This window comes from Haemaphysalis longicornis, unplaced genomic scaffold (assembly GCF_048455015.1).
Source record: "Haemaphysalis longicornis isolate Haplotype H1 unplaced genomic scaffold, Haemaphysalis longicornis Haplotype H1 scaffold_8, whole genome shotgun sequence".
Classification (NCBI taxonomy): Eukaryota; Metazoa; Arthropoda; class Arachnida; order Ixodida; family Ixodidae; genus Haemaphysalis; species Haemaphysalis longicornis.
Window position 1 is genome coordinate 188,422,113 of NW_027526445.1, and position 72,089 is coordinate 188,494,201.

At 47.7% G+C, this 72,089-nt stretch overlaps 1 protein-coding gene and 1 non-coding gene across 2 annotated transcripts; one reads left to right on the forward strand and one right to left on the reverse strand.

Annotated features, from left to right (window-relative positions):
• The first annotated feature begins 4,997 nt into the window (after window positions 1-4,997).
• LOC144149637 (long-chain-fatty-acid--CoA ligase 4-like) lies at window positions 4,998-30,608 on the forward strand. The gene is made up of 4 exons (XM_077681288.1): window positions 4,998-5,208; window positions 11,540-11,670; window positions 14,703-15,852; window positions 28,842-30,608. Exons 3-4 carry the CDS (start codon window positions 15,136-15,138, stop codon window positions 30,267-30,269), a joined length of 2,145 nt encoding a protein of 714 aa, XP_077537414.1. The 5' UTR covers window positions 4,998-5,208; window positions 11,540-11,670; window positions 14,703-15,135; the 3' UTR covers window positions 30,270-30,608.
• Window positions 21,525-21,618, reverse strand: Trnay-gua (transfer RNA tyrosine (anticodon GUA)). Its single transcript has 2 exons — window positions 21,582-21,618; window positions 21,525-21,560 (listed from the first exon to the last, which is right to left on the reverse strand). It is a non-coding gene; the product is annotated as a tRNA-Tyr (tRNA).
• Window positions 30,609-72,089: the final 41,481 nt, after the last annotated feature.

A 72,089-nucleotide genomic window follows, 5' to 3' on the forward strand; every position in this document is an offset into this window, starting at 1 on the left:
TGCTTGCTAAGTTTATGCGTTAAGACTTCATGACATATCGAATCAAATGCCTTCCTAAAATCAATGCACAAACCAAGGGAGTATAGCCTGTGTTCGATGTTTTTTTAGGAGTTCATGTTTAATATTTAGCAGAGCTTTCTCACAAGATTTCTTTTTCTGAAAACCATGCTGAGCCTCATTGACCACATTGTACTTGCTAAAGAACTTGTACAACCGCGTATTTATTGCATTCTCAAATACTTTTGACAAAACCGGATGAGCGGATATAGGCATGTAATTAGTGAACTGACGTTTACCACCGCCTTTAAAAACAGGACACACGCGCGCTATCTTTAGGCGGTCGGGGAAAGTGCCAGTTTCGAACATTGCGTTGATTATGGGAAATTATTGGGGTTACAATATCAGCTACGTATTTTAACGGAGTCGACTTTATCTCATCATAACCTGCAGCTACGGTATTCATGACCTGCCGTATCAGTTTCAATACTTCCGCCTATGTCACAGGGGTTAGTGATACAGAGTTTGCAAGGCTGAACTCGTTTGCCTCAAAACAAGGAAGTAAATTTCTATCATTTTGGTATTCTGCACTTGTCACAAAGTACTGATTCATCTGATTGGCCACTGCAGTGTCACGTAAGATGCCTGCACTACTCTGAATGGATATTTGTGGCGCTTGTTCCTTCCCAGACATTAGGTTCTTTACTTCTTCCCATACCTTCCTAGGGTCATTTTTATCGTAGTAAACAGCTCAAATACTTTTACGCTTCCTTCGCATGATTCCTTCGCATGCCTCAGTTCTGTACTCAATTTATTGCTACATTTTTTTAAACTCAGAGAATTCCTCGAAGTTTCTTGACTTGACAAAAGCGTGAAACGTCGCATTTTTCGTATCAACCATTTTGAATAGCCTTCCAACCATCCAGGGCTTTCTAGCTCGTTGTGATTTACGATTTCGCGAAGGGAGGGAAAATCCTGGATTATAGCATGCCATAACTTTTTCAAAAAAACGCCTCGTATACTGCATTAGGGTTTTGTCGCTCAAATACGCACGCCCAATGGGTTGATTGAAATATTTGGGAGAAACGCTTGCAGGGTTGTAACTCTGATGCTGCAAGACAAGGTTAGCAAGCAAAAAACCGATAGATTACCGATTACGTCAACAGTTAGAAGTCCAGCAAAACAGTCAGGTGAATGGTCGTTTGTTAAACATATGTCGATTGAGGTGGCACTTTTTTGAGTTAATCTCGTAGCTTCAGCTACAAGGTTTGTGCATGCGAATGAGTGGATGCTTTCAACAAAATTTATAGCTGCCGTGTCACATGAGAACATATTTACGTTGACATCCCCCGTGATAAAGAAAGGCATAGCAATTACACGCTCAAAATAACCAATGAATTCTCGTTCGTTACCCATAGCTGGTCGATACATAACCGTCACTATTAATTGTTCTAAGCGTACCAACATGCACTCAATGCTATCACTTATTACTGAAAACTCGGAAAGTATACTTCGTGCCTCATTGACTGTTTAACATAAACGGCTACGCCACCGCCCAGGCTACTTGGCCGCTCGAGGCCATTGTACGAGTAACCATGAAAATACGGTGGTTTCTCCGTTTCTGTTAGCCATGCTTCTGTGTACATTAAAACACCAAAGCTTGGGACGTGGATGCATACAAGTCACTAAGCTGTTCCTTTTTATTTCGGATGCTGCGGGTATTTGTGTGTAAGATTTTAGGCTGCTTAGGCATACATGGAACATACGTGTTGAAAGTTGCCACATCGTATTAGCTACATGATTTCTGGCTGTCCATTTTTCTACGAGGCATTCTCAGAACTAGGCTTGGGAGAGACTACAGACTAAATTGCTTCGTTCATCTTTTCGATGTCGCTTAGGTCAAAATTTTCAACGCAGGTGAACCCTCATCTTTCCTTGCAAACACCTTTCGTCCAGCAGACCACACAAACTTCCATTCCAATTCTTTGTTTTTTTTTTTTTTGCACTGTGGCAGCGAGCAGGTGTTTGGCATGCCGGGTTAAGTGTTCGTTCACATAAACCGTAGAGGGAAACTGGAACCCGAAATTCTTCGCATCCAGTTTCGATTTCTTCGCTTTGCTGAGAAAGGCATTTCTTTTCGTTCTACGGATGAACCGAACGATTACGTTTGCCTCATCGTGCCGAGCCGTAGGCGCACGATGGGAAATATCAATGTCAGTATCGGTTACTTCCTCGTGTATGACTACGCCAACTTGTTTGACCTTTGAGAGGAATGCCCTTAATCTCAACATTGTTGGAGCGCTGGTACTGTTCTAGCTCTTCTAGTTTATTTGTCAGCTTCATGTTCTGTGCACGAAGGTCTCGATTCTCTTTTAGTACTTCTTGTAGCTGCTTCGTGACTGCACCAATCCCATCGAATTTTTTTTGTTAGGCCTCTAATTTCTAGCCGGAGCTCACACTTGAAATCCTCAAAGGCTTTAGACATATCACGCGCATCCTCGGAAATTCCAGCAACGCGTAATAGTATAACTGTAAGAGCAAAAACAGTGGCGAATTGTTCGGCAGCAGTGCACGCTCCTCTACCATACAAGGGAATATGATTTTTTTGGTATGCTGCTTACCTGTAAAACCAAGTGTAATATTCGTTGCTGTTCAGGCGTGCGCCGCTGCCGAAATGCTCGGAATCCCCGTTGCACTGGTTTTATTATGCCGTCGGCGCTTTCTACAGTCCTCAAAAAAGTGGGTGTACATCACTTTCACTCACATTTTAAGTACAAACACTTTCTCATTACCTTTCCCACTTTTCTCATTAGTTACAGTGGTGTCATTTTCTTCTGGACGGTCGAGGCCTATGAATGGCCGGCTAAAGTGGGTACCTACACCCATATCCGCGTGGGCAGCTTACGTGGCATTGGCACGGCTGGGTAGCTCCGACGGAATGGCGAGCGGTGCTAGTTAATATATATGCATGGCAAAACCTTAAAAAAGCGCAACATTGCAAAAATGTGAGAAAGACACAACAACAGAACGAGCGATTATTCTATATAGAAATTTAAACTGGAAAAATAACGAACACATGTTAAGTTTTTCCTCGAAATAAGACTCTGAGTCAAATCGACCTAAAGAGAAGTTAAGAAAAAAGCGAAAGCTTGTCACCGAACACAAATGCACCGCTGTCAAAACTATTATATGATATGTTTTACGCGTCAGCTACGGTAAGTATACAGCCACAATTAATTAAAAATTACGCGACGAATATTAGGATGACAACTTTAGATTGGGCTCGTATTAAATTGAAACACGCAATTGATTGCGGCATTCTTGTGAAAAGTTTAGTGAAATTGACTTTCCGGAATGGAAGTATGGAGTCCTGTTGAAAAAGCCGACATTACACATATGCAGCAGGGTTTCAAGTACACTAGAACTATGCTTGAAGCTACGATAAGTCTTCGTTGCAGCGTAAGCAGGTTTTTTCTAATTCTTCCGCGGGACCATATTCTTGTGCGCTAGTGAAGACACAAACGAAGTAAGCAAGCTCTTCATTCTCTTGCTATGAACTTCCAAAACGCTTCACATGCCGCCCGGTCATTTGTTCTTCTTCACCTTAATTAACTGGCTCGTACCAGCAGTAGGGGAGAGGGGTATTGGCTAGGGCTTGTAAGAAGTGGAAGTAATAAAATGGTAAATTGGGAGTAAAGCAAAAAAAAAAACAGACACTTACTCCGTACGAGGGTGGAGAAGAGACGAAATGATTGTTTCACATCTCTCAGTTTGATGATGACGATGATGATGATGAGGCCGTCAAAGTTTTTTGGGCGTACCCAGAAGGCGAGATTGGCCAAGGCTAACGAAATTTCTCAAAATTCGCGATGACCTCAAGATACGAATTTATTACGGGAAAGAACAAGGCCGTAAAATGATTAAAGCCCGAATTACCGATTAATTCTTACCTTTCAGCAATTAAAGCCACCTAAAGCAGAAAGAAAAGCTTGAATACAACTGTGTATATCCATTTTTACATACCCAAAATTTATTGGGCCAATAGACAATATAAGTGGAACGGATAAAGTCAACCACAAACGCTCAGTTGGGTCCTTAAAAAGCAGCGGTCTAGCTGCCTTCATTTCCGTCACTTCTTCTTGTGTTCACTTTGTCGTCGTTGTCTCGGGACGCATGTTTCGCCGATCCCTTAACTGCTGTCCGAATCTATGACAAGCCTGCTCCGAAAGGTTAAAAAAAAAAAAAAAGAAAACTTGCGAATACACCCACAAAGCACTCAGAATTGTCACGACAAAAGCACACTCCCTCTCCGCAGATGGAATTGGCTCATTTTGATCGCGCAACAGCAGGATCTGGCTCTGTGAATTCTGTGTACAAGTTTGCCGGGCGTTATCTAATCTATCTGGTTGCATCCTCTTTTCTAGGGGAAGAAAGAGTTTTTCTTTTCACTTCAGTTTATTCGATTTAGTAACGGTTTGCGGATTTGGCTCATTGCGAAAAAATAACTCTTATGGCCTCCCACTGACGAGACCACACATGCGTTATAAACAGCACACCTTGCAGATGTTGCGATTGTTTTTGCTTGGGTCGACCCTTTCCTGAACGGTTTGCGGATTTGGCTCATTGCGAAAAAATAACTCTTATGGCCTCCCACTGACGAGACCACACATGCGTTACAAACAGCACACCTTGCAGATGTTACGATTGTTTTTGCTTGGGTCGACCCTTTCCTGACGCATGCGTGGTCGTACAGGTTCTCGTTTTTCAGGATTGAATTTCAGTTGTGAGTAAGTGCTCGCCCTGTTGTTTTGCCTGTCTCACATGTTTCAGTGTTGCACTTTTTGAACGTTTCGCCATGCAGCTCCGGCTTGAGCACCTTTTTCTTTTTACCCTAGTCTCCACGCGGTGGCGTTAGTCGGCAGAATTAGTGCATGACAGGCTGTCGTTTCGCGTGGGTCAGCGGAGCGACTGTTGCATCCGTATTGCATCCGGCCGGCACCCCTGTCATAAAGAATTTGCACCTGCTACGGGTAATATCGGAGGCATTGAACTCCGCGCCGTATTCATCGCGCATGGACTATGGCTCACGGAACGTCGTTCTTGCTGTGCCGTCTGTATGGTGCTGGCAACCGCTGCGCGACATTAACAGTGGTATCAAAACAAACGCGTCGCTAGCTGTCGCATAATCGGCGAGTCGTGCGGGAGCGTGCGGTAAGCAAATAATTTTTCCTTTGTGCACCTGGGCTCCAACTTTAATTTCCAGTCGCTTTCGTAGCGAAGCCACGGCCTTCGACCCACCCAGTGCTTATTCAAAGATTACTATTACGTGTTCGGCCGACAAACGAAGATTGTTTTGAAATACTAAGCATTTCTGTGTAGACTTTAACGAGGGAATTCGTGTGTCTGTCTGTAACGCTTTATGCTAGAAAGTGCTATTAATAAATGACGCTAGAACTTTATTATGCTGCACCTAAAAAATGTATTTCCAGCACTGCGTCTGTGTATTGTAGTGCCGCAAATTTTGCAGAGGCTCCATATATTACTCGTTAGGGGATAGATATGCACGGGATCTCAAGGAGGTAACTAATAGACGTCCTTTGGCTTTCGCACTTTGATATGAGATGGGTTATAACGACCATGAAAAATATCTTCCCAGCAATACAGTTTGTATTAGTTCAGTAAGGGCGGGACTTTTATATTTTTATATACAGTGGAATCCCTTTAAGACGAACTTGAAGCGTCCATGCAAACTGCTCGCCTTTTCAGAAGTTCGTTGCAACAGCAGCGCCCTGCCAACACGATTGCCCTAAAATCCCCGATGCACCCAAATAGCTGTGGTGGCGGTGGCGCGGCAGGTTGCTCACACGATCCCAGTGATGGGCGGCACTGGTCATAAGCGCGGTTAATATCCTCGTCTTCAGCTCCGCCCACCACCCACGGGAGAACAAAGTTGTCCAGTGTTTGGCCCAACACCGACTGGTCAGGTAAAGGCATGTTAGCAATGAAAAGGTCACTCACAAAATCAAAAACGGCCCACCTGTTTTGCTTTATTTGGTCAGTGACGTTTTGATTATTTAGAGTATTAGAAAGTTCTAAGCATTCCGCGCAATTGTCTGCCATTAGTGGGGTAATATTTACGAGTAATGAGTTGGCAGGTGATCCACCGAGACCCAACGAGGGTCAGAGCACATGCCCTGGTTTTAGGGCTGCCTGGTCTAGTAGAAAACATCCTGAATACCAGTGAGGTCATCCAGATAGTCGCCGGAAAGGTCCCTGTAATACGAGCGACGCAAACGGACATGAACAGGACTGGTCACCGTGATGTAGCATTCTGCCGCTGCCTCTGAGGACGTCAAACCAGCAAGAAAAAATGTAAACAATCATTGATTATTAGACAGATTTAGTTGGGCGTTCCGGGCGTTAGCGTATTGCTGGGCGTAAAGCGGAGCGTACGCTCGTCGCGACGCGCCCATGGATAGTTTTAGTACAGCGTTTTTCGTAGCGTGCGCTATAGCTTGTGGCGCCACCTGTTGAACCCAACGCGAAGTACCCAAATTTAACTTTTTTACGTGGCTAACCAAGGCAAACTGTAGCTGGACGGCGTTTCTTTTTTTTTTTTTTTTGCAATGCGTTAACGCTGGTTTCGATTGTACAAATCTTGCAAGTACGATAAAAAATATCCTCTTACCTTGATTCAGTATTAGGGAAAAATATGATACACCCGTCGCGATTGTTTTGCTCAACCGCGCGACGCCGAAGTTTTCAAGCAACACGCAGTGCTCGGAATACTCACTTTATTCAGCTCTGAAATATGGCAGGACCATGCGACAAATACAACTGAGCATGGCATGCGACGCTAATGCGACGCGCAAAATGAAACAGCCGGTAGGCTGGCATGGCGGTTTTTGTGATACACTTCACCCGGGTGTAGCAACTCAGATACACGATGCGTTCCTATTACTCACTTCCTCTTATTCGTGGAGTCCAACTACAAATCCTCCACGTTTCACACGGTAGCGCAACGTCCTCGGCTCGCACCCGAGGGCGCGACGACGGCGCAGGCGAAAATTCTTGAATTCCCTAAATGGAGGCGCCGATCTGCACCAACACTGCGCGCATTCCACCGCCGCGACACGCACACAAACACCGCCGCCCGCTTCGGGAGCCATCCAGGTTGTCCTTGGTCGCTCATTTCTGGTCTGCATGCCTGCTGGAACTGAAACGTTGTCGCCTAACGAGAAAAACACGCGACGGTCCATGTTTTCAGTCGGGGAACCTCCTGCCACGACCGGCCGCCGACATCGCCGAGGCAGCAGTCATTTTGAAAGCAAGGGGCCTCCCAGCAGGTCCGCAGCGCCCCGCAAGCGCCCCGGAGCATACGCTCCCAGCCGTTGCGTGCGTAGCACCCCATCGCCGGGGCGTTTACGTAGCGTACTGCGCATGCGCAGTCGCGAGCCGCCCCGCCGGGGCGTACGCTCGTCCGGAGCGCGCGCCCACATCTGTCTATTAACGCGCCGACGCAACGCAGGCGATGAGGCGCGCCGTAGTGGAGGGCTCCGGATTAATTTTGACCACCTGGGGATCTTTAACGTGCGCCGAAATCTCGAACACACGGGCGTTTTTGCTTTTCGCCTCCATCAGAAAAGCGGCCGCCGCGGCCGGGAATTGAACCCGTGACCTCGTGCTCAGCAGAGCAACGCCTTAGCCACTGAGCCACCGCGGCGGGTAAAAATGTAAACAATCAGTACACGACTATGGCAGTAGCCTTTAACACGAAAGTGAATAAGCAGGTAAGACGACGTGCATCAGGAAACTTTGCAATGGGAAGTCGGAATAGTGGGGGCGACGCACTGGCAGTAATGTCTGAGAAATAACCTCAAGATAACGCATACACTTTTTTCGCATACCAGGGGATCTGAAATGGATCTGGCAGACTTAAGTTAAACAAACGAAACAACAAATAAAAAAATGAAGGAAGCTCACACTAAAGCGTAAGTCTAGAAGGCAGCGAAGCTGTACGCTACCTTCAGAACCGTCACGACGGTTTACTCTATCAACGACGTTTTCTCCATTAGTGCTACTATAAGTGTGACCTTCCTTGATTATTTTGTGTTGCTATAAGTATGACCTTCCTTCATTTTTTCTGAAGTGATAATCATTGGACACCACCTTGGAGGGGCTTACGCTATGACATGTCTTTCTCGTTCCGAGCAAGTGTGCGCACAATGGCGGCGAACGCTGAAGTATTTCTGTTTCCGAGAAAGTGTTGCCATGATTACGGTGAACGCGGCAGCCTTTTTTTCCGAAATCTCGGCCAAGTTTCATAGGTGGTTATGCCTGGTTTTACAAACGTGTGCCGGTGACGCTAGGCGGTCGCCGCGAGTCACGCACAGACGAGCGCTCAACATTTTCCTTTTTTTTTAACTGCTGGGTGGTTAACTGCAGACACGAAACTCTAACGATTTGCTAAGCAGCTGCGCTGCTAAAATTACTGCAATGAGAATTTTGGTGTTTTGGAGCATGTTGAGGTGCCAAGTAATGTCGACAGAAGCTAGCACAGGCCTGTTAGAAATTTAAATAGGCAAGATACATGTCGGGAGGAGCTATCACAGGTCTGTGAGGAATTTAATTAGAAAAGATCCCGGAAGAAAAAAGGGGAAATTGTAAAAAGAAACCAAACCTGCCATCAAACCAGAGAGTGCGCAGGAGTCTGTAATAAGGCTTCATACCTATTGCTTGGTTCCTACAGGAGAGGATACACGTAGCGGTATCGCAGGACAATCAACATTCTATAAACACCGAATTAGGAGTCGCTGTACGAGCGGTAGGAGCTCGGTAAGAAACTGGTAAAGGGTCCTAGTACACGGAGGAATGAATTCATAAATGCATGTGTGTGAAAGTGACAGACACAGAGGAGCTATTCGAATAACAGCCTTTTATAAACAAAAACAAGGCTAGTGACATCTGCGTGTAGAACGCGCCAGGTGCACACTTGTTTGCGGCTTTCGTCCGCAAGATGGATCAAATCACCCAAATTTCCATTTTACTGCTGTAAAACAAGGGAAAAACTATAAAAAACGCCGCGGGTGTTTGAGACATAAAATAAAAATTTGATGTTGTTGGGGGCAGAATTTCTGCACTCAGACACTGAACTGGTAATGCAATGAATAATACCGATAATCGAACAAACCTAGCAGAATAGTGCTGTGTAGATTTATGCACAGGGAACGGTAGTCCAAGGCCCAGCACGCAAAGGCAGAGAAACAGCACGGAAAGGCTAGCTTTCCTCGCGAAGTTTGAACAGTAAGTACCCATCGAAGTGGCGAAGGCGCTGAAAGTAATGGAGAGCGGGAAAGTAGCAGGAGACGATATATCCGTGGGTCAACTTTTAGATGGGGAGATATTATACTTGGAAAGCTTACAAGTCTATTGTAAGAGTGCTTCAGAACTATAAAGTAACGTGTATGAAAAATAACCTCAACCTCCGTTCCTACATTCCCTTCTTATGCCACAACAGATGCCCACTGTTGTTAGCGCGCCTTTCTGTCTCCCTATTCCGCACGGCGTGTAGCGATAGTTCCCTGCTATATCACCATGTGTGCAGGACGAAATCATGACCCGCCGCGGTGGCTGAGTGGCTAAGGCGTTGATCTGGTGAGCCCGAGGACGCGATTGCGATTCCCGGCTGTACCGGTTGCTTTTCAGATGGAGGCGAAAAGCGAGAAAGGCCACGTTTCGAATATTTGGCGACTGTTAGAGATCCCCAGGAGGTTGAAATTATTCAGGTGCCCTCTACTAGGGAGCGCCTTAGGGCGTAAATCTAGGTTAAGCCCCCCAAACCATCTGGTGTTGCCGTTCCACTTGAACTATAATGGAAAACACTGTTTTTTTTTTGTGGGGTAACATTTTACATACAGTGTGTTCATTTGTGTTCAAACGCAAGTTCTTGTGTGCATCCTAACAAATGCTAGCCATGGAGATCACTAGAGTCTAAGCCTGCAATGTCATTTCTCGGGTGAAGCGGCAGTGACGGACGGATGCTGAAGAACATGGAACTTTTCAGCAACCTGTTCCGAATTTGTAAAGTCTGTTTTGTGAGCTGACATTTTCTGTGCTTGAGATGTATCTTGTGATTACAACAACAAGCACGTGTTTATGCCAATATAAAACTTAACTCTCTCTGTTACAAGGTAGGTCGATTTTTTATCAAGCCACATATTGTATCTAGGAGGAAAATGAGCAAGAAAGGTTGCAACTAAGTGTCAGAAAAACTACGGGTTCTTTTACACATCAGCGTGAACATGGCTCTAACTCTCCTGCCCATCACATGCACAGTCAGAGAGCAGGCGAGTTATACGTTTTGGAATTGTTTTCGCGCTTCTAACCGTGTCGCAAGCGTGGAAGGTAGATAGGCTGAAAGATAAAAGTCACATAGCATAGCTGAGCTAGACGGCACTCTTACCGGAATGAATAACAGGGAAGCCTGTGGAGTCTGTACAGAAAAATCGTTTATTTTTATTTTGCCTGCATAGGAAGCAATTTGAAGAATCTCAAAGCTGAGCGGCGTGTTTGTTATTCGGGTACACGTGGAGGACAGCGGCTGTGAAGAAAACGTCGAATGCGCTGTTCGCAAGATGATGAAGCTCAGCTAGCTAAATGAAAACAAAAACCTAAGGTGGCAGCGCCTATTTCAGTGAACGAAGTCTTAGTAACCAGTTACATAGCCGTAGGTAGGGTAGGGTAGGGTTGGCTAATGGTATCCTGTCTCCTGATATGAACGAAAGGACACCGAGAAATCACTGACCAAGTATCAATACTTACAACTCTGCACGTTATTTAGATTGTTACGCTAGTAGTGGCAGGCATGAGGTTCGAATCGGGCAAGCGCCGCTCGAGGTAGGAAATAACATTATGTGCTGTGAGAAGCGAAAGGAGTCAATTGAGGCTTTGAGCCAACGTTGAAAAAGAACAGGCAATCTATTGTATCCTTATTCAGCCGGATTTAAACCCCTTGCTCCGTTGTATTCTTGTGGAATTCTCAAAGAAGCTGTACAGATGTTCTAGGCGGGCGTCTGTAAGTTTTACGTCGTAATTATTTCTTGCCTGGGAGTACAAAATTCAAGGGAAAAAGCAGTTAATAAGAAGCAAATACGTAAAGCCTTAGTGCGTCATACAAGTACAAAGCTTTCTGTCTACGAAAGCTCATGCGCTGGGCTTATTCTGCTATCCCCCACTCCGAGCGTGTAACTATTATTCAAATGAAGAGAGCCCGAACTCTGTGAAAGGCCCAGTGGAGCGTATCGAGCCGACATTTATGCGTCCTTCCGTCTCTGGCGCGAAACCCGACACGTTGTTTCCTGCATTGCTGATTCTCGCGGCACCCCTTCCTTCTCTGTGTTATCGCGGCGTTCCAGCAACACTCGATACCGCTGCTATGCCTGTCTTTGCTCGACGTGAGTGCGGTACGCGAAGCTGATATGACCAAAATGAAATGCCAGTTCCCGTGTGGTGCGGAGTAAAGGGGATTGTTTCTTGATTTTAGGCGGAGGACGTCACCGTGCCATCTTGCTTACGTCCCTGCTTGGCCGGCAGCCCCCCTCATCAGCAGTGCCGTTTTGAGACCAAGCGGAGCTGATTTCAACGGCTGCTGCTGCTGCCTCGTCGGATGCGCAGGTGGGTTTAATGTGGGGCACAGCTTAGGGGAATGCCCGTGGCCTCAGTTGTTGCAAGCTGCGAACTTTTACCGGAACAAGAGCTTTAAAAAACTATTCGGCCATTAGGAAACTGTCCGGATATTTTTAACGCACTTGTGTGTTCCGTACGCCTACAGGTATCTAGAGTTGCACGTTGAAAATGTATTTTTGAAGCTTTTGTTCTCGAAGCACTCAGAGGAAGTACACGAAGTTTGTTGGCATGCTCTTCCCACTAGCTCATTCATTTAGCTCTCGAGCACCTGTCATTTGACCCAAAATAGCATCCGCGATTGTGATTTTTTTCGCTTCCATCTCAAAGACGATGGTCTTTATTTAATTTCTCTCTCGTAAGCCAAAACCCTTCCTTTTTCTAATAAAATGAAATAATAGAAATAAAACAATGCTGCTCGGCATAAAAAAGCTACGATGGAGTAATAGAAAGCTGAGAAAGCTGACGTAGACATACAAAATTGTTCGGGCAGGTCGACTACGATTAACCGCTAAAACTACAGTGAACGAAGCGGAGGCTGTCAGAGCGACTGTACCGTAATAACAAAAAAAACTCATTATTTGTTTATAAAGCAGGCGTACGTAAACTATGCATAAAGCGCTTGTAAAGTAAATGTAAGCACCCAGCCGTAAAGGAAATGTAATCTTGCTTTGCTTATCTACGGAGCAGATCAGCAGCAGCTGATCCGTGTCCTGAACTAAAATAAAGCAAAGATCTTTCTTTACTTTGGCTATCAAAACCGTCCGTACCAGTTAGCTTCACTGCGTTATTTAAAATATTACTAGCAATTGCAAAAAAATCCATAAGGCAGCAGATACACAACGTAGAGAAGCGAAATGGCATTTGCCATTACTCTGATTCAAAGAGGAAGCTTTTGCCCTCACCACCCTCGTCGTTGTCGTCATAGTGTTCACCGCCACCAACATCATGATCATCAAACAAAACAGCATCATCATCATTACCATCAACATCACTAGCTTTTCTTTTTTTCGCAGGGCGACCACATAGGGTATGCGTAAAACGTAGCGTTCGTATTGACGTGTGCCTGACTTAACAACCGGTATAAGAATCAGTAGCCAGAAGCTATTGGTTTAGCCTGTCCCACCTCCTGCGTGCAGCAACGTAATGCCTACGCTAATAAACCACATTAACATCATGTTCGCATGCTCGACTGCCAGATTTTATTTTGGAGCATTTCCGTTTATTCAAGCTCTCAGAAACTTTCTCGCGTCCTGCGTTACGCTCAGGAGCCTAAGCTACGTCAGTCCGTGTGCCAAGTGCGACCGAAAGGGTCCTGGGAATTTGTGTTCACCACCTCCAACACATCCATTACACGTGTATTTGCACCACCATTTTTTTAAGAAAATATTTTTTTCAGTAACTGAACTAATACATACAAGAACTTCTTCAACGGCTCCGGTTGCTTTTCTATAATGTAAATATTACTGTAGCAGCTCCTTCGAGATGCCTAAAAATAGAGTGAATGGCAAAGTTGACTACGATAGCACACTCATGGGAATGCTTATGATCAGAAGCGTAGTTATCCACCGCCATGTTCTGCAGTCACGGCTCGCGTTCCATTGCGACGGGAAACGCGCTAAAGGAAGTTCCTTGTGTCGTCAGGCTGCCGGTATTGCACAGTGGTGCGCAACAATAAATCTTTGCGTGCCACAATGTGCTTACGAAAATTACCGTAGACGAATATTTTACAAATGCACTCCAGCCTACAGGTTTTGTGCACGGCACGCAAGGTGAATCGCCATACGCTGAATGCTGTAACCAAGGAGACAATTATTTCTGAAAAATGAGTAAAATTTTATTGATAATCACTTTCCCCAGATGTGCTCGAAAGTAATTGCCTTTAAGAACGTAAGTGCGTTAGCATTACACATACCTTTAAAATTTTTCGTCACTTTTTAATGACTGCACGGTTTTTGCACAGAAAGCAGCACATTGTATTCGCGGTATATAAGGAGGTGTAACTCATGATTATAGTAAAGAAGTAATTGAGCTTCGACGTTCGCTGTTTCTAGCTATGATATGTACAAAATGACCCGGCTACGTTTCGTTAGGAAGTTAGTCATTGTTGTACTGAGGAAAACAAATCCTGCCTATTTGCTCGCTTCACTGCAAATCTCTTCGAATGACGATAGTGTTCTTCCATCATTGCCACGTAGCTCCCCGTCTACTCCCGCTTCCTGTGCTATTTGCCATCATTTTGTCGCTCTCAAGGGGAGTTTATTGGAGGTTTTCTCGACGCAAATAAAGTTTCTAGCCTCAGAATCACAGGCGTGCTATCTCTTGGGTCAGTGCGGATCTTTTTACCTTCGTTACTTGTTCGGCCTGGAACACCGGGAGCTCAAGCTCTGTTTTATTGTTGGCATTGATCTCTTCTTTCGGCGCTGTTTTCTTCACTTGCCATCGTAATAACCAACCCAACATGTACTCTTAATTCAAACAGCGCGGGCATTCTCCATTACGTACTTATATCTTGCCTCAATGTACCTGTTTTTTGCGCTAAGTAATGTGTTCATGAATGACCTTAAACGTCAGTTTTAGTAGTTTGGAACAGTCCTGCCTTTAATATACGTTGCGGTAACGTAATCTATCAGTTTGTCCTGGTGGTTGAATCAAATGGCGGACGGGGAAAAATGACCGTTTCCAAAAACTTGCCGGCATGCATACCGCAACGACTTTCGGTTGCGAGGCGGTCGAAACAACGCGTCCGCATTGCTCCAACCTTCACGACACAAAATGAAAGAGTAGCATGTGGCCCGGCTCGGAGCAATGGCAGTCGAAACTAACAATTTTCATTGCGTTCGTCGAAACTAAGAATTTTCATTGCGTTCTATGTGAATACGTCTCGGGTTTTAGTTGTTCGAAACTGCCGTTAAAGCACTAACTAAATAAATGCATAGAAAACATAAGACGTCCGTGCCAGTACTTCCCGAAGGGCGCAGTCTTGGTAACATCCTGCTTTGTTTCCTCCTTTTTCTTTCCAGGACACCGCAGGCCTCGACGGATGTGGAAAGGTGATACGGACGGTATCTCCAGCAAGGTCACATCCGCCAGAAGCATCGCGTGCCGGAGAAAGTCAATCTCAGTTAAACCGACGCTTCCTGCCCCGAAGTTGCCAGCCGAGCGCCATCTTTTTACGAGCCGCATAAAGGCCCTCCAACGCCAGTGCAAGTGTACGCAGTGACATTCCTTGCCAATCTTCTTGATAGATGTGACAGTTTTGTTTGCGGACAAGGCTCAGCACGATACGACTCTGTGTGGGGCCAGAAAAGCAACGGACTTTGACAGCGTAGGAAGGGAACTGTGTCCTGTTCAACAAGCTGCTTGCGAAGATTTAGCTTCCCCGTTGTGGCATACCGATGCTGTCTTCTTAGTCTTTTGCAGTATCGTCTTGGCGGGAAGTCCCGTTGAGCCACCATGCATCGACTCGGGGTGCAGTCCATCGTCTTCTTCATCAAAGCCTGGGCGGCTGTCTACGACATCGCAACTCTCCCGGTGTACTTCATCTTCCAGAAACCCTGGATACATTGGAAGCGGAAGAGAGCATGCTTTGCCAAGCGAATAATCGAAGGCGACCCTTCGTCACCTTACCGGCGTCTGAAAAACGAAGAGCTAGACAATCTTAAAGGCTTGCAAACTCTGGATGAAATAACGCGCATGGCTATCCGAATGAACCCCAATCGACCGGCCCTAGGAACGCGGCAGTTGTTGGGCTGCCGTGAAGAACGGCAACCGGACGGCAAGGTCTTCAAGAAGCTTGTTCTGGGCGAGTACGAGTGGTTGACTTATGAAGAGGTAGGCCGCAAGATCGAACTCACGGCTCGTGGACTACTGTCGATGGGCTTGAAGCCCCGTCAGTATGTGGCCATCTTCGCCGAGACTCGCGCTGAGTGGATGCTGACAGCACAGGCCTGCTTCCGTGCAAACATTCCAATTGTAACCCTTTACGCCACGCTGAGCAATGATGGCATTGTCAGCGCCATAAACCAGACTGAAGTGACGCATCTGGTGACGTCGTCGGACCTGCTTCCACGGGTGCTGAGCGTCTTAGACCGAATGCCATCAATAACGCATATCGTCTACATGCACGGTGCCAAGTTGACACCCTTGCCACAGTTGACGACTTGCCCACAGGTTAGTGTATAAAATTTTTCTAACGCACTTGAATAGGGGGGTACCATTCGATCAATCATCTGTGTTGACGTCATCGCAGTTAATTAATGTCATAAAACAGTTAGGTAAGGCTGCGCGCTACGAGTTAGAGAAATTAGGCTAAGAAACAGGAATTGCGTACACCTCGTCAACGCTTTCTTCTGTCGGAGCAGAAAGCTCAGAACTCCAACATATAAACAAGACAAGCCACATTCTTCTGACAGGCTATGGTTTAACTAGAAACATTTCTTTGCAAAGGAGCATGAACTACGTGGTTCGGCGCTTATGCACTATGTTCTACGGGTTGAGAAGTTGCTTCCCTTTGTGTAATTAAATGCCATTAAGTAATTTTTGCGATTTGTATTTGCATTTAGAGTACATATAATTTGATCTTTACTTGAAACGTTAAATCAAGGTTTAGGATCAACGCAACTAAGAAGCATCACAGCGAGCCGGTCTACTTGAAGTTGGTTCATCACGAAACTTGCACACAGCTAATGTGGGCACAGAAAAATGCACATGGGCGATCGTACCCTAACAACTGTTTTTATTTGTTCAATAACGACCTAAGTAACCCGCAGAACTGCGAACCACCACCTCAGACATCCCTTTACGACGCACAGAGCAAAAATGTGAAAAGCTCTGGAATAAAGGCGCGACATTTTTTCATCCAACAAAGAAAAGAATCACACAATCGTTTTTGTGGTGGCTGATGCAGAACGCCTCGGCAATCACCCGTAAAGTTTGATTAGAATGTGACAACAAAACAACTGCGTTTTCAAAGAGGGGTGTACACCCGCACGCGTTAGAAAATTAGAAAAAAAGACACAGCTAAACATATGAATAGAGTGCTTCCAAACTACACATCTGCTTTCTTAATCCTGTACCAACAAATCTGCCGGTTTGCCCAACGCAAAAGGGTCCACACATCATGGGTTTCTTATAGACACCATGTTTTCCTAGATTCAACAAAGGGATACTTCTGTCTAACAAAGCAATCATTGTTAACATTATCCTTGCCATTGATTAATTTACTGATTTATTATGATGTTTGAAGCACCGACGCCAGACAGGCGATGAGAAGCGCCGTAGTGGAGGGCTCTAATTTTAACCACGTCGGTACCTTTAACGTGCGCCGAAATTTCGAACACACGGGAGTTTTAGCGTTTGGCCTCCATCACAAAAGCGGCCGGCGCAGCCGGGAATCGAACCTGCGTCCTCCGGCTCACCAGCACAATGCCTTAGCCACTGAGCCAACGCGGCGGGTTTATTTTCGCTCTGTTTAACTCTAGAACAAGCACTACCTATTTGGGTTTCACCGAGAAACCGAAAAGTGAGAGCAGGGGATGACTGCACTGTCAGACGCAAGCATCCGTTATTTGAATGCACATAAATGTGGTATGTAAGATACCCACGACGTGTCGAAGCGTGTACGTTGAAGAAACCCGCAGATGTGTTAGGATAAAGAGAACGCATGCATAGTTTGAACGGATGCCCTTTCAAACACTTGGCCGTTCACTTTAGTACTTGGGGGTGCACGTCAATCAGCTGGAGTCAGTTTTGTTCTCACATTATGATTGATTGATTGATTGATTGATTGATTGATTGATTGTAGGGTTTAACGTGGCGACTGTACTCAGGCGATGAGGGCGCCGTAGTGAAGGGCTCTGGATAAATATCGACCACCTGGGGATCTTTAACGTGCGCCGAAATTTTGTACATAAGGGCGGTTTTGCTTTTCGTCTCAATCAGAAAAGCGGCCGCCGCCGCCGGGAATCGAACCCGCGTCCTCGTGCTCAGCGCCAGAACGCCCTAACGACTAAGCCACCGCTGCGGGTTTTGACATAATGAAACTGTGAGGAAGGTTGCAGAAGCGTTGTACATCACCCAGTACAAAAAAAATGGCCGCGTATCTGCTCTTTTCGTTGCAAATGTCGTCAAAAGACGATAGTTTTTGTAAACATTTGCCAAGAAAATGCCCCCCTTTTCTTTCCCGCTCTCCTCTTATGCTGTTCATGTACCGTCACGTTCATCCCAAGGTAAGCACACTAAAGGTTTGCGCAAGACGATTTCAATTTACCGCGTTCCACTGCTACAGGCGGGGTTCGTTGATGCCAGCGCTGCAGTACGGCGGAGACGCGCGTGAATAAAGGCGGCCGACTACAAGGTTTATAGAACCGCGTGGCCGTGCTCCATCTGCGTTCGCAGCCGAACGTGGAACCTAGCTAGTGGAACATTTCGTTGCTGTTGCCGCGTGATTTTTCATATGCCGCCAGGAGGCGGCGGTTTTCTGCAGTAGATGTAGAATATCATTTGCTATCGAAAAAGCAAGCATCCATGAATGTTTTAATAAAGGAACACTGTAAAATCCGTTGTGTACTAATTTCCTGTCTTATATTTGCGTAATGTCTTGTTCTTGCTCAACAAAGTTGACAAGTATGGACATATAAACCGGGCTTAGACGTTTACATTTGGCTGTGAGTATATAAGACTATTGCGCAATATCAATTTCACTTGGCCGGGTGGCTGAATCGAGTCACAGACAGATGGACAGACGGACAGACATGCAGACAGACCAAAAATTCTTGGTTTAAGTAGGCCAAGAAAGGCTATCGTCTATAAAAACGATTGTGTGAGTCACCCGTGCTTGCCCTGGTTAGATAAACAAACGCAACTGCTGTCCTGATATTTAAGAATTCCATTTTTTAGATGCGACGCTGAGAGCATCTCTTGTCGGCGGCCCTGTCCTTCCTGCGTGCGTCCGTCGTCGTCGGCGTCCGCACTCTCTTCTGCTCACCCCCTCTCCTCTCCGATAGCGAACACTCTCTCGCGAGGGGCATTGGATTGGATTCTATAGGATTGGCTTGGCTTGGCTTGGATTGGATTTGAATAGGATTGGATTAAAGTGGATTGTGTTGGATTGTGTTGCGTCATAGCCGCGGCAGACGCACTGGCGCCGGCGCGTGGCCAGGTGAGAGCGAATACTCTCTCTCAACATCTGCAAGTGTGCAACCCAGCGCTCTCTCACTCCGTCGGTGGGCGGCGCTGCGCGCGGTGCTGCGCATGTGCAGTACTCTCTCTCTCCGCCGTCTCCTCTCCTTCGGGCGCGCTGCGCATATAACCGGTGTGCCGCTCTCCGGTGGCCTTTCGGTCGACGGTTGCTCTCCGCTTGCGCTTGAACCCCCCTCAGTGTCGCATCACACCAGGGTTCCCGCGAGGGGAGGTGGGCGTAATTTTGTTCAGGTGTTTGGAGAGTGCAACATAAAAGGCTACCTTAGATGGTGTTACGCAGTTTTGCGGGTTTTTTCGGTCTTTTTGCGAACAAATAAACCCAGGTGTTGCAGTACGGCGTTCCGTATGTATATATATGTGTCCCGGTTTGCTGTGGACATGTTTCTTGATGAATGAATATAAGGACGCGCGCAACCGAGTAGGAGAACCGCAAAGGCGCGGAATTAGGTAACCTCATACCGGAACTGCGTGGCCCCTGATATATTTAAAGATAAAAGCAGCTCGCCTCGGAATTTTATCGTACCAACAAACGCAGATTTCCAAGAAGATTGACCAGGCTGAATAAATAAAGCTACTGAAGTGGTGAAATTTATACTAAATGAATTTAAAATTAGCGTTTATTGGATAGTTCGAAGTAGTGGACGTAGGCGGGATTTATTTCTGAAAACGAAATACATAGAATCTGTTTATGAAAGGCTTTGTCTTTTTATAAAACAAGGCATCATATTTCTAAAAAATTTCAATCAAGCGGATAACCGCCACAGGCAGAAAATAGCATTTAAAATCCAAGTTTTCGGTGAGCAGAGACACAACTTTACTTGCCAAATCACCTTCGCTGAAGCGGCAAAGGATTTGGCCCTGGGTTGCTGATGGTTTTGTACGGAAATGTTTGGACGGTCGAAAAAGCAAAACAGGAATCACTTTGCAGTTGACAGTGTGTGATAGGCTGTCATGTGGGTCAAGGTAAAGTGCTTGTCGCACGTCACAAACGGGCACGTGTATGGCATTTGATCCGCGCTCGTCGGAGCACCTTTAAAAATTTTGAAAGCATGTCCCAACAAAAAGAAACACCCTTTAATGAGTTATCCACTAAGCAGATAAAGAAGCCACAGCGCATGCGAACAGGGCTTCGCTTTGCTTGCAACATAAATTCACGGAGAATAAAATTGCTAGCTGTAACATTCTTTCAATTCGCCTTGATGCAAAGAACATATCCCGTTTGCAGCGTTTTCAATGCAAACCGATGTTGTAAAACATCCGCTGGCAAAATATCCACCGGTTCGGCTCTGACCACAAAAACGCAATGTTTGCTCCTACTAAAAAAAACGGCACAAACGAAGCAAGATGTAGATCTTTCTGGGAGCATAGCTAGGGACACCTACTTGGATCATTTAAAGTACAAGGCGTAAGGATGCCTCGGCCTTTGAATTATCGTCCCAGAACGTGGGGGACAAACGGTTGTCTGGGGACTTGGGTGTAGAACAAACCCATAATATGGGAAGACGTAAGAACTCTACCCTGGGTCCCCTAAAGTAGTACAGTAAAATATCTGAGACCACAGAACTTACCTTGATGATACCAGTATTTTCCAAGACGTTTAATACTCCTGTCACACGGGCACTTTCAATCGCGCTTTAGTCGATCCTGATCGAGCTCAATCCGGATCGGGCACTGCTACACGGCCAGTTTCAATCGCAATTGAGCTCGACCGCGAGCGACTTAATCCTAGTTTTCCAAGCGCGATTGGTATTTTTAAGCACGATCAGAAGGAAGCGTTGATACCCTCGCCCCTGCTCAGTAACCACGCCGAGGGTGAAAGCACCGAATAACGCCGGAAATTGTAAAAAAAAAAAGAAGTTGACTAAGACAAGCACGTCAAAATATTTATGAAGTAAGTACGCGTGCCTTTACAAAATTGTAATTCTGCACTCTACACACAACGGATCAAAGTCAATCCCGCATGACAACAAAAACAAAAATGGATTTCAGTAACTCACGATGTCACCCGCGTTGACGTCCGTAGTCCGCACCGTCGTTGTCCCTATTATATAAAAATACCATCCGGCGCCCGGTTTCGATCCCTCGACCCTGCGGGCGGAACGCAATGTACATGGTGCTCTACCCACTGCGCCACAAAGCCGAAACAGAATGGGACGCTACGAACGCGCCTTATATCGTTGACTCATTCAAAGTACTGCTGGCGAGCGCTCTCTCGTCAGCAGTTGCCACAAGTGCAACAACATTAAAGTAACGCAAACTAAACGTCGTGCGCCCCCGGAAATGCTCTGCATTTGATCTTGCCCCTCGCGAGGGGATGTCTCACTGCGTCTTCTCTCGGTCGCGGGACCCGTGGCGCCATCTGGCGGAGGCGCGGCACAACTCGTAGCACTTTGAAAAGATGCGGTGCCAGCCAGCTGGGTGTGTGCGTGCCGCACTTGTACAAATTGCGAGTGCATTGGCTGTCCACAGAGCAAAGCATTCGTGCAAGTAAGCCGTTGCAGTCAGTCAGTCAGTCAGTCAGTCAGTTAACAACTCCGCAAGCATTTGCGTTTCTTGCTTTGTAAACAAAGCGAAACACGCAGGAATGACGAAATTTTCTTTATGCAAACTCAACACAAAACACAAACGAGGAAAAAAACAAGTCCGTCGAGCCGGATTTGAACCAGTGACCTATGGATGTCTGCACCACACGTAAACCTCTACAGTCCACCGCTCTACCAACTGAGCTATCGACGGAACGAGTTCGCTGTTACGATCGGCTCGCCTGGACCACACCAACGTTTATAGAACCAAGGTTCTATAAACGTTGGACCACACTGCAGCCGCTCGCAGGTGACCCAGAAATGAGTGCGAGGTGGCGCACGTTCCGCGAAACTCGTTCAGCCGAAATCCTCGTTGTAGGCGCGGCAAGTACGCTTCGCATGCGCTTGTTTTCCTACATCCTTGCCACTTCTTTACGGTGTAAACCATGTAAACCAATTAGTTTACACCGATTGGTGTAAACCAATTTTGAGAGTAGTGCTTCTATAATCTGCTATGCATGTTATATACACTGCAAAAGTATTTATCCCCATTATGTCTATAAGTAACACCCGTACACCCTATCAAAAAACAAAGAAATGCACGCTTTGCGATGGTGTAATGAACAATAAAACACCGTTTAAAAGGGTGCATTCTTCGTTTTTGTCCAGTGTGCAAGGGTGTTATAAAAGACAAAACACCGGTAAGGGCGTTTTCCTGTGCTTTTTTGCTAGTTCATCTTGCATTATTGGACGAGTACCTCCATTCAGCGGCTTCCAGGGAACACGTTGCATACGCCAGACGTTGCGCACGCTTGAGCACAGTGACTTTAGCCAAAATAGGTGCTTCCTTGTTCTTTTTAACGTAGATCAATCACGCAGAAGGTCATCATAAAAGTGGCTATGTGCACAGTACTAAACAGGGGTTACACAATTGCACCAAAACCAAAACGAGCTTGTTGGCGCTTGGTATGACCACGTGTTCTTTGGGCTGGACGCCAGTCAATGTGTTTCTAGCTATCTTTTTGTTCTGTGTATTAAAAATGTTGCTTTAAACCTGCCAGTCACATTTTATAAACGCCTAAGGGCGTATTGTTAACATATTTTACACGCTACTTTAACCACTTCCGGTGTGGGTTGCGTGGTATAGCCAGTGGCGGCGACACCTATTCTGAAGTTTTCGTTATGTTCTACCTTATTTTATGAAAGCTACAAGAAATAGCGGTATATATGTGTCCTTGATTAGGACATCTGTCGATTTAAAGAACCTTGTATTTGGCATTCGGTGTCCACTTAGGGCCGTCAAATGACGTCGCGTGAGTACTGTTGATATTAGTGCAGGGTACGGCCCCTGCTTTAAGCAGGCAACACATTTACCTTCTGCAGAAGAGGGCGTTGCGTGCAATATAGAAGAAAAATACTTCGATCATAGAACGCAGGTACTTTCGAAATCAGCGTGTGTAAGAATATCCTATTTGTATACACAATCTTACAATAATTGGAATAAAATCAACTGAGAAAAACAACTTAACTATTAAATATTTAGCGGCTCTCCGTAGTAGCCATATTGTCTATCTTAGCACATGAAATGAGCCGTGGACCATCCCAACTGTCTAACAACGTATGGTGCGCAGACACTGTCAAATACATGATTCGCATTTTGAAATCACTAAGTTAGATACAGATTGATTTAACTACAGTAGCATGCTGAGAGCTGCCTAAAATTGCTGTCTTAGTTTGAATCATGGCCAAAGCTGTTGTAGTTTCTACTTACTTTTTAAGGCTTCCCGCGTTTCAAGCTTTCAAGCGCCTCACTGAATGCCACATGTGTTTGAGTTGTTTGCCGTCTATACAAGTTTTGTCACCCTGACGCACATTTGTTTGTTTATATATAGTTAGAGCACCACTGCGGTGTTTGATCTATCTGGGCTCAATCACAAGGCACTGCGTCTGATATGTTAAGCAATTTGGCAGCTTATCTATTCTTTTCCTTTTCTATTGTATTTTCATTGTTATTTTGTTCTTCAGCGACAAATACGTTTCTGCTCTGCTGTTCGAAGCTATCCTTTTTTGTTGTTCTTGCGCACAGTAACAGAACCTGGAAACGTACCATTCACGATCCTTGTTTTGCGCAGGAACGTATCTGTTCTACTAGAGCAGCTTTCCGGTATTAAGTGGGACTTGTAGGGCTAAGTGAACTTAGAAGAAAAGGGGAAGGCTTCATGTAGCTTAGTAGCTGGCATATTCTGTTCACCGAGGTTCACAAGAAAAGAAAAAGCACAGGGTTGGATTCGTAATACGAAAATAGCATGGAACATGGACTAATTATTTAGCAGAAACAAAAGAGTCGCAAGTCATTTTGATCAAGCTAAACAAGAAATGCAAGTTAAAGATAGTACAAGACTACGCGCCAATAGCCAGCAACGGAGGGGAAGCCGTAGACAGTTTCTACTAAGACGTCGAATCAGCCATGAAAAATGGAGAACGAAATTTACGATTGTGATGGGTGTTTTTAACGCTAAAATAGATGACAAGCAAATTTGAGAGAGGTCAGTGGAAAACTTTGGAATAGGCAGTCCGAACAGTCGAGAAGATGCAGTGGTGGGATTTGCAGAAAGGAATAACCTGAGGGTAATGTACACAGTCTTCCGCCAACAGAAGAATAGGAAATGGACGTGGAAAATATCCCCACGGATCAACAAAAATGAAATTGACTTCATTTTAGGTGAGACGCTGGAATTGTGCAGAACGTAGACGTGCTAGGCAAGATGCGGAACAGTCGTCACAGAATGGTTAGGTGTAAAGTGCGACGACATCGTAAAAGTGAAAGTAGAAATCTGGTAGAAAGTAATAAATCCAGCATAAAGTCAGTCATACACAGGGCGCAGGATAAATAAATAACCCTTGAAATCAAATTCGCGTTCCTATACAAGGAGAACGAGGTCAGTGTAGACAGACTAAAAACCTAACAACGGCAATCACACAATCAGCAGCAGCTAAGGGAGAAAGACAGAGATACCATTTCACCAAAACTATTCACAGCATGCCTGGAGGACGTAATCACCAAGCTTGACTCGGGAGAACTAGGATCGCGGATAAAAAAGGAACAAATGAGCCATTCAAGGTTTACAGGTGACACAGTCTCACGAATTGAGCCTACGGAACGCCTACAAAAATACTTGAAGAACTACAATAGGAAACAAGGTAGTGGGACTAAAGATACATATGAATAAATTTAAAGCGATGATGACTAAACATGCCTCTTCAGCTTATGAAATGAAACGCTAGAACAAGTAGAAGAGTATGTCTATCTCGGACAGGTTGTCAGAGCTGACCCCAATAAAGACAGCACTTCTGCGGAGAATGGGTATGGGCTGCAGTGCTTTCGGCAAATACTCGCGAATAATGAAAAGTAAGGTACCTCTATTGCTCAAACGAAGAATATTATTATACAAGCAACGGGTCGGGCGGGTGATGACATATGGAGCGGAAACTGGGAGCATTAATAAAGAAATGGAAAGTTAACTTGGATTGTCACAACAAGCCATGTAGCGAATAATGATCAGAGCAACACTTAGGGACAGGAAACGAACTTCCTGGAACAGGTAGCAAACTCGACTAGATGGTATCACAGTTCAAGTAAAGAGAAAGAACTAGACTTTCTTGGGCTGGTCACGTGGTTATACGAATTGAACACTGGTGGACCACCAGAGGACCCCCGGTGGACCAGAGAATCACCGTCGGTCCACCCTTTTTCTAGACCCGACAGGGGGGTTCAGAAGGCGGGGAAGGCGAATAACCCGACGGAGGGACGAAATGAGGAAATTCGGGTGCAAAGAATGGACTGGAACAGCACAGGGCATGAGTGGTTGGAGTTCGATGGAAGAGGCCTCTATACTGCAGTGGACCTGAATAGGCTGGTGGTGATGATGGTGATGGGATTAATTACTGTTTTGACATATATGCTTGTGACGTAGGCGTATAACTTTTGTGTTCGCACTTCAGCAATTATCCCTTTATTTGCGTTTTTTTTTTTGTGCTGCCGCTTTGCGCTGTAAAGTAGGGGGCCGGTCAGCGTGTTTCCAAATGCTTCGCTGCACAGAGAACCCACGTGACGTGTGTGATGTCACTGCGCTCGCTGTTCTATTGAGCGCCTACTAAAAGGAGCCGACCTTTCGGCCTCTGTGGCCTCGATGTAGAGTACTGAGTACTGGCGCTGCCCACTTGGGTTCGAGCCCCAGCTGGTCTTTCTCTCTTTTTTTCATTGCTCACCTTTTCTTTCTAAATTTCATTTTTTAACGCAAATATACGTGTTGTTTTTATTAATAATAGTGATTTGGTGCGTTCTAGGTCGCTTTAAGTTTGGGCGCGCCCAATGACGACATTTAATTCCCGTTCAGTATAGCGTGAAGAGACGTGTCACGGGGGTGCTCTGTGCAGCGAAATGTTTGGAAATACGCGGCCGGTCAAGCTGTGCACGCAGCTCTTTCTTTTTCCTCTGTCCTACCCACTGAAACAGGGCGAAAAAAAATAAATCCTGAAATTTGTCGAAGTATACATTCTACTGCATTATTTGTTTCAACCGATGTAATTCACAGAGCGACCATTTACCGGAAGTTTAAACTTTACCTTTGCCGGCAACCTTAGGCACAGAAAAGAACACCAGACGCAATACGCGGCCACCCCATTAACTAACGCTATGGTGTCATATTTGTGCGCAATGGGTTGTTAGGGTTTTTTTTATTAATTAGCGAAGTGTTGTCTTATTTTACTGTTTGACTGCAGTGAGATTGCCTCGTATTACGTTGCTAGTTGTCATTCATGGCATTCCTTTTAGCATATTTTTTAATATTTCGCGCTTACGGATCGTCATTGCCCCAGCCCAGAGGCATAGACCGAAATATTTATTGTGTGTGTGTGTAGGGGGGGGGGGGGGGGGGGTTAGGGTGTTACACGTCACTGGTAAAAAAAATAAAAAGACAGATATCCTGCACTCCGCAAGAAATTAGTCATTTTCTGGTTAATAACCCGAGACGCTTCTTATTTTTGTTTTTACAATAAAGTATCTCGATTCGATGTGTAGACAGCAAAGGTGAAAAAAAATTCCCGTGCCTTCCCGCGAGGGGAGCACGAGTAAATGCAGAGCATTGGGGCCTCAGTACTGGTTGAAGGCAGTGTTGCTTCCATCGCTTCTTTCGTGATGCTGGAGTAGCAGACACGAGTAAACGTGGGAGCGAGCGTCAACCAAGGAAGGAAGGAGCAACGCAGTGACTGAAGCACGAGCGACCGCTAGCGGCTTTATATTTGCAGCGCGCGCAGTAGAGGGAGAGCGGTACGGGGGGGAGAGCGCTCATGCGCAAGCAGCGCGCGCTCTTCTACGCCCCACCGCGCTGCTATCACGCACCTGTTACGCCGAGACACGGCCGGACTGGAGGAGCGGCGAGCACGCACTTTCATATGAAAGTGCGCGCCCGCCGCTCCTCCAGCCCGGCCGTGGCCGAGACCGCGACGGAGCGTTCCGGGGGTGACGAGCGAACGGGCTGACTACGACGCATGCGCGCACCTGCTGTGGACGCGGAGCTGTGGACGCCGTCCGACGCAGGAAGAGGCGAGGCTAAGAAATGCTCTGCATTTAAAAGGGCGAAAGAAAAAAGGAGGGAGGGATGCGGTGCTCCGAAAATTTCAGGGGGTGTACTAACATCGAAACACCCCTATCTACGGCCATGCCACAGACATTAGGCCATGTAGCTCTTTCATTAGTACCGGCTAGTCTCCCCGGATAAGGTATAAAGGTACAGCTAGTGAGATGCGCAAGTCAGCAACGGCGGTCATTTTGGTGTTTATCAGTGTTACGAGGTTGCCGCTTCTACGACCTCGCCGTGACCTTCTACCGGGTCGCTTGTTAACAACACTGCCGAAGGCGCAGGAAACGGCATCTTCGGCCTCACTCTTGATGCTGAAATGCTGTTACATGCGTTATCTTTGATTGTCGTTCGGGACGACCTTAGTCGCGAGCACCACAGAGCAGGGAGAAGCTGTGGATACAAAAAATAAACTTGTTAGATGTTCCTACACTGCGAAACTGCATTCAATTTTTCCAACCACTGAAACATTTCCCATTTCTAACTATCTGAAGACGACTATACAAATTGTATTTAGGGCGCAGCCCTTTGTCGTCCGATCGTGGGCGGCGCCGCGTCGCTGTCGTCGTGACCGACCGAACGATGGCTGGACCGACGAGTGAAAGAAAAAGCGAACGATGAAATGAAGCAAAGGACGAGAGTGTCGCGAAATTGGTAGGGGAGGTGGGTTCGCCGTGGCGGCGTGAGCTAGCGCGCTCTCGGAGAGTGTGTAGTGGGGAGGGGTAGGGGAAGGAAAGGGGGCAGTATGCTGTGCCCGCAAGAGGCGCTCAACGGCGGGATACGGCGAAAACGCCAAGGGGGCGTGCGCGTGACTATGATGTGCATTCGCTTAAGACGCAGTTCGTGGTTCCTTTGTGCGACGCACTTCGCGCCGCCGATGCAGACGCTCATCATCGCTGCCGTCGAGAGAATCCACGAGTGAGTGCGGCCTCAGCGCACTGCTGCTGCTTCCAAACATCGAATTAGGGAGTATCGTAGTCTCCAGCCAAATTTTAGGCGCGGAGTACCTTAGGACCGCACAATGTCCGTCCGCGTCTCTGAGCATAGCATTTAGAATCGCAAAAAATCACACAGCACCGGAAGGACTCGAGCTTGTGTCTGCTAGGCCAGACAGAGTTAGTGTCAGCCGTCTTGCCCTCTGGGCTACGACCGTGAGTTAGAACCCGATAGTCAAACGGCTCATTCCCTCGGGTGTAACGGTGCAGAATACCTTAAGACCTTCCAATGTCCGTCCGCGTCCATCCGTGCGCACATTACCATCAAGCGAAAATCAAGCGAAATTCGATTTGATCCGTGAGTTGCAGTTTCATTTAGGGAATAATCAAGGTGCAACTCTTGGCTCAAATCGAATGACGGCCGGGGCGCAAATCGGATGTCACTTCGAGTCCCTGTACTCTGCACCCTCGCCATCATCCCCTGAGTGGAGATGCTGCTATTATTAACCTGTCTTTTTTTCAGAACGTTCATGTCGGGCAACCAACGATGCATGGGTTCGCTCTGTGCCGGTATCGGCGGAGTATTCTTAGTGTGAAGCAATTATGTAGATGCATAGTATAGTCTTTTAATGCCACTCCTCCTATAATTCACTTTCCTGCAAGCAGGACATGCTGTCAAGGTTAGGATTTTGAGGGCGAAGGCACAGTTCCAAACGTCCATAGAATTTCCTTACAAGTCGAAATGTTATGCTTATTGCACGCGACCACCATCCGCGGGGGGAAAACATTACAAACCCTGTGTGTAGGTGCTCGGCTTTGATAAGCCGAACTTTAATAACCCCGTATCTGTTCTCCTACCGCAGGTGATCCCATTCTCCAATATCGAAGAAAGAGGAGCCTGTTATGAGTTCGAGCCAACTGCACCGGAGCCCGACGACGTTGCAATGGTCATGTTTACCAGCGGCTCCGCGGGAAATCCCAAGGGCGTCATCACTACCCACAGGAATTTCGTCGCCTCCATGAACGGTTTCGGTCCCATTTGGAGCAACCACGGTGCCTATTCCAACAACGAGACGTACCTCGCCTATCTGCCATTGGCGCATGTGTACGAACTCTTCGCCGAATCACTCCTCTTCAGTGCCGGAGCTCGTATAGGCTATGCTTCTCCTCTGACCCTCACCGACAACTCCAGTGGCTTGGTAAAGGGCTGCCCGGGAGACGCTACCCTCCTGCAGCCAACGCAAATTCCCTCCGTGCCGTTGGTTCTCGACAGGCTTCGAAAGGGCGTGTATGAGGCCATAGCTCAGAAGGGGCCGCTGTTCAAGGCCATCTTCGAGTATGCTATCCTCTACAAAAATTTGTGGCTGGACCTTGGTTTTGACACCCCTCTCCTCAACATGACACTTTTTAAAAAGACCCGCCTGCTTCTCGGTGGCAAAATAAGAGCTCTTGTTTGCTCGTCGGCACCGATATCGAGCGAGACGCGCCAGTTCGTTCGAGCCTGCTTCTGTTGCCAGGTCACAGAGGCCTACGGCCTCTCTGAAACGTGCGGGGCGGTCTGTATTATGGATGCGGATGACGCAAGCATGGGCCGCGTGGGAGCTCCTATATCGGGCTGTTTCATCCGCTTGGTGGACTGGAAAGATGGCCGGTACTGCACTGCGGACAAGCCCAACCCCCGGGGGGAGATAGCCATCGCCGGCGGAACCGTCACGCAGGGTTACCACAAGAACGACGACCTGACTAGGGAGGCCTATCGCGTTGTAGACGGAGTGCGCTGGTTCTACACTGGCGACATTGGCGAGTTCTTCCCCGACGGCACGCTCAAGATTATTGACCGCAAAAAGGACCTGGTGAAGCTACAGTACGGCGAGTATATCTCACTTGGCTACGTGGAGTCCGTGCTGAAGACATGTCCGCTCGTGGACAACGTGTTTGCATACGCCAGTTCGCTGCACACATACCTCGTGGCATTTGTCGCGCCAAACTTTGAGCAGCTGCAGCGCCTGGCCCGGAGTGCGGGAAAAACGGAGTGCACTACTCTAAAAGAGTTGTGCGAAGATGAGGAGGTGACCGCGGCAGCCTCGAAGTCTGTCATAGAATGCGCGCGGAAAAGTGGGTTGCAGAAGACCGAGCTGCCAGTCAAGATTAAGTTTTGTGCTGAAGAATGGCTTCCGGATTCAGGACTTGTCACACCGACTTTAAAGATCCGTAGGAAACCAATGGAACTTTTTTACCAGCGTGATATTCAGGCACTTTATGACTCACGAGAAAACGTAAGGAGAAGTTGATTTTGGCTTGCGTATTTTCCCTCTCCGGCTCGACGACAGACAAAAAACCTCCGTGATGGAGTGGTTTCTACAGAAAAAATGATCGACATGAATAGCCACTACAGTTATCTACAGTCTCAAACATTTGACTGAATAAATGCTGTAGTAGATAAGTAGGTGTTCACATACTGTTCGTCTTGCTGTGAACCAGTGCGGTTCAAAGAAGTGGTGTTAGGAGTTGTTTAGTGCAAATTAGCTCCGCCACTCATCTTCCTTTTTGGTAAACGTCTCCATGAAAAAAAAAAAAAACAGGTTGCGCTGAAAGAAATCTAACAAAAGGTCAGAACGCCGAAAGAATAACCCGGTAATTGAAGACGAAATTATATGTGCCATTGCCTGCACAGACGCTCATCCGGCTACGGAAAAGTAAGAAAATACAATAAAAACTCAAAACACGCATCGTCCACACCCCACAACAAACAGCCTACAACGCCCCCGCGTTGCGCAATGAGACTGGACGAAATTCTTTCAGCGCACTCTCAGCACTGAACCACGTAGAACCTTCTGTGCTCTCTGCTGGGTTCTAAGCCCAGCAATGCAGATAGCGCTTTCACCTTAATCCAGAATCCCCCCCTCAGTAAAACGCGGCTCCTGGCGCAACTCCTTTTATATGACGGAAAGAGGTGCATGATGTATTTATTTCATAAACGAGGTCGCCGACAAGCGAGCTACGAGGCGTTTCGCAAGATGCTCCAAGTTAACCCCAAGACCTCCTGCTTCGTTGACGGAGCCAAGCGTCGCCTTAAACCGGCCTTCGCGGTTGCTACACTATACAGTCAAGGAATCTAACTCACGTCCTCATCCGCAGCAGTGATAGCACACTGCACAACCACAGAAGAAAGCGCCACAGCCCTCACAGCCGCCACGCCTCAAGATGTTCTCATCGTTGTCTCAGCTTTTCAACCTTCCTGTCGGCACTACACAACTGGAAACATTGCGGCCCTTGCTTTCCGCAACCTACAATCCATCCCCGACCCCCTGAACCCTGACTACTCAATTCTCTGGACAATGGGACACGTGCCCGCAGACGGGAATGGGGTGGCTCATGCTGCTGCCTCCAAGCCCTTCCCCGTCACCGCCTGTAGAAGACCAGCGGTGCCTCAGAGATATGAAGACATAATTGAACACTACCGCCTCTAACGCCGCACTCTAGCACGGCCCCACGAGAAACTGACCATCAAGAAGGCGCTACCTACTCCGCCACCTGCAAATTGTCTCCCCATCCCTGACCGCTCTACCACCTGACTAAGGTGTGCTGTCACATCTTACCATTCACCGCCATCCTATCCTCCAGTTATAAGAACGGGAAGGCATGCAAACCAACGCGGACCCAGGCCATCCTCTTCGGCTGATTGAAAGGCTCCGCTAGGCAGGGACCGACGTGGGACTTCCGGACTAAGAAGACCTCCCATCGCCAGGGGCTCATCAATTAAGTGATGTTTGGATGAAATAAAGTTTGTTCCTCCTTATATACGGAAAGCGGCAGAAAAGGACGCTGTGAGGAAAGCTGCAGGTAATATCGCATAAATGTCGTAATGCATCAGAACTTCACAACAAGTGACGTCATCAGATGTGCACAATAAGTAAGTGCATCATAGATACTGCAACTGTTCTTGTGAATAAAAATTGAGAGGCAAGAAGCAGTCGCAGGCGGTCTGTTTATTCGGTCAGCAGCCCGAACGAGACCATCCCACAAGCGATGATCACAATGAGCAGCCAAGAAAGCGGACGAAGTGTTCAGCAGTACTAGAATTTGATGATGGTCATAACTTCACATTTAACTAAATAAACTTCAGCGCTTCGGAGCTTTACGCTCAAAAAATATACAGTGACTTGGTTGCTACGAAACCATTTGAAATCACCGCAGATATAGGTAAAAAATCTCTGTCTAAAAATTTTCATGAAACTTTGCACTCACGCGCAAGACCTGTTTGGCCAAGATGTTGTAGTTGAGCATTGCCGGACACATAGTTGAGTTTCAGAATCATTTTTATTTGCATAGTTGCCAAACTCGTAATCGCCGTCATATATATAGATCATGGTTTTATTCGCGCCGAGTGTCAGGTGCAATATCATCCTCAGCACTCTAGCCTTCCACCAGCTCTTCATCATCGACTCGAGGCAGCGGTTTCGGGATCTTCAAGTCGTCTCGGGAAGGAGGGGCGCAGTTGTAGCCACGTCTTCAATAATTTCTTCTAGAGAATGCGGCGGCCGCGGTGACCTCTCCCCAGCAGGGTGTCTTAGCCCTGGAGCTTTTAAGAGCGCATGCTCTTTATAAGCGACCCCAAACCATCCACCGCCGGCGTCGGCGGCGGCGTCCGCAGTGCTCTTTAAAGAAAAAATTGGCCGCGTATCTGCTCTTTTCATTGCAAATGACGTCAAAAGACGGCAGTCTTTATCGGCTTTTGCGAAGTAAATGCCTCCCTTCGCTTTACCGCTCACCTCTCATGTTGTTCCTCTTGCGTCGCGCTCCTCCCAAGGTAAAGACGCCAAATGTTTGCTTAAATCATTTTAAATTTTGCGCGTTCCACTGCTCCAAACCGGGTGTCTCGATGCGAACGCTGCCGTACAGCGAAGACGCGCGTTAATCGAGGCACCCTACTACAACGTTTATAGAACCGCGTTTCCCTACTCCACGTGCGTGGCAAGCAGAACGTAAAAACTATCTAGTGGAACCTTGCGTAACTGTTTCCGGTTGATTTCTTAAAATGGCGCCAGAAGCTATAGTGGCGCGGGCGACAGCAGGCGACGGCGGAGTGAATTCTTTTTCTGCAGTTGATGAAGTATTTAATTTCGCAAAAGTCAAGCATGTTTGAATTTTTATAAAGGAACACTGCAAATATCACTTCTGTATTGATTTGTTGTCTCATATTTGCGTAATGTCTTGTTCTTCTTCGACAGTGTTGACAAGTATGAACATTACACCGGACCAAGACGGGTAGATTTAGCTATGACTATATAAGACTATTGCGCAGGCATTCTTTTGCTTTGGCCGGGTGGCTGAATCGAGTCACAGACAGACAGACGGACAGACACACAGACATACAGACATACAGACAGACCAAAATTTCTGGGTTTAAGTAGCCCAAGAAAGACTATCGTCTTTAAAAACAGCATCCGGCGCCAGGTTTCGATCCGAGGACTTTGCGGGCCGCAGCGCGACGCGCTACCGACCAAGCCACGGCCGCGACGGTGATATCAGTGTTAGACGCGCCTTATATCTTTAACGCATTCAAACTACGTCGTCAGCGGCGTGCGTTGGCGACTCAGCGGCGTTATAGCGGCTTGATAACTGCGTGGTGTACACGTGATACTACAAACCCGATGGAAGAGATGGAAGAGAAGGCAGCGAGGCGGTGGGCTGCGGGGGCCGAGCGCAAGCGCCGCAAGCGGGCCGACAACCGTGCATTCGCACTTTCACATTCTCCCCCTCGGGGAAATGCGGGGGAATTTTTTTACATGCGCGGACGCGGCTGACGATGGCGCTGGAGATTTCTTCTTTTTTTTTTTTTTTGCTACAGCCACTTCGCGAACGGGGAACTCCGGGTTCCCCGCGAGGTACGCGCTCAAGAGCGCTCGCCATCCTCTGACCCTTCGGGGATTCCCAAAACTTTAATTGCGTAGCATTATTTGCCGAGTACCCCCCAAGCCAGGACCGCGTAGCGCCCTGCATTTCCACAAAAATGCCCATATCGCGGGAGTTCCTCCTGTACTCGCTATAATGGTGTAAATGGAGGAAAGGAGAAACGGATGTAGCACGACATTTTGAAAAACTAAAAAATGAGCAAAAATATGCAAGAAATACGAAAAATGGCGAAAGTGTAACGCCCTGCATTTCCACAATAATGCAGATATCTCAAAAGTTCCAAATGCAATCGTTATAATAAAGTAAATGGAGATAATTGGCCGGACGAAATTTCGAAAAACTAATAAATGAGAAAAATATTTAAAACGGTATTTTCCCAATAATGCAGGTTTCGCGAAAGTTCCACCTGTAATCGTTATAATAGTGTAAATGGAGACAATTGGTAGAACGAAAGTTTGAAAAACTAAAAAGAATAAGAGAAATATAAAACATTTCCGAACCATGTAATGCTCTGCATTTACGCAATAATGTATATTTCCCAAAAAGTTCCAAATGTAATGCTTACGTAATAAAGATAATTGGTCGGACGAAATTTCGAAAAACTGAAAAATAAGGAAAATATTAAAAATTACGGGAATAGGCAAAATGTATAACGCATGACATTTCCACAATATTGCAGATTTCACGAAAGTTCCCCTTCTAGCTAAGTATGGAAGCGCAGCAGAACACGAGGGACAGAAACACAGAAGACGACACACATAGGACAGAAACATAGATGACGACACACATAGCCCTTCTAGTGTCGTCTTCTGTGTTTGTGTCCCTTGTCTTGTGCAGCGCTTCGATACTTCACCATGTACCGACTCGTCCAAACCAATACTTCACTGAATATTCCACTTTTAATCATTATAACAGCGTGAATGGCGCTAATTCCTCGGAGAGGATTTACAAGAACAGAAAACAATTGACCAAAAAAAAAAAAAAAACTCACACTCAAGACAAATGGCATACGAATACTACGCACTAGTAATAATCCTCTGAATTTCTGCAGAATTTTTTTTGTTTTTCTAAAGCCACTGGGCGTGCCAAGGGCGCTGGGAGGTCGCGACGAGGCATGTGGTATATTCTGCATTTTCTTGGTATTTTTCTGCATTTCTTGGTATTTTTTCTGGTATTTTCTTCTGGTATTATTCTCTTCTCCACCGCCCGTGATATTTTAAACCGGGAATTCTCAACGGAGGCCGGTGGCCCACCCCAAATCGCAAGCCACTCAGTTCCCAAAATATACAAGGACATCTTGTACCATTATCGCCAGGAGCGCCTCATTTACCCACGTCCTCACCCATCGCTCAGTACACAAGACTCGTGAATCTGGCGCCGAATTCAAACACCTTCTTACTACAACATGAGAATTTTACATCCCATTTCCCCGATTTTTTTCCCTACAACTGCACAACATGCGATGCACCAAACACCACCTATCACCTCGTATACGCCTCTTAGCGCTGCCTGCAGGTGCGCCACTTAAATCCCCCTAGCGGCCCGTTTCGAAAGCAGTCGCGGGAGTTGACAGCCCGCTCACCACTGTCGCCGTTGCTTTTGCGGCACATTCGCGACTGATATTTTCTGTTTGTGTGCGTTGGAAATACCTTTTCATGTGGATCAGTCACTTTTTTCGCAAATGTTGTGTATTTACGAGAGTGTAAATGCTTCGGACGCGATGTTAGTGCGGTACATTCGGTCCACATAAGCGCCAGGTGTGTGTCACAGGCCAGCCTCGCGAAACCGACATGTGTATGGAGCTGATTGCAATTCTACGGCCCTGAAATCTACTAACAGTACCTCCGTAAGCAGCATTCGTTTAGATACTCATGCTACGGCTATACCTTACGATTTAAATCGGTTTCGTGTGCTTACATAATCTAGCGGAGCACAGCTCACCAGTTACACTTCATATCTCAGATATTGATTACTATCCTGAACAACCAAATGTGGCATAAATTTCACGGTCATTCTACGAAATGAGTACGACGGATAGTGCAAAATTATATGCGGGAATCAGCACGCGACAAAAAGTTTACTGTTGGGTCGTCTTGTCGCGAGGTGAGCACTCGAAAACATTTATCTGGTACATATATCGTCCGCCTATATATCCGCATCCTGCGACTGACCGCTTCCTCAAAACATCGTCATATGACAAAGGAAGCCTGTAGAATCTAGCAAAAAAGTGAGATCAGAGGGCCTTATCAGATACCATACTCTTACAGCTACATCTTTTATCGCTTGTGACTACGTATATACTTAGCGTATACTTCAAAAAATGCCCCGCTGAGTGATCAGTCATTGGTTAAAGTCGAAAAAGTAATTAAAAGTGAACGCGCAGCTTGTGTGTGTGTGTGTGATTGCTAAAATCTCAATTCCTTGATTTCACTCCGCATTTCAACACAACGATCATTAAGCGTCCCCCTCCTGTCCCCCTCCCCAAGTCCTGCGAAATAGCAGTGCCTTTCGCATCTAATGGTCTGGTAAGTTGTACTGGTTCTACTTGGCTTAAGTTTAGACGAACTTCTTTAGCATTTTCGGAGCTACACTGTTTTTTTTAATTCCCGTACGAGCTATTTGGTTTCTCCCGGAGATTGCAGACCATTTATTTTACCGTGGTTTCATTAACCCACCTTGGTTCTTGCTAAAAGGCGCTAAGCACATATTTCACGACGAAGAGATTTGTAATATGCTTAACATTTTCGCGTGGCCTCTATTCCCATAAAAGACACACGTTATTGTCAGCTATTGGGTTATCACATCCCCGAACCATATGTTTCTACGACGTAAAGCCGCATTCGTTGTTCGTGCTTCAAAAAGAAACCAACCTCTCACTGTGCCAGTACCAGGTTTAAACAAGGCCACAAAAGAATTCACTTCCGCCTGGAGTATTCGAAGGTGAAAGTGGTGATACGCTGCTGCCTTCGCCGACGCCCGTAAGAGCGGCGAAGAATGCGCGCACGTATACCGCGTCTCCGGATAGCTCTTGTTAGCGTTCCAGCGCTCTATCAGGACGCAGATGTTTCTTGAAGTGCCCTAAACGTACTATTTGCCTACAGACATCGCCATAACAGGTTGTTTAGGGCGCCGAAAGGCAAAGGAAAGCGAAAGAGAAGTAAAATACTGCATGAGCCGCTCCCAGCTGCGCAGCGGCCCTCCCGTAAGCGCCGCGGGGAAGAGGCGGTAAGCGGCGCAGCGATCGCAAAGCGAAAAGAGGAAAAAGTGGCCGCATCTCCACTCCGTGGATGATGGCGAGGGTGCGGAGTACGGGGACTCGAAATGACATCCAAGTTGCGCCCCGAGTGACATCCGATTGGCGCCCCGACCGTCATTCGATTTGAGCCGTGAGTTGCACCCTGATGATTCCCTAAATAAAACTGCAACTCGCGGCTCAAACCGAATTTCGCTTGATTTTCGCCATCGTGCACCGGTAGCAAATGTTTCGCAGATTCATGAAAATGCTTCAAACGGCCTAGTTTGCTTATTTCTGAAGTATGTCACTTCTGTACTAAAATAAAAAAAATAAAACTCGCATGGAAGACCGCTAGCGCCGTCTAATGAAAAGCAGATAAACTAAAATGCATTTTTTTATTTAAGTAAAGATGCGCAATATTTCTAAAAGAAGCAAACTAGGCCGTTAGGAGCATTTTGATGGATTTATAAAACTTGTTACATTAATGCACAATGATTTTTAAGCACGTAGGTGATGAAAAATAGCAGCATCTCCACTCCGTGGATGATGGCGAGGGTGCGGAGTACGGGGACTCGAAACGACATCCACGTTTCGCCCCGAGTGACATCCGATTTGCGCCCCGACCGTCATTCGATTTGAGCCGTGAGTTTCACCTTGATTATTCCCTAAATGAAACTGCAACTCACGGCTCAAATCGAACTTCGCTTGATTTTCGCTTGATGGTGGTGTGCGCACGGATGGACGCGGACGGACATTGGGAGGTCCTAAGGTACTCCGCACCGTTACAGGCGAGGGAGTAAGCCGTTTGACTCTCGGGTATTACCTCACGGTCTTAGTCCGACTCTGTCTGGTCTACCAGACACAGCTTCGAATCCTGCCGGTGTCTATGTGATTTTTTGCGATTGTAAATGCTATGCGCACGGACGCGGATGGTCATTTTTCGGTCCTAAGGTTATCCACACCTAAAAACAATTTGCGTGCTCCACCAGCTGGTGCCACGCAGCTGAGGTCGTGGAGACGTAGCACCGGCATTACCGCTACTTCGTACGCCCCACAGGTAACTATAACCTGAATTCACTGACATACACTGACCAAAGTTTGGCTGCTGGTTTCTCGGTTTCTGTGAGCACCATCAAGCTGAAAAACTATTTACTGCGTCGCTTCATAGGTGGTGCGGTTATCTGCTCTACCAAAGATCTTCCTGTTAACGTCTGTTCTGTCTCTGAATGTGTTATTTGTTTTCCATTGTCTCAGTTTTTTATATTACTGACCCACTCCTTGCTCCAGGGAAATACCACACAGTGGTTAAGAATATCCAGGGACAGTCATTAGCGTTTTCTTCAAAATTGATATTATTTTGTCTTTCACAAGCGATACAAAAGACGAGGAATAAGAAGAAGCACATAGAGCGGAGACTTCAATTGAAATTTTACTTCGCACACACAAAGCAACAAAAGACATAAATAACACCTTCTTTTCGTCACATGTACTCACCCCGCTACACACGCCAAGCTATATATCGCTCATGCGCCCTTGTCCAATGCAAAACTATTTTCGGTGAGAGTAATTGAAGGCCTGCTCGAAGAATTGTCTGCTTCCCTGTAGATATGATAGGCCTCGTTGATCTCCCGACTGGTTTGGTAGCGCCCACATCCTAACACTCGCGAGTCATCATACATTGGGACGAACACGTCTTAGACTTCTCTCCCAAAACAGGATTTATGCTTTTTTTAGGGCGATACATAGATTAGAGTTCGGGAACGTGCGAGTAGCTGTGAGGGGAAAAGGTTTTGTTTTTTTGTTATCATTCGCTGCTTCACATACCCGAACTAAAACTTCAATTGAAGCGGTGGTAATGGTGGTACCACTCAGATGGCTCTTACCCACTCAGGGAGATTGGCCGAGAACTGGGTGCTTGACCGGGGGAACTACATCGGTATTGGGGAAAAGAGGAACAAATATTTAGATAATAGAATGCATTAGGCACCTAAAAAAATAAACCGAGGAGAGTATAAACTGATGTAAGCACAACTGTAAGAAAAAATAAAAAAACATGTATAACGGAGTAACATGGTGGCGCAGACAAAGCAGGCGACAAATAGCGCATGTTATTGAAAGGGGAATCCGGCAAGGCCAAATGGCAGCTAGCAGGGCAGACGACCCTATTCCAGAATTCAAAAATTTGGCTCCAATCCACGCTCTGAAGGGGGTTGGACTGGGAAGCTGCAAACGGTACCCACAACAATTACACATGTGACGTCACTTGAATTCACACACATGGTTCTACAAAAAGTGATACCACTGACTCTGGCATATGTTACCTAGGTTTCGCGGGGGCGGCGACCGCGTAACCGAGTGCCCGAGCGCAGCAGCGAAGGCAGAAAGAAAACGGAGAGGAGCATCTGGCGAAGGGTGGGAAGGTGCGCAGTACGCGCTGCTATGGCTCTCTAACTGCCTTCCCCTCACTCTTATTTCGTGCGTCGTCGCCGATAACCTCCCTTCCAGCCCTCCCCAGACGCTGTTCCGTTCGCTGCTAATCCAAACCACGTGAACGCCATTATCATAGATTGTGCGGTTTTCACTCCACACGATGGCTTTGAATGAGCGCAGGCGGTAGCCCCACCGCTGTGCTCGTTGAGTACATCTTTTGTCTCACCTTCTCCTTGTGTGGGCGCAGCTTAGTCGGTAAGACGACGGGATGTGGCTCCGCTTTTCTTTCAGGCCCGGTGTAAATTCTTGGCGGGGCCTGTAATTTCTTTCATATTAGGCTGAAAGTTTGGCTAGTTGGTGTTGACTTAGAACCATTTTACCAGCGAAAAAGATAAGGACCTAGGAAAAAGCAAACAGGCCTGGCCTGGTTATTTATCCTGGTGTTTTATGCTGACGCGGACACGAGACTTTCCTTGGCTGGTAAAGGTACACCGCTTCGCAATAATAAGTGTACTGCACTGCAACGATCTCTGTGGCAGTAACCGGGTACCATCGCCCCTGACAATAAAATAAGTGTAGTAGACATTCGGAGGTGTAGCCGGCTGCATGTATCTTCTATGTGCGTATCGAGAACCGTTGGCAGGAGAGGAAAAAATCCCGGGACATCCCCACAAACGTAAAACCTGGTGAGGGGCGAGCATGCAGTGCATAAGTGTATTCTTGGCGCCCTGGCATTTTTGCCCATGGTGATAAAACTGCTGAGTTGTAAAGGTATACAGCTTGGCTGTAAGTCTCGCGTCTTTGAAGCACGAAAAGTTCTAGCACGAGGCGTTGGAAAACGAGTGTCCCGGTACTTTATCACCGTGACTACATGACACTACGACGACATGAGACTGCAAGAGAGAATAAATGTTTTCATTTATCGAACAGAGAGTGACGTATGGGCCTCGCCACATAAAAGGCATTCCTAGTCCTGGCCGCCTTGACGTAAACAGGTTGACTTTGGCAGTTTAATATTGCAAAGCACCTTCCATCCTACCGGATCAATGGCATCCTGGAATACTTTAGTCTCAGCCGAAGGAGGTCAAAACGAATTTATACTTCCAAAATGTTTATCACGACATCAAAATTTTTGTGGTTGAGCGAAGCTCTTTGGGGTTAACAGGAAGAGCGTAAGAGTTCGCCAATATTTTTTCTATAACTAATTTATTAAATCACATTAACTCCCGCAAAGGCGCGCTTTTTGGCGCGTCTTCTCCACAGTCGTAGCTGTGCTAGCGCTTATTCAGTGAAACATTGCAAATAAAAATATAAAAAGCAATTTTTTTCTTCTAGAAGGTTGACTTTCTTCTAGAAGGTCCCCGGTGTGACCTAAAACGCGAACAGACACTTTTTTACAAGTCGCGAAGCTAGAAAAGCAGCAGCAGTAGCGCAAATAACGGCACGGAGACGCGCCTCAAGCCCGTGATTTCAGCCGCTTATAACTTCGGTACAAACAAAATGGTGCAACATGTTTTTCAGTAGTATTGCTGACCCTATTGAGGAGTTTGTTTTTCCCAATTTTGAAGAAAATTGAGACCGGGTTTTTTATTTCGATTTTAACGGTACACATTTTGAGAAAAACGGCTGCAGTCATTCTTTTTTTACAGTGAAATTTTACAGATATGTTCGTAATATCTGATTGACATTAACTATCACTTAGTCGTTTGTCACAATTACAGATACGGGTATAGTGGGCGTTGAAGTTAGCCACTGTCTGCCGTCTGGAGCGATTTCACGCTTTTTTTTCTAATTGTTTTATTTACGGCAGAACACAAAATTTGTACATACCTATTTTTCATTTTGGTGTAGTTTTTTTTCAACAAATTTTACTCAGAACTATTAAACCTTACCGTGTGCAAACCCTCAAACTAGGAAAAACTGCAGCCTCCGGAAATCGCGGGCGTCCCGCACCACCCTTGCATTTTTTTTCTCGCGAAGAACGCACGCTAGAGGAAAACGGATTGCAGATCTGAGCTATTCCCTGGCTTGCGCATAACTCATAAAAATATGGGGGAAAACAATAAATGCGCGTGTGCATGCATGTTCGTTCTCTCGTAAAATCACCCTCTAGCAAGTATAGCGCTCTCTACGCCCGTGATAGATGTTCCACGAACACCTTTTATGACTCCTGCTAGATATTGCAGGATAATAAAGACACAAAGCCAGCCAAAATCAGTTTTATTGTACATGAGAGATTTCTGTCACCTTAAGGTCTCCTAGAAATCAAACTGTCGCCCTTTGCGCAATCTAGACGTCACGCGAACGGCTTTTCACTGTCGGCTTTCACTGCTAAACAGCTAGGTATCTTAATAGCTCCCGTCTGGATCTAATGCATTAGTGTAGTTACTGCAATGAAGATGAGTCCGTCGACCATTTCTTACTATCCTGTCGATGTTTTACCAAACTCAGGTACCAGCTCATTGAAGTGCCACGCCGCAGCCTTGAGTTTGCCAAGTCAGTGCCAGCATTATTTTCACTCGGGACTTCTGAGACGGGATGTTTGCTCTCCCATTCCGATGCTCTGCCTTGTTTGGGAGCCTTGTTCAGCGTGAACAATGATGTTTAGGCCCCCGAACAGGAGCCTCGTTCACACTGCACACGGATGCCGACCAAGGCTCACAGTGAACAAAGCTCACACTGAAGAAAGAGCTTTGTGAACAAGGCTCCCGTTCAGGGAGCCGAAACGTCATTGTTTTATTTTCTCCTGTAGTCCGTGCCTTCTTTATTACCTCTTCTATGATCATTCTCGACGAGACGGGGGTCCGTCGAAGCCTCGATTTCAACAACCACAACCACGACGACGGGCTGGGAACACCAAGAACAGTAGGTCGACGCTGACGCTTGAGGTAGAGCAGTGGCCCGGAAGAGATAGCGACAGGAGACATCGACGAGACGGGTTGGTCGAGACACGGAGGCGCGGTCATGGTCATGCGGTCATGCCGCAGTGTATCGCCCGTCGGTAGCTCGTGCGAATCCGCCGCTACGGCCACCGATAGAGTCGATCGCCGAGGCACGGGCCTCTCGTCAAGTGAACGGCCCCCGGGACTTGGAGGTCGCTTAAGACAACCTGTGAGCCCTCCAACGTTCTGTCACCTGTATCGTCTGTTATCGTTGCTAGGGGATCGTTTCTGCGTAAACTCGCTCAGACTGTTTCTGGAAAGTGTAACGCTTGTTCGCCATTTCGCTTCATCATTGAAGCAAATGCAAAAATCCGTCAGCTTCATTTCTACACTTTCTAGCAGCAAGAGCGACGAGCGTGCGCTTACCGTCCCATAAGGTTTTATAGAAAGATCGGATTGTAGGGTATTACGCGCCGACACAACGCAGGCGACGAGGCGCGCCGTAGTGGAGGGCTCAGGATTAATTTTGACTACCTGGCGTTCTTTAACGTGCGCAGAAATCTTGCACACACGGGCGTTTTTCCTTTTCGCCTCCATGAGAAAAGCGGACGCCGCGGCCGGGAATCGAACCGGCGACCTCGTGCTCAGTAGCGCAACGCCTTATCCACTGAGCCACCGCGGTGGTTTTTTATAGAAAAACCAAATGTGTTTGTGAAAACAGAAAGGTAGATTTACTGCGACATATTCTGGAGGCCCAGCGTACTGATGCCGCGTTAGTACGACTAGCTCAAGGCAACATATGAGCATAACATGGTGCCAATAAACGCGAAAGGATCCGATGCATACATCCTGTAAAACCAATAAAATAGGGCTATGCCGGAATTTTTCCGTTTGACCGGTGCTGTTGCCTCTTTATTTTTTAAAATAGCAAGACGATTAAAAGAGAGACAAATTGCTTTTGACTTATCTGATCGTGCCACTGTAAAGTTCGTGGAGCAATGGATTCTGCATAGTTCAACACGAACAACATGGAGTTACTAGCAGAAAATGCGGAAGACTTACTCTTACAGAAACCGGTTAATATCTGTGGTGAAGTAGCAACATTTGAGGTCCTAAATGTTTGCCCGCCGAAATCAGAGGCCATGATGTTAATCCAGGACGCTAAAGCAACACGAGTAACAATTTAACGGGAAGCCTTACCATTAGTAATCCTGCATAAGTAATCAGTGGTCTGTCTAAATGAATGACACTTCCACCTAAATTCGAACGACGAGCACATTAAGCGAAAACAGAGGCGAAACGCGGCTGTAATAAAGTACGCAACCCTTGCGGCATACAAAAATATCGGGGCTTGTTAAAGGTCAACTGCAGTCTAATTTTTCTTGGCCCAAATTTGATCCAAATAAGTTGTTTACGTTCTACAAATTACCATGGCGACATTCTAAGACCGATACCCACGTGGCACAGTAACAGCAAGCGTCCAAAGTAGCTCTAGCAGACGACGTTTGCACCTAGCGGAGACTCGCCGAAACAAGGCCTGTGACGGAGAAGAGGAACGTGTCCCATGGAGCTCGCTCTTCTCCGGTGACTGGAACAGCGCACGGCCACGCACAGCTTTCAGCTTTCAGGCCTCGGGGTTCGCCCCGTTCAAGGTTTGCATGATGAAAAACTTATTAACAGATACAATAGTGAAACAAAAACAAATTGTAATTTTATTAGAAAACTGTCGAACCTGACTCCACATCATAACATTTATAACACACGTAATCCAGAAGCATGGTTTTTGCCCTGCCCACGTACCAATTACGGAAAACAATTACTTTGCTACACGTTACCATGTCTGTTGAATTCGCGTAATCAATTAACAATGTTGTGTTTGTAATTATTATCGGTTTTCATAATTCTGTTGTTCACTTTATTGATTCTGTGCAAGCATCTTGTTGCAGTGGGTATTAAGTTTGGTTTTAGCTTAAATTGATTATGTTGCTGCCAAGGCATGTGAAATATCTTTTTACTACATTGAGTAACGTATGTATTTTTGTTTTTTTCCTCTTCAATAAGTATACAGATTTGTTTTATAAATACTTTAGGGTGCACGGACCACGTCAAGCTGCTACTATTGGCTTTTTGTCCGCGCTCCTGACATCTGTATCATGGTCTCTGTATTTCGATGTGGAATAAACTTGACTTGACTTGACTTGAGTCTGCACTTAAAAACGGGCTCATAGCCGAGGCGCCAAAAGCAGCTTTCGTCTAACGAAAGCTGCTTTTAGATATCCTGCTAGCAAACAGCTTTGTAAATCTTCCCATGTTCTTTCTTTACTCGCAATGCTAAGAATTACTACTCCGACAGGTGTTCTAACACAAAAATAACTGCCGACAGTCTATTTCATCTTGGTTCATAGCACTGCGAAGACGGAATTGCGCGTAACTCCATTAGCCTCGGCAAAATGTTAGTGAAAGTTCTGTGGAAATAACGGTGCAAAACGCAACGCTGCCATGCTGATCTGGAGGCAGCTGGAAGCTGCCGCCGACACCAGCGCGCCCGATTTTTCCTCCAGTTTGGGTTCCAAAACGCGAATTTTCACCAGCTGTTTGCATGTCTCACGTTCCTTATCGAAACACAGTGCTTTGCAGCTACCACTCTTTTTATGTACTATTTGATGTCGTTACTTTTATGTTGGCCTTTCGGCAGTTCTTATGATTTGGGAATTTAAACGCTGAAGAGGGCCTCGTCACGTGGGTGTAGTGACTCCGCATAAAATGACGATTACAAAATCGGCTGTGAGCACGCGTCGCCAGGTGTCATCGTCGCTGACCGAACCCACCTAGTCGGCATTGTTAGGTTAGGACATTGCCGCTGGCCTTGACTACGCGCATACCACTGCGCGCGCATACAATGGCTGTCCGGCGGGGGACGGGCCCAAGGTGAGCTTCAAGCTGAGCTTCAAGCTGGTGAGGCGTCACGTACGCACGTTGAGCGAGGGATGACCGGTCGGGCATTCTTTGTTTCCCACCATGCCTTCCATTCTCTCCACGCGACCTATTGAAGTTATAATAAAGGCTACGAAATAAACCGCGGAGCGCCTCTTCAACCGCCGCCAAGCCGTGCGCCGGAGGAAGCCGCCGTAGGAGTTATCCGATAGCGCGGTCCTGCAATCTGGGCCGAGAACGAGAAAGCCGCCTCCTGCGTCTCCCTCCAGCACGGAACAGCGGATCCGAAGCTGCACTCGTCGATAACCTTTTCGTCCAAGCGGAGTACGCGCACCACGGCTCGAGAGTTCCAGCCTCCGGCCGAGAAGCGTACGCGCGCTTCCCCTGCACCCGGCCCGGCCAGACAGCGAGGGCTCCCGCCTCCACATACCAGCAGCAGCCGCAATCCTCAAGTGAACCAAGCACCCTGAGGTGCGCCGACGCCACGCCGTCCTCGGTATTGGTGAGGGAACTGGAACCGTTCAAACGATTTTTAATTGGACTGGTTATCTATTAATACCCGTTCGAATCTGCGTCTGTTTTCCTCTCAACTCTGCGTGGACCCACCAAGCGAAAACAGGGACCTATCTTCTTAAGGCTGGTCACAGTACCGTGAGAATATCGGTTGGTTGCGTTGAAGCGCCGCCTAATGGGAGTGGCTGAAACTCAAGTTAGTTTTCATATTTCGAGAAATCAGCATAGAAAAATGGGGACGTCAAGGAAGGGGGTACAAACACAGCGCTGAATTTCCAACTAAAATCCGTTAAAAAATCAAAGCTCCTTTTTTTTAAGAGAAAGAAGGCTAAAACGCGAACCTTTATCCCACGCAATCTGAGTCAAATCCAGACTGCTTCAACCGCGCAGGAATGGTGCAGTCGGATAGACCTCTGCTTCGTAACGCCAGGCATCCACGTCATATTTCGACTACGCGAAGCGTTTTTTTCTCGAGACGCTTGGTGTACCTTAGCTTATCATCAACATCGTGTTGTGAAACACTGTGTAAAGTTGGCTTTCCTGCAGTGCGTTTTTGGCGTGATATCGCACGACATCAGTGATGCATAAAAGCTTCGCTTTATAAACGCGTTAACCTAAACATTAAACGCTCGTTAATTCGATCCGCATGGGGAAGCCATCTCAGTTCGACTTCGTTAAAGTTGGATGTAATGAAAGTGAGCCATATCAACACTACACTGCCATTGAGAAGCAGCAGAGCACGTCAACACTTGATTAATTAATTGTAGGGTATAACGCGCCGACGCAACGCAGGCGATGAGGCGCGCCGTAGTGGATGGCTCCGGATTAATTTTGACCACATGGGGATCTTTAACGTGCGCCGAAATCTCATACACACGGGCGTTTTTGCTCTTCGCCTCCATCAGAAAAGCGGCCGCCGCGGCCAGGAATCGAACCCGCGTACTCGCGCTCAGCAGCTAAACGCCTTAGCCACTAGCCACCGCGGCGGGTATGTTAATTCTGTGATGCTTAAAAAAGTGCGCGATTGTGGCCTGCCTTTTTGGCCTCAAAGGTGACAGTCAGCACTTGTTGCTCTAACAAAAGCCCTAATTATTGGATTCCATAAGGACCGGAAGATAATTCTGCTACAAAAAAGTTAGCTCAGGGTTCCGAATAAGACAACTTAAGGCCGAACGCTCTGATCTCGAACATGGTCAAATTATTTTATTAACCAATAGTTTTTAAGGCTCGCTTCCTTCATGCAGGGCAGAAAAGTGCTTATTCCTGCTAAGATTGGTTTTAGGCGACGATTTACTATTTGGAACGCTCATATAGAACCGTTACCGCGAGCAGTTAGGCCCGGCGCCAGCGCCGCACTTGCCACTACTGGCCTTATTCAGTTTCGGTTTGGCCGCAGACTCCCATTGACAGCTTGAAGTGCGTCGTAAGCAAAATGGGTTGGGCACGAAGAAAAGTCATAATTTAATGTTGTGGACGTACCTGGATGTCACGTTGGTCGTCGCGAAATGAAGCAGCAGTTTCGCGGAAGCGCTTCTATGCACGGAAGCATGTGAAGTCTCCGGCGCAGCACCACCAACCCTGACTCAGTAATTCACTCCAAACAGTTCAGGTTCCCTCCACAGGACCCATGCGTCGCACTTACTACGACAGCTAGATCAGACGAACTGCGGAAAGCAGACAAAAAAAAATGGCTGCGGCTTCGCTCAGCTAACCCTGGACATGCAAAGACAAACATTAGATTAGTCTGGTTGAGTCTTGGTTTCGCTTGGTTACCTTCGATGTAGCTGCATTGCCGACCCCATCTCCAAGCCGTTCAGTCCGGTGCAACGCTCGCAGAAGGAGGCCCGGCGAACGCGGTGTTCATTCATGGCGAACGCGCCGTTCCCCTGCGCTGGGCGCGAGCCGAGTCACGTAGCCCGAGACGACCTAGCGGCGTATGCCTGGAAGGCTGCGGGGGCATTCGGCTGCCCATCAGGTGATCGGCCGCAGCGGCGTTGGCGGCCGCCGCTTGTGCTCACCACAACGACGTTTTTGTGTCGTCCTTGTTGAATCGCGCTCTAGGTTTTACCAAATATGCCCCAACTTGCCCAACAGTGTGCTCTCCGGAAAACAGGGCCTTGTGCGCAGCGCCGAAACCCGCGATGCGCTTCGAGGGGTGTGTCGTTGGGGTCTGTGTCTCGTCAAAAGGTAAAATTCCGCATCCGCCACGAAACCGCTGGACGAAAGACGCTTTGCTTTAAAAAAATTGGCAGTGGCTTAGCTCGGCTATGCCAGGGTATACGTAGCGTGAGTTAAGGTTCAGCTGGTTATTCTTAGCTTTCCTGGTTGTCTAGGATTAGCTTGATTATCATGCTTACTGCTGCTTCAGTGACACACCCATGGTATACGCTTTATGTGACACGTATATATTAATCAAGCGACTCCGGCGCAGCGTCACCAATCGCCCCAGAGATAAGATGGTCCCACAGGTGCACGCGTGGTGTTGCTGCGACGCACGAGCCACCGGTTCCACACCGGCCACCCCTCGCATGATCATCAAGTGAGCCGGGCCGCCACGTGCGGAACGGAGGTCGGCGAAGACGCTGGGTGCGTGGGTGTGGGAGAGACACCGGGCAGCGAGCAACGTTCTGTGTGTGGTGTGACGTCACTGCTCTTCGCGCTTGCGCAGCACGGCTCTCTAGGAGCCAGACGAAACTCCTCAACGGCGGCCCGTGTAGCTCACGCTACAAAAACGTTATCGTTTACAACTGTGGCTCGAAAAGTATGCTCAGTGTGCGCCCTCAGCGAGCATCACGAGCCTTGCGAAGAGCACCCTCGAGGACACCGGTATCTGAAATCTTCAGCGATACATTTCACTGGGGAAGTCGTTGATGTAGAGTATTCTAAAGTTACATTTTCAGCATAGTGCGACACGTAGTCAAAATTGGAACTTCACAAAATTGAAGTGCGCCACTTCAACGCTTTGTAATTTAATCAGTGCTCCAATCGGTGGCGTATATGGTCAAGCCATTAGGTCACAAATAAATAAAACATGCTACAAATTACAGCCCGAATGTAAAAGTAAACATAAAATTAAGGACATGCCCAAAAACTCTCATGTCGTTTATGCTACCAAACCAATTATGTAATGCATAATATTGTTACTTGGCGGCAGGACACAGATGAGACGAACAATGGGATGGGGTGAAGCGATCTATTTACATAATGTACATAGCGGCCATGACACAGAGCTCGCGCCAAGTGCGCGCCAGACACTTCGTCGTCGCCGTCATCGTTGTCGGTTCAAGGAGCTGTGAGGCATTGCCCACCTTAGTCCCGTAACATCACATCCCGGGTCGAGGGCGACCGTCCCGCGATGCTGAGGTAACGTGAGGATTGCGATTCGATGAGCGATGCAATGAAAACATACAGTGGAGATTTGCATGCCGCCACAGATGATGATGACGTCCCTTTTGATGCCTGGAACCCGAGAAGCGATGTCTTTAAGCTGGAACGAACCGTCTGCGTAATTCGAACCACGTCGGACAAAAGGGCTGAGGACACGGCGTCTTCTTTGGTTTGTTCTCGGCTTGTATCGGCTGGTCTTCAGTGGCGACACACACTCTAGGGACACGGGGCGGGGGACGTGGTCGAATGCAAGTCGCAGTGGCTGGGGCTGCCCGACATGGCCGACGGTCCCTCGACGATTTCGCCCAAGGCCGAGACGATGCGATGCGGAGGCCAGGATGGGGATGATCCCGCACGCTCCACCAAAATGTTACGTGGCGGCAGGACACAGATGAGACGAACAATGGAATGGGGTGAAGCGATCTCTTTACATAATGTACATAGCGGCCATGACACAGAGCTCGCGCGAAGTGCGCGACAGACACTTCGTCGTCGCCGTCATCGTTGTCGGTTCAAGAGCTGTGAGGCATTGTCCACCTTAGTCCCGTAACAATATAAAAATACAAAACATGCGCCCATCCGTACCTTTATGCGCCAGCTTGGGAACTATTTGTATGTGGTAGCGAAGCCTGATCACCCGATTTGAGCGTTTGTAAACTTCACTGCGCGCGCTAAGTGTTGCTTTTCGATTTGTGCGCGAGCTCACCTAACGTTTTTAACCACACAAATGCGTTTTTTTTCGCCCACCGTATGTGCCATATGGCATTTTTAACGTGTGTGTTTCCATAGCCACAAATTAGCACATACCGAATAGGCAACAGTTGTAATGCGGAAGCTGTATACAAGGCAGACCAGGTCAGCTGGAAGTCAGCGGACAATTCTAGCGATGAGCGCTGCAGCTATTTTATCGCACGTCAAAACATAAAGAAGCGGCAAAGGAGTAATGTACAGTTCCACACCTCTGCAGGATTATTTTATTTTACAACAATTTATATTCGCATTCACTCCGTCCACAGCCAACCATTTCAGCATTGGGCGCAAAGGAAAGCCTTCACAACGAGCTGAAGAACGATAATAATTCACACAGATTTATGTTTTATTACACGAGACAGACAGACAGACAGACAGACAGACAGACAGACAGACAGACAGACAGACAGACAGACAGAAACGTTTATTCGAGCTTTCTAAAGTGGGAGTGGTTCCCTAGTCCGGGAATCCATGAGGTAAGCAGAGAGCCTTCGCCCTGAATACCAGGAGCTGCTGTACGTCCTGATGGTCGCTGGTCGCCAGGTTCTCCCACAGCTCAGGGGTGGGAAGAGGGGATGTGGAAGTTTGGGATTGCACCCACACTATTATAATATGAGCTAGCGTTCCGGGTTGTGAACAAAACTGGCATGCAGCAGATTATTGAGTTGGAAACATACAATGCAGGCGAACTGGGTGTTACAGCCTTTACGGTTTTGTTTTGTTACTCTAAGAGAGCATGTAGAAATAATAAAAAAATTGGCCGTGTATCTGCTCCTTTCGTTGCAAATGTCGTCAAAAGACAATAGTCTTTGTACACATTTGACAAGGAAATGCCCCTCTTTGCTTTCCCGCTCACCTCTCATGCTGTTTCTGTTCCGTTGCGCTCATCTCAAGGTAAACACACCCAATATGTAGTGGCGGCGTGTGCCGCCGATGAATGAACGACTAGACAACTTCAGTGCACATCGGAACAAAAGACCCTTTATTCCAACTTGCGCATGCTCATATACCTAAACAACACTGGCGCCACCTGCGGCAGTGATCGCGAAACCAAAACCAAATAGACAAATATACAACACATACCCTTCCTTAAAAACAGCTATATGGATTAGTAATGTAGAAGGTTAGTATGTTAGTACATATGCAAAAATACTATACAAAAATACAAACTGTACAATGAACATAGCTATATACTAATACAAGATCACATCATTTACTAAAGAAATCCACCACAATGGATATGTCAATTCCATTCGCTTTAGCTCAACTTCGCGCACTAGTTGTAGCCATAACGCTGTGGTGGTAGTCGCTTTCTTGGTGGTTGCACCCTGCGTTGCTGTGTGACTGCTCCGGGAGACTTGGCCGGCTGCGTAACAGCAGGCGACCTGTGCGCCTGCGCAGCCGAAGGAAACATGGGCGCCTGCGCAGCCGAAGGAGCAGCCGAAGAAGTCCTCGTCGCTAACTCTGGGGTAGGGCCCTCACAAGTAGGCGGAGACCCTCTTTCACTAGCTGTACCGTTTCTTCCCCACGTATAAAGAGCGGAAGAGGCTCGCGGAACCTTTGAGAACTTCGACGCATTCCACGTTTTACCATCATCCAGGCGGAAAGAGGCTGGTCCCTTCCTGCTGATCACCTCTCTTGGGCGGCTGAATTCCAGGTCGCCTTTAAATCTAATTGTGGGTTTCTTCACTCTGACAAAGTCAGCAACGTCAACTCTGGTTTCCCTTGCAGCCCTCCGAGCATCCGTGTATCGTTTGCTCTCCTGTTGCTTCTGCTTCACCCGATCACGTAAACGCCGGAGTTCCAACTCAGGATCGTCAAAGAAGGTGCCCGACGGATGCCAGACGACATCCAACTGAGTTCTTGGCAGCCGTCCGTGCAGCAGAAGCGCTGGAGCTTTTGCCGTTGTAGCATGCGGTGAGCATCGGTAGACACCCAGGTACTCTGTTACCGCCTGGCGCAAGGGTCGCTGCTCAAGAACCGCCACTTGAATGAAACTTTTTAATACTCTATTAAATCGCTCCACTTGGCCGTTTGCTTGGGGGTGGTACACGGACGAATGCTTCAAGCGAATGCCACGACCTTGCAGAAACGCCTCGAATTCCCGGGATGCAAACTGTGGACCGTTATCGCAAATAATCTCATCTGGGTAGCCTTCGCGCGTGAACACAGCCACTAAGAAACGCGTTACTGCGCTGGTTGTTGTGTCACCACAGAAGTGTACTTCGGGCCACTTGGAATGATAGTCGACCACGGCTGATCTGGAAAGGGGACCGGTTGCAATGGTGCCGCTCACTTTTGTACTTTTGTCTGCTTCCTGGCATATGCTACACCTCTGAATAGCTAGCTCGACTTGGCGGTCCATGGCTGGCCACCAATATTTTTCTCGAAGCCGCGCTTTTGCTCGCACCACGGCGGGATGCGCCTCATGAGCTGCCGCAATTACCTGCTGCGTGAGTGATGTGGGAACCACAAGCCGTTCGCCACGCAAGATCAGATTGTCTACTACCGAAAGTTCATCACGTACTTTGAAGAACGGCTGAATATCAGCCGACGAGGAATTGTGCGCCGGCCACGACGATTGCACATAAATTTTGCTTTGTTGCAATGCGCTATCTTGCAATTGTGCCTGTTCAAACTGTTCTCTGGTAATGCAAGAAGGAATTTCGAGAACCGATACCACCTCATCTAACAGCGTTTCTCCTTCCTGGAAAGACGACGCAGGCAAGCGTGAGAGTGCGTCCGCCACTTGATTTTGCGACCCCTTGCGGTACTCAAATGTATAGTTGTACCGTAGCAGGTGTTCTGCCCATCGCGCTATCCGTAAGGGGGGCCTTCCTGTCCCTTGAGTTGAAAGAAATGCCACCAAGGCTTGATGGTCAGTGAGCAACGTGAAGTGGCGTCCCCACAGGTACACGTGCTATCGCTCACATGCCCAAACACAGGCAAGCGCTTCCCTTTCTCCTACCGAATATTTCCTCTCCGCTGGCGAAAGAACTCGGGACGCGAAAGCGACAGTACGCAGTTCATGCCCGTCCACCTGCTGTAGGACCGCTCCGAGACCGCACTATGATGCATCAGTGGACACTACAACTAGAAGAGACGAATTGAACATTCTCAGTATTGTGCTAGATGCCAGCGCGTCTTTGGCCCTTCTGAAACTAGCGTCGGTCTCGTCAGACCAAACGAATCGCTGCCCCTTTCTTAGACGAACTCTCATTGGTTCGACAATGTCAGCGAAGTTGGGAATAAACCTAGCATAATATTCGATCAATCCCAGAAATGATCGAAGGCTGGCTGGGTCAGTGGGCGCTGGCGTGTCTCGAATGGAAGCAACCTTTTCCCTCAACGGCTCAATACCGTTTGCGGGTATCCTGTGACCCAAAAACGCAAGCTCCGGCGCATCGATGACGCATTTGGTGTTCAGTTTGAGACCTGACTCTTTAATGTGCCTCAGCACTGCGGTAAGATTAGTCATGTGCTCCTCTCTGCCCTTCCCGAACACAATGATGTCATCGATATAGAACAGGACGCCGCTGCAACCCTGCAGAATTTTCGACATCATACTTTGGAAAGCAGATGGTGCTGAAGCGAGCCCAAAACACACGCGCTTAAAACGAAAGAGGCCGTCGTGTGTTATGAACGCCGTTAAATCGCGGCTCTCGGGGTGAAGCATGACCCGATGATAAGCGGATGCGAGGTCCAACTTGGAAAAGTGCGTTGCCCCCACTAGACTGTGTACAGCTCTTCTGTATGAGGGAGGGGAAAGCTATCTGCTACGACGGCTTTGTTTACTTGCCGAAGATCTACGCATAGGCGGATAACCCCATCCTTTTCCACCACGACAATGGGAGAGACCCATTCCGATGCCTCAATTCGCTCTATCACCTCCATTTTTTCTAAGCGGCGGAGTTCTTCCGAAACTCGTGGCCGCAGTGAGAGGGGAAGGCGCCTCAGTTTTGAAGCCACTGGTTGTACTGTCGATCGCGTTTTGACGCGGTGCACGAAACCTTTCGCTATGCCAAGACCTGGATTGAAAATATCCCCAAATTCCTCAACTAATTCTGCTGGAAGGTGAATGGGCTGCTCCCCTTCTGTCTTGACGAAGGAGTGCTCCGTTCGAGCGCTAGTACGCATCGCTGTGGTTTCAAGGCACTGTAGTGACGACCCATCAATCTCCAGACGGAGCGCCTTGATTGCATCGATACCCAAAAGCGAGGTGCCTTGTTCAACGACATAAAAAAGAAGAGCAGCTGTGCAGTTATTGTACATGACATCTGCAAAGAAGCAACCACACACTGGGATTGACTTCGAATAATCCAGTAACCTAAGTCGAGGAGCTGAAAGTCCTGTCCTTCAAAATGCTGCCGAAACAGCTCATGCGTCAAAATTGAAACTGATGACCCAGAATCCACGAGGAAAGTTAACTTCGTTTGACCAACTGCCACGGATATGTAGGTTGCGGGACGAGTGGATGTCGTCACAGCCAGAATGCTTAATACTTCTTCAGTTGGCGAATTTTCTCCGTCAAGTTCACGAACCGGAGCGGCGTCTCTGTTGCAGACCGAGCGAAAATGACCCCTAATACCGCACCCATGACACCGCTTGTTTTTGGCGGGGCAGCGGGATGAAGCAGCGTTGTGCCAAGGTGAACCGCAGCGGTAACAATGTGCCTGCTGGCTGCGTGAACGCTTCTAGGGGCCGGCGGAAGAAGGTGCGGATGGCGGAGTGTTTTCACGAGCATTTATGCCCTGAACATCTGCAGTGGAAAATTCTTGGAGGTCATTGGTTGCCTGTTCGAACTGCGTCGTTATTAGTAGAGCTCGAGCGAACGAGAGAGAAGACCCTTCAAGAAGCAACCGCTTGCGCAAATTCCGAGATGATACACCCGCAACGAACTGGTCACGCAAGGAATCTTCTTGAGAAGGAAAAGAGTACGTAGCTGAAAGCTCACGTAACGCGGTAACGTACTCATTGATTGCTTCACCGAGTTGCTGCACGCGCCTACCGAAACGGTGCCGTTCGACAACAACATTGATTGTTGTCGTGAAGTGCGCATGCAGCGCCGCGACAGCGATATCGTACGACGACGCTTCATGCTTTGTCTGAGTAGTGTCCTTGATAACTCCCGATTCTGTATAAGCAGCTGATTGCTCACCGGGCTTAGCGTTGGCCGAGGATGGAAGCGGCAGAGTGTGAAATATGCGCTGGCCTTCGACACCGAGGCTGTGCAGTAGAAGAGCCTTGCGACGGTCCGGCGCGCACTCCGAAGCACCCGATGCGAGCAGAAAATTCTCGAAGATGCGGATCCATTGCGGCCAGGGTACAGCAGGACGGCCAGGCGTGGGCAGGAACGGGGGCGGTGGTGCCAGTCCGGAAACACTCATGGCGGAGAAAACAGTTGGCGAAAATCACGAAAATCAAGCCCCCTCCTAAACGAGCATCCTCGTCGCCAATGTAGTGGCGGCGTGTGCCGCCGATGAATGAACGACTATACAACTTCAGTGCACATCGGAACAAAAGATCTTTTATTCCAACTTGCGCATGCTTATATACCTAAACAACACTGGCGCCACCTGCGGCAGTGATCGCGGAACCGAAACCAAATAGACAAATATACAACAGGTTTTCTCAAGGCGATTTGAATTTACCGCGTTCCACTGCTACAGGCGGGGTTCCTCCATGCCAGCGTTGCAGTACGGCGGAAACGCGCGTGAATCGAGGCGGCCGACTTCAAGGTTTATAGAACCGCGTTGCCGTGCTCCACGTGCGTTCCAAGCAGAACATGAAACCTAGCTAGTGAAACCTTTCTTTGCTGTTGCCGCGTGATTTCTCATATGCCGCCAGGAGGTGGCGCGGGCAACAGAACAGCAGGCGGCGGTTTTCTGTAGTACATGTAGAATATCCTTTGCTTCGAAAAACCAAGCATCCAGGAATTTTTTAATCAAGAAACACTGCAAATATCCCTTGTGTACTAATTTGCTGCCTTATATTTGCGTAATGTAATTGTTCTTGTTCAACAAAGTTGACAAGTATGAACATATAAACCGGGCTTAGACGTTTACATTTGGCTGTGAGTATATGACTATTGCAAAGTAAGCGTTTTACTTTGGCCGGGTGGCTGAATCGAGTTACAGACAGACAGACGGACAGACAGACGGACAGACATACAGACAGACCAAAATTTCTTAGTTTAAGTAGCCCAAAGAAAGACTATCGTCTTTAAAAAACTTGAAGTAACCACTTTCGAGCGTAACGGGTTCGCGAGCCCGAACCCGCCCGACGAAGTAACTCCGATCCGCATGAGAACAAATCACCGGTTTATTTCGGGAAAACCAAAGCGCAAACAACGAAGAAAGCAACATTGGAGACACTATTGCGAAAGTCCAGAAAGCGCGCGCGTAATGCGCGTAAAGAAAACATTGCGGCAGTTGAACCCTTGCTTGTCCAGAAATTTACATCATGGTGCTCTACACTCCCGACGACGTCTTCAGTCACTTGTGCCGAAGTCAGGGGAAGAGCGTCCGCTGCAGACGCTGGTTCTCCTCGCTGTTCGGGTATCATGGTTGGGGCTCGCCGCCCACCCCCGTCGATCCCGTCCGCTGCCCGTGGCCGCAGCTGCTTGTACCGGTCCTAAGCCCGGCCAGACATAGAGTTCGGCTGTGTCTTGCTCTGAAATTGCCCTATGTACAAACTGCGACCATTAGAGCTGTCGGTGAGGCGCATCTTTCGGTTTTGCTTCGGTCTCTATCGGTTCGTCTCGAACCGGGTTTTGTACTTAGATGCACCCATTGAAGACCTCAGAGTCTGATTTCTCTTCGAGACTGCTTATACTTACTTCCCCATGTTCGAAGCCCCCTCTGGAGCTGCCAAGCCTGTATTTATTCGTGCTCCGAGTTTATTTTTATGTATCCGTGGCTTAAACCTATTTCCGCCAAGTACAATTCATTCCCATATACCTTGCCTGTATTGATATTAAGGTAAACGAAGTTATTGTAGCATCCTCTATTGAGCGACAGAAAGTTTGTTTTTCGAAACCGCTTCCCTTCGGCCGCGAATCTGGCGCCATGCTCTCTATTAACAAATGATTTAAATAACCATTTATCGAAGTATACACACGTGTATGTTATACCGAAATTGAATAAAATATTGCTGCAACACACAAATGCCATTCAAATAAGTGTAATTTCGAACCCTAGGAGGAAAAATGCTTTGAAAACGATGCATAAGACCTCAGTACGCGCACAGAAGTAGTCGCAGAACATTCCTTTACTGCCCTTTTATACACTCCACATTGGCAATTACGCGGCAATATTCTCGTACCAATGTCACCGTATTACCGGTCCAGGGCTATGGCTTCAAGCTCTAGCTCGACTTTAGCCCGGCCCAAGCCTGTTGCGTGCGCACGGCATTGAGGCTTGAGGCCGGGCAAAGCCCGGGACCGCCGATAAGCCCTCCGTATCAGCCTTGGCCTGTGCAGTGCTTTAGTACCAATGTCCAAAGCAGTAGTGCGGGTTTTTTTCGGTACAGCCTTCCCTCGGAGACGATTCATTACCGTCTACAATGGTCATTTGGGCTGTAAATAAAGAGTTTGTACGTCCCTGCATAGAAAACACAGTCTGTAAGAGTTTACAAGACACTGGATCTTTGCACGTCACTGCACCCGCACAGCCCCCAGGAGAATCCTCAGTCTGGACAACCCTCAGTCTGGATACGGGGGAACCGATTTCCCTTTCGTTTTCCCTATTTTGGATTCTTTTTTGAATGATTGCAGTACATACCCCTTGAGGTATGAGGGAACTCCTGCTGTTGTATGGGGACGGGTTTTGTATGGGGACGGGTATGGGGACGGGTTGTATGGGGACGGGTTCTGCTGGTTTTCCTGGGCTGAAATACGCGCGTCTGCAGTTCCTCGCTATGTTCAGCAACCTCAGAAGCGAGCCGGGCCCCCTCAAACTGCTTATCTTGTGCCAGCGGCCTCATTTCCTCGTCATCCTTTTCTAGGTCGTGCATCATTCCAAGAGATCGCTGTCGTCTGGCTCTGTCTGCGATTTTCCTGCTTCCGCGAGCCGCATAGGCTTCTGCGTCCTTTTCCAAGGCGTTGCTTTTTGCTGCAAGCACCCCTTGGTCATACGTTTGGGACCTCAACAATTGAACCTCTTGAAAAAGCCGAGATTCCCTTTTGCTCTCCTCAAGTGCAAGCGAGTTCACTCGTAGTTTCTCGCGAAGGTTTTAAATGCAGAGCATTTGCATAACTCACGATGTCACCCGTGCGTCGGCGTCCGCAGCAGCCAGCCTCCCCCTACACCATAAAAAGAAAAAGAAATAACAGTTACCGGCGCCTGGTTTCGATCCCACGACCCTGCGGGCGGAACGCAAGGTACATGGTGCTCTACCATCTGCGCCACAAAACGACACAGAATCAAAGGCTACGAACGCGCCTTATATCCTTGACTGATTCAAACTACGTCGTCAGCGGCGTGCGTTGGCGACTCAGCGGCGTGCTAGCGGCGTGATAGCTGCGTGGTGTACACGTGATAGCACCAACCCCCCAAACACTAAACGTTACCGCAATACAACCACCCCCTATAAAGCGGGTTGGCACGGGCTCCACTCCAGTCAACTCCTACGCTCTCTTCTCTTGCGTTCGTCGGCGGTCGCAGTTGATAAGCGATGGAAGCAAGACCTTCAACTAGTACCGCGACGCAATCCAACATCAGCGTCGCGGAACCAGTACAAGACATCGTACCATCGTCTTCGTCGATGTCGGCAGAAGACAAGGCGGCGAGGCGGCGCGCTGCCGACGCCGAACGCAAACGTCGTAAGCGTGCCGCCGACGCCGACCTTCGTGAACGAGAAGCCGCGGCCAAGCGTCAGCGTCGGGCCGCGGATCCACACCAACAACTACCACCACCACCACCACCAACCCTACGCCACGTAAACGACCCCAATGCTCTGCATTTACTCGTGTCCCTCGCGTGGGGGCATGCGACGGAGGAATTTTTTTTACTTTGCTACTTTACCAGCTGTATTTCTTCCGTCAGCTGCGATTGTCTCTGTCTGCTTTCTGCTAGCCCAGATAAGCTCAAGGCGGCATTTTTCAGCCACTTTGTGGAGTTTGTCAACATCAGCTCTTCTGCTAGCAGCCTGCTGTCTTCGACGTCGTTTCCTAATGACTTGCATTGCTGTAGAAGAACGGTTTGGTCTAGCACCATTTGCTAATTATTCAGAATTGTGTGGTTGTTTGCCAATATATTGGCTGGTCTTCTGCGAGTGTTGATCAGAGAGCATAAATACCAATACTGTCAAGAAGTGATGTGCCTATGCACACAACAAAAAGTAGTAGGGATTTTTAGCTATTTTGAAATTGGACAGTTGCTGTAAATCATCTACACACATACGAGCCGATTAGATTTTGAAGATTTGTGTTAAATCGTTACGTACGATTTGTGCAGCAAAACACCGCTGAAGTATTTCTGCAGACCATGTTGAAACTGCTGATTCTGTTTCTATCAGAAGAGAAAGCAAAGTTCATTCCCCTTCACGTTAGCGTAGAATCCACAGTGTGGAGCTCAATGGAGCTGAATGTTGCCCAAGCTGGTTGAAGATCACGGGCTCCTCGTCATCGTTGGTTAGGGCCTGGACGTATTGTATCGCTGGTCGAGCGTGGACGTGTCCACGATGTGGAGGTGACGCGGCATGCGTGGCTGGAGAACGTGCCGTATGGCTGGCATTCCAGATGCGACCTAGCCTGCCGCACCTAAAGCATGTTTTTTCCAGGGCTGGGAATGGTTGGAATTCGTACCACGTCTCGCCACAACGGCCGCACGCTTTCGGCGTGAAGTTCGGCTGCTGGTTCGGATGGAAATAGGTCAAAATTTGCGAAGTAGAAATCAAACCGGTCGAGTTTCTTGAGTCCCGTCGATGGCTTGAACTTTTAATTCTTTAGCTGCTAGATATTGTTGCAGTAGATCATGAACTTGGGCTGCGTTTTGGAGAACTTCAGTGGCGTTGTCCAACGTCATTGTCGTACTTCTGCCAGCACGCGCGCCCTGGTTCGGCCTATGATGAGTTGGTCTACGAGTGAGGAGGCCTATCATGAGTTGGTCTACGAGAGAGGAATCTTCGATCTCCGATTCAGTATTTTCTTGACGTAAGCTTCGATATTGAATAGGTTTGATCCGTTGTGGTTCCGTGGCGTCGAAGTTAGCGGCGCGTCCTTGTACGAGGTAGGCATATTCTTTGGCGGCATCTCGGCCCGACGATGTGTTCGATGCGATTATAGAGCGATTCTGTTTCCTTTCTTTCCTAATAAGCCATCAGAATTGCTGCTTGCGGCATCGGTGCAAAACACTCGCATCCTGCAGCTATATGCTGGAATGAGCGTTCCGCTTGTTCCATGGAATGACCGGCCTCTCCGGGTGTGACAGAAATGGCGGTAACTTAGGAGGACTTTTTCTTGGGCGAGTTGGTGCGTTTTCTCGGAAGGGGTAAACTGCGTTAAGGGAGACGCTACACAGAGAAGTACACAAAGACAGGCGCAGTAACAGGCGCGGTAAATTTACCGCGATGTCAGCCGTGTTGCTATAGGGTGGGGAAGGAGAAATGATTGATTTTGATTGATGATTGATTGTGGGGTTTAACGCGCCGACGCAACGCAGGCGATGAGGCGCGCCGTAGTGGAGGGCTCCGGATTAATTTTGACCACCTGGGGATCTTTATCGTGCGCCGAAATCTCGTACACACGGGCGTTTTTGCTTTTCGCCTCCATCAGAAAAGCGGCCGCCGCGGCCGGGAATCGAACCCGCGACCTCGTGCTCAGCAGCGCAACGCCTTAGCCACTGAGCCACCGCGGCGGGTGGGAAGGAGAAATGGCGGTCAATTGAACATAGTCACGCGACCTTTGCTAGAATAAAGTAAATACCTGGCGCCACTTGTCGCTGCCTTGATGTTTTGTTTCCTCCTAGAGTTTGCTGAATCTGTTTGATGCTCGTTGACGATGGTCGATTTCGCGAAGCTGAGGCGGGTCGCAGTTTTCTGCGATGCGGTCGCTTGTCGCGGGCCTACTGTAATATCGAGTTCGTCGTGGCGTTCCGGTGCTGCCTACGTTGAAAGACATAAAAATTAGCTACAGCATGAATAGAAACAAGAATACAGAACGACAACAGGACGAGCGCTGGCTTCCAACGGAATTTAATAAGAGAAACTCTTGCCCCTTTTATACACGACACCTTAGGAAACAGTGCGAAAAACTTGGACAGAGAGAGGGAAAACAGACACAAGCGCTGACGAGAAACTGGTGAAATTTTATTAGATTAGCAATAAATAGAAGCAGCAAACAACGTAATCATACGTCAGTGCCAGAAAGAAAAGCGAGATAAAGAAAGCCTAAAAAGCGCCGTCGGCCATAAAAGGCAAAAAATAGACAAACATTCTTTTCCTCTGGCCAGATACGCAATGTCCCGCTCAAAAAGTGCCACTGAAGGTGAACTAACGCATCCTTCCCCCTTAATACTTATAACTGAAGCCTCAAAGATTTCGCGGGATCGGGCGTCACGGTACCGTTTTAAGACGCGAGTTTCGTTGCTCACGATGACGAAGAGCTTGGATAGCCAGGACAGCAGACTCACTTCGGCACGGTATCCCACCCCATTGCTGCGCAGCTCAGCGGAGGGCGTTTTGAAACGGGTGAGTTCGAACACGCCTGCAAAAAAGTCTCAAGAAAATGCCAGGGGCCTCCTCAACGTCATCCCCTACGAACACGGCGTTTCACACCCCCTGAAGAAGATAGGCGACAAGGCAGGAGGGGAGACAGGTTTTTCAGCGCCTAACACACTAGCCACCTTGTGCGACATGGTCAATAATGGAAAGGATCCCAGGGCTAAGTGTGCGACGAAGCACAAGACAAAGTATGTAAAATGCGTAGACTGTACATTATACGAGATCCCACTTCCGCGGGGGCGGGTCTATGTGGTCCATAGTGACAGGTGCGTTAACGACCGTCTTCGTGATCACGCGCACAGGAACAGGGAGCAATCTTGCCTTACACTGCAAGAATTGCAAAAATTGTTACCCCAAGCTCAACGAAACCCGCATCTTAAAAGGGTACCGTTACGCCAAAACCCGCGAAATCTTTCAGGCTCCAGTTATAAGCATTAAAGGAGCCATGAAGAGAAAATGCAAGTTGGTTTTATTCGAAAGATTTCGTGTTTTATAGTGCCCCCAGCGCTTGTCCGGATACAAACGGTGCTTTATTCACTGAGAAATTAAACAATTTAGGTTAAAATTTCGATTTTCCCGCTCAATCGTGCGTTTTCGTGGTCCCAAGTGACATCACTGGAACGGACCGCTCTGCAGCCTAGAATACCTTCATTCACGCATCCGCCGTACAGGGTAGAGACACGTATACGCTGGCGCCGCCATTTTCGGTTGCTCGCTCGCCGCCGAAGCAAGTCATTGTGTCAAACCCGCGCTAAAATTATCGCGGCAACGCGGTTTACTGAAGAAGTTTGAATCATATTGTCTGTTTCGCGTTGCTAGGTCTCGTGGGAAACGAAAAGAATAACGCGTTGAGCCCGTTGGCCCAATTGCGGCGGCACGGGACCGTTCAAAGGTTGTCTCCACCCTGTACAGCGGTGTTGGTTTGTTCCCGCGTTTCTTTACGTTCCGTAACCTAGATGGCGCCACCATACCGTGGCAAGCGTTTGGTTTGTTTTTGCCCGCATATAAACCAGGCTTGTTTTTGTTCTGGGAGAAAATATTCGTTCCCTGAAACAATGCTCGCTCGACAAATGTAGTCACGTAAGACACCGTTGCTTGCGTCAATCGTCCAGTGTCGTCTGAGACAACCCCAAGCCCCGTAGTGCTGTGCAGCAAAACACCAAGCATGCTGTGCGCAGTACGAACAGCAGAACGCATCAGTACTTCTATGTTTACATGTGCTTTCGTAACTTCCACTGTTTGTCCCATCATTCTTATTGCTTTGTAAAGAATGTGCCCTAAATTTAAGCGCAAATCGCTCGTTCGTCTCGTTTGTAAGGTCTACCTAATTTGCCTCTGCTTCTGCCAGCCTCCGCCAATCGCAGAGCTTAGCTCATGTGACGACATAGGTTCTGTTGCGGGAAATGAGCTGGTGGGTCGCATGACCATTCCCGTTTTTCCTAATTATGTAGCTTATTTGAGCGAAGTTTGCGTTAAAAGTGGTGTCAGTATGATTCTAACGAGGCAATCTTTTGAATGAACCAAACTTGTGTTTTCTCTTCATGGCTCCTTTAAGGGAGAGGGATGCGTGAGCTCGCGTTCCGTGGCAGTCTTTCAGCGGGAGATAGCGTATCTGGCCAGATAAAAAGAATGTTTGTGTGTTTTATTGCCTTTTATAGCCGACGCCGCTTTTTAAGGTTTGTTTATCTCGCTGTTTTTCGCGCACTGGCGTAAGATTACGTTGTTTCTTGGTTCTATTTATTGCCAACTCTAATCAAATTTCACCAGTTGCTCGTCAGCGCTCGTGTTTGTTTGCCGTCTCTCTGTCAAGTTTTTCGCGCTGTTTCCTAAGGTGTCATGTGTACCCAACTAGCCCAAACTCAAGCTTTAGTACTTTTAAACGCAATCTTCACGTTAACAACAGAAAAAAAGGAAGAAATAGAACAATGAAAAAACATACTATATAACCCCTGATAGCACACCGCCATATCAACACGCGTTCACGCATAACGCGCGTTGTTTTTCTGTGTTTTATTTTTTTACTGTGTGAGGGCTGGGCGTGAAGGCTGTAGCGTTGAGGTGACATGACGAGGCGAATCGGACTTATTGAAAGGAAAGCGTTTAGTTGAATATTGTACAACACGACTAATCAAGCCAGGGGCGGACGCAAAAGTGGAACAAACAAGTGAGCGCGTCCCAGGCTTGGAGCTGCGTCAGCGTAATGGCCCTGAAGGTTGCGCTAGTGATTAGCCAATGATTACGGCACATGCGTGCGCTCACACCCCACCCCAGTCTGGTTGGCCACGTCTCATGGTCAAAGATGTCGACACATTGTCCACAAGGTCACCACACTGACGCACGCGGGAAACTGCCGTATGCTTTGCTCGAGCACGAAGTCATCTAGGTGGCTAGGCCGTTGAGTCTGTTGCTGCACTGCAGAGGTGCGTCTACGCTGTGCAGCTTCATTGCACTGGCGCTTCCGTGCAGCTTCCTTGCACTTGCACACTGAAGCGTGAAGAGGGCCTTTGCCCCGGCTTCGAAGTTCGTGCAAGGCGCGCCAGCCGTCCTTGCACAGGAGGTTGGTGACGGTCTCGCATGTTGGCAAACAGTCTAATGACCACGGACGAGCGTCGTGTGTTACAGAGTATGACCCGCATGCAAAGCAGAAAGTCCTTGCTTGTCTTGTGGCCAAATGCCGAATGGTCGATGCTGCCGCCAAACTTTCGGGCGTGGGCTTCGTGCAGCTGAAGCACGTCGATGCCACACACGAAGTGCTCAGCCGAGCACTGGCACAAGTTATGCTTGGCATTTTCTGGTACCACAGATGGCTACGAGTTGCGCGGTGGCTGTAGTTGAGCAGGTGTCTGTCGCACAGGCTGTGGCTGGTGGGCGTACTGCCTTCATATTGTGCTTGCTTTCAGGTTTGGAACCTGAAGGCGGTTGGCACATGAGCGTTTTGCACTTTTTCTGGCCATTGACAAAGTGGTGGGCATATTGTGCTTGCTTTAAGCTGTTAGCTGGGCCTAAAGTCGTTGTCGGGCGGCTCACCAACGGTATGGACTCTTTCTGGTTGTTGAAGGAATTCTGACCATGCTGGACAGGCTTTAAGCAGTTAACTGGCTTGGGGGTATTGAGTTTGGGCACCCGTCGCTTCGACTTTTTCAGCCTACTACTTGAAGGCAACGTTTGGGCGGCTAAGGCTTGCTATGGTGGCTGCTTTGGCAAAGGCAAAGACTAATGTTGCAGGCATGCTTTGGAACTGAGTTTGGATTCTGGAAAAAGGACTGACCGAGATGGGCTCGCAGCATTTGCCATTCTTGGAACTAGTTTTTGGTTTGCCATAACGATGGCGTTTGTGGCTGCATGCTGTAACTGCGTTGGTTTCGGTCGCACAAAGATGGGGCGTGCTTGTGCTGCCGGAAACCAGTCCTCACCAAGAATGAAGCGGCGTACGTTATCCTCCGCAACAGCTGCTTAGACAACTCCTTTGGCTGGGCCAACGAATATCTCCAAAATTCCGCACCACAGAAAGACCACAGCAACAGGGGGATCGGCCCACGGGATGACCATGCTTTCAGGCACACGCACTTTAGATATTAGTGTCACTTCGGATCTCGAGTCAGGAGACGCTCAACGTTCACTGACTCCCGAAGCTGTTGCGTTAAAAAAGGGGCATTGCTGCTGCGAGCCGTCTATAGTACCGGGTGCACTGGGCCATGCTGGAGGCAGCTGTGTCTTGGGCGTGGTTGGAGGCGCTGATTGTACTGCCGAAGGTAAGCGGCTTGTACGAGTAGGGCATTTGGATACCAAGCGCCCCGAAGCATGACATCGATAGCAGACGGCTTGAGACAACTGTTGGCCGCGAAGAAAAGCAGGGGCACCTTACTGAGTCGCAATAGCCGCATAAGCAGCAGCTCGCTGATCAGTGGGAGGCTCAGAAATGCGTGCTCTCGGTGAACCTCGACAGGGCTGTGGTGGCGATGGTTCTCGGTGAGGCTGCTGACATTGCAGCAGGCTTAGAGGCACGAAATGGTTGCGTCGGCGGCTTCACAGAACTGGCAACTGGCGGCGGGCTTACTTTGACATGGAGATGGTGCTCACTCTAGTCGAGGTTAGTGCAGGTAGCGGTAAAATAAACTGCCGTCGGTGGCTGATTGGCTGCTATGGCAGCGAGGATGTGCTGTTTGCGCAAACCCTGCAGCAGGGAGTCGATCTTTTGGGGGGCAACGCTCTATGATCCCCAACTTGGCAAAGGCATACGGTGCAAGGTTTCGCATGGGGCCTGGGATACCTTCATTACCTGTTCTTGCCACTCGATGAGGGTCAATTGCGTCGAAAATGCGTCTTAGGTGCTGCACTCTAGGTGGCCCGAGTGGCGTGGTGGTTAGTGAACGCGAGGTGACAGTTTACCGCCGCACCTTTGAGTTTGATTTCAGTGAACAGGCGTGTGGTGGCTTCGTCCCACGAAGCATGCTGCTGCACTCGTTGCACGTCGTCAAGCCATACGTTGACACTGTAGCTGTGCAAACTGTAAAACTGCGCGATGGAAGATGACAGTTCGGGAATTGTCGTCACGGTCATTGCACGGCGATGTAGTTGCTGGAACAGCAAGGCCAGGGAAGGGTCTGTACCGTGGCATCGTCTAACGTCAAAGGCGCCGCGACGGACGAGGCGGAAGCATTCGTTTCAACGGGGGGCTAGCTTCACGCTGATGTCAAATGTCGGCCTCGAGTCACTGAATGAAGTCCTCTGCGGATCCGGTGGTGTCCAGCTGTCGCTTTGCCAATTCTTCCCGTATGTTGTCGATGCCTAGGCGCGACATTGCCACTGAGTCGAGGCGCCCCCACACAGTTCCCGGCATGATATTCCGCCGATCCGGCTTCACGCATATCCTCAAACACACAACACAATCTTGCCGGTGCGTCCACCAGCAGGCGTACGCAGACGCGCACAAGGAGGCGAGTGAGCGAGCGAGCGAACGGCGCGAAATGCTCGGGCGAGGAAGACAAAATGGCACGAACGGCGAACGCCTACTTAGTTACCGCGGTGGCGGGCTTGCGTGACTGCACAGAGGCTCGAGGGTCGACTGCACCCAATGTGAGAGCTGGGCGGGAAGGCTGTGGCGTTGAGGTGACGTGGTGAGGTGAAGCGGACTTATTGAAAGGAAAGCGTTTATTTGAACGTTTAACAGCACGAGTGACAACGCCGGAGGCGGTCACAAAAGAGAAACAATTTGCAAACAGGTGAGCGCGTCCCAGACCGCGCTTGGGCCTGGAGCTGCGTGAAAGTAAAGGCACTGGAGGTGGCGATCGTGATTAGCCAATTATTACGGCACATGTGGGCGCTCCCAACTGGTGTTTTTTTTCTCGTTGTTGTTGTTTAATTTTTTAGGGTTTTAACATGATGAGGGCGCATAAAAGGTGCAAGGTTTTTTTCATTCAATTCAGTTGGAAGTCGGCGCTTCTCCCTTTGTGTTTGTGTGTCCGTGTTTGTGCGCACTGTAGCTATTATTGTAAAATGTGTTACCGACTCGCACAACAGTATACTTTGTTGAAAGACATCTTGCTGCCTGTTTGGCTGCTTACACATTGTTTGGGACATTAGGGACGCTTACCTGTCGGGTGGTTGTAGTGTAGGCTGCGTCATTGTAGTGTCACCATGGCGACGTCCCCGAAGGGGCACGACAGAGGCAAACGCTCACGTTGAAGGTGGAATCTAGGAGAGAGCTTATACAAGATGACGCAGTTTTTTATAGCCAGATTGCAGCGCCATGGTGGTAGACAACCGAAATTATGGGATCCGGAAACCCCGATACTACCACCGGGTTCCGTTGTCATGCGAGCTTTCTAATAATGGGGAAACGGACCCCAGTCTTAACAAGCTACAACGCGACTTGTGTTTCTCACTTCAAATACGGTTCACTTACGTATTCTGACCTACTGTGCTTGTTGCAGTTGTAGATTGCCGTAAGGTTTTTATACTTGTAAGTTTAGAAACGCTTACGTCACCCGACATTCAGAGATGTTGAGCAGAAGAGAGGTTTCTTTTATTGCAGACCGTGTGAATTGAAAAACGAAAATTCTGATGTCCCACCTCAATTGAGATTGAGATGCGCGGTTTCCCTCTCCGTTTTAAATACACGTTTTTCTTTTCAATAAACCTTCAATTATAAGTGCAGTGCTGATGGTACCCCTATTTATTGTCCACATTTTTGTGGGCTTATTTCTTAAAATCTGAATATGAACAACTCGCTGCACTGCGATTTGGCCGTTAGCTCCTTAGAAAAGCCGTCCACTCTGATCACTGTCATACAGTCACCACTGACCACTCCACCTGAGTAGGAATGCAGTTATGCCAATATTCATCTTTAACATGTGTTTGACTCGCATGTTGAGCACAACAACGTGCCGGGAACCCTGAAACTTGTCCGTCAGCTGCGTGTATACGTTGTCGAGTTTTCAAGGCGAATTCTACGACATATGCAGTTGGTCCACATCCATCTTCTTCTTCTCCTTCAGATGGCTGGCGCATCCACACTGAGGGTTGGGCCAGAGCTTGAGAGTGGAGTAATCAGTTAAAAGGGGACTTTGAACTAGAGAACAATGATTTGCAAGAAAAAAACGCAAGAGCTCCATAGGGCGGGAAAGAGAAATTATAGTACGGATCAGCACAGGAGTCTTACGGTGGCCATAAGGAATTCTGGATGGTGGTAGTAAATTTCTTGTCTTGCTTTTTAGGCTGCTAGAGGAGGAATGAGATAAGCACGGAACTTTTCAATTCCACACCACGGCATTCAAATGGGGCAAAGAATTAACGTTGTTCCGAGAAGCGGCGGCATTCAAACAAATAGAGTCCTGAGTATTCTGGATGATTACAAAACAGGCATGTCAATTCACACATGCATAAATACAGTCAGTCAAGGAAGAAGAAACAGGAGCCGTTCGGAACAGGCGTGTTTTTCACGTTTCTTGGGGCTTCAGAACGGACTCTCGTGGTTTAGAGCTGTGGCACTGGCTTCAGGAGAATGACCTTTCCTGTCATAATTCCCGGGCGATTACATTTTTGCGTGGCGGATCTCGATCGGCCTTGGACTTGACATTCTCCTCAGACAAAGTACAAGTCGCGTCCTGGGGTACATTACCCTGCGGATCAAGCAGTGATCATTTTCCTATTGAGTTCACGGTAGGTGTCCCTCTAACTAGAATTGAGGTCAGAAAGCAAAAATTTATTAACGCTCGAGTTTATCAGGGGGCACTGCGGGATTGCTTTACATCAATGCAGACCACTGAGTTCATTGTAGATGCTCAACGAACGATGGAGCCTTTGCAGGCAGCAGCAAAAAACGCTGAGTTCACAGTCAATTATACAGCACAGCAAAAGGTCTTTAACTGGTGGAACTCTGATTGCAGCAGAGATGATCGCCGTAGAAAAGCAGCTCTGATGGCTCTTCTGCACAATCACTGTCGTGTAAATTGGATAAACTATAAGTACATGACAGCAGTGTTCAAACGTACAGTTGCTACAGCTAAAATGGATTACACTATAAATCTCAATGACTTTCTTTCGAATTCAAAAAATAAAGCAGCGCTCTATAAGTTCATGGCAGGCAATCGGGCGGTTTCTATCAAGGAGTTACAGTCATCAGAGGTCTTGACTTCTGCTGAAGAGGCCCGGATTCTTGAGCGATCTGCTAGAGGTCTTGCAGTTCGCTTTTCTTCTCGTTGTAATAACTTCCGTCTTATCGGTCCTCCAGAAACGGATGATTTTATGCCAGTCTCATCTTGTGATCTCCCGGAGGCCTTGTCCATCACACGTTGTGCGGCGCCGGGGCTTGATGGCGTGACTGTTGGTGATATTAAATTTTTGGCTGAGGAATTCGAACTGGTTCTATTGAACGTGATAAATTCATGCCTCAGGTTTTGTTGGACTCCACTCAACTGGAAAGTGTCCAAGATAATTTTGATCCCAAAAATCCAGGTCAGGGTTTCGATTTAGACAACTTAAGGCCGATTTCTCTGACCTCCAACATGATAAAATTAATAGAGCGAATACTTTTTAAACGGATGACTTCTTTCATGCAGGACAGGCAAGTACTCAGTCCTGCTCAGATTGGTTTCAGGCGGGGATGTTCTATTTGGAACGCTCATGTGGACTTAGAGGCGAGGATCCGCTACCACAAAAAGGGAAACTGGTGTCGGCACTAGTAACCTTAGATGCAGCTAAAGCTTATGACAGTGTCGAGCATGGTATCTTACTTGACAAACTAGCGCGTATACACTTGCCTACATACCTTTTTGCTTCGATTAGGGAGTTTTGGGCTGATCGGGAATTCTTTTGTACAAACGGAAGGCTATCTTCAGGAAGATTTCCACAAGCTAGAGGTGTGTCTCAAGGATCGGTTTTATCGCCTTTACTTTTTAACATTCTTATGAGTGACATTCCTATATTCCCAGATGTAACAACATACATTTATGCGGATGATATAGCGTTTTTTGCGGCCGCAGTCGACATTCATTCGCTATATGACCGTTTGCAGGCCTATTTATCTGTCTTGGAGACATGGCTTGATAGCATTTATTTAACGTTAAATGTGTCGAAGAGTGCTTTACTTGTCTTCCCGGTTGCAAGAACAATTTCAATTTCTCTCGCTTACAAAAATCAAGTCATTCCGCAGGTGGATTCGCTGAAATATCTTGGTGTTACATATACGTCTACTCTTGATTGGAAGGCACATATTAACGTATCAGTCTCAAAAGCGGAGAGAGCATTTGTTCGCATGAAAAGACTATGTGGGAAACGAGCAGGAATGCGCCGGGACACACTTTTGCTGTTGTACCGAGCCTACGTCCGACCAGTCATGGAGTTTGGGCGCGTCTTGTCTTGCAGTTGTCCTATCTACAAACTGCGTCCGTTATACCTGTTGGAGAGGCGCATTCTTCGATTTTGTCTTGGCCTTCCCCGGTTCGTCTCGAACCGAGTTCTGTACTTAGAGGCACGCGTTCCTGAACTTAGGGTCCGTTTGCTCTTGCTGACGGTGCAAACTTACCTTGGCATGTACGAAGCCCCCTCTGGGGCTGCCAAGGCTGTATTTATTTGTGATCCGAGTATATTTTTTACATCTCCTTGGCCTAAACGTATCTCCCCCTAAGTGCTATTCGTTCAATCATGCCTGGATTGTATTTCTGTTAAGTTATATGAGGTTATTCCGGTATCCACAATCGAGCGAGAAACTGAGTTTTACTTTCAAAACCCCTTCCCTTCCGCTGCAAAACTTCTACCACGCTCGCTATTGGCAGCTATTTTAAATGAATATTTATCCAAGTATCCTGCTTTTTCTGTGATTTATACTTATGCATCTCAAAATGGCGAAAAAGCTGGAGTTGGTATTTTTTCACAATCTTTAGATTGGAGTTATTCTCTGCGAATCCCGGATTACACACCCATTTTTATGGCCGAATTTTTAGCAATAGCTCTCGCCCTATGCAAAGTACCGCAGCATGTATCAAAAATCATCATATTATCTGATTCGATGGCAGTTATATCGGCATTAACTTCCTCTTCGGACTCTCCATTGTACCGCACACTATTATTTTTTGTTCCCAGGCACGTGAAGGAGGTACGCTTGTCTTGGGTACCTGGCCATAGGGACATCAGGGGCAACGAGCAAGCGGACCATTTAGCTAATCTCGCTGCCACAGCTCCCATTCAATTCAGAATGACTAATCTGGCTTTATTTGCATCTGCGAGATTAAGACGATATTGGCATTTAGACGCCACCCGTTCCGATTCACTTTTATCATTTGAAGAGTTCCAATATTTAAAGTTCGGGTGGAATGTTCATTTTTGTGGCTCTCGGCAATGCGAGGTGACCTTCACCGAGCTGCGCTGCAGGGTTCCAAGGCTTAATTTCTATCTGTTCAGATCAGAACTTTCACCTACAGAACTATGTGGGCGGTGCCAGGTCCCCGAAAAAATCCAACATTTTTTTCTCGACTGTCACCATTTCTCAACAGCTAGACAACTGTTTTTGAAGGACCCGATTGAGCGGATGGGGTTGACCTTATCGATACCACTTATATTATCTATTGGCGCATTAAAGCTAGGGTTTGCAAAAAGTGATATATATACTTGCATTTAAAATTTCCTTTCTGCCTCAGGTCGTGTGAATTGCTAAACGGTGCTGATTAATGGGTAATTCGGGTTTCATTAACAACTAAGTTTCCTTTTACAGCCTCTTTCCGGAAATAAGTATTTTGAAGTCGCCACGTATTTAACCGGTTTAGCCCTGGCCAATCCCCCCTTGTGGGTACGTGCCAAAATATTTGAGGACATCATAATCATCATCATTTCTCATCACACCAGCC

Coding starts and splice junctions, on each gene's coding strand:
- LOC144149637 (XM_077681288.1), top strand. CDS start 15,136: ATGCATCGACTCGGGGTGCAGTCCATCGTCTTCTTCATCAAAGCCTGG. Junction 15,853..28,841: donor AGTTGACGACTTGCCCACAG/GTTAGTGTATAA, acceptor CTCCTACCGCAG/GTGATCCCATTCTCCAATAT.